General features: G+C 37.3%; 1 protein-coding gene across 7 annotated transcripts; it reads left to right on the plus strand.

Annotated features, from left to right (window-relative positions):
• Window positions 1–24,460: 24,460 nt before the first annotated feature.
• Window positions 24,461–60,223, plus strand: LOC107020474 (vacuolar sorting protein 3). 7 transcript variants are annotated; one of them, XM_027916985.1, is made up of 16 exons: window positions 24,467–24,573; window positions 24,709–25,957; window positions 26,060–26,676; window positions 36,622–36,897; window positions 38,986–39,182; window positions 42,147–42,288; window positions 45,575–45,847; window positions 45,926–45,998; window positions 50,359–50,407; window positions 51,677–51,965; window positions 52,090–52,145; window positions 52,432–52,500; window positions 52,589–52,700; window positions 53,826–53,915; window positions 59,100–59,270; window positions 59,519–60,223. In XM_027916985.1, exons 2-16 carry the CDS (start codon window positions 25,729–25,731, stop codon window positions 59,609–59,611), a joined length of 2,736 nt encoding a protein of 911 aa, XP_027772786.1. In that variant the 5' UTR covers window positions 24,467–24,573; window positions 24,709–25,728; the 3' UTR covers window positions 59,612–60,223. The 7 variants fall into 7 exon arrangements, 4 of the variants coding, with proteins under 4 accessions (XP_015076339.1, XP_027772786.1, XP_015076336.1 ...); XM_015220853.2 differs by lacking the exon at window positions 24,709–25,957 and having other exon boundaries at window positions 24,461–24,573; window positions 26,118–26,676; XM_015220850.1 differs by having other exon boundaries at window positions 24,709–26,676.
• Window positions 60,224–60,948: the final 725 nt, after the last annotated feature.

A 60,948-nucleotide genomic window follows, 5' to 3' on the forward strand; every position in this document is an offset into this window, starting at 1 on the left:
GGATAATAGTCATAAGTTTCTTTTCAGTATTTAGTCCTTTAATTTCAGTTTTTGCTAGACTTAGCTGGGTCTTGTCCCAGTATTTCTAATCATTTAGAGGCTTATTTCAGACATAGATAGTTTCAGCTTAGTGTTGAGTTAATAACTTCTTTGTATTAAACTCATCAGTATTTCATTTATATCAGTTATATTATATGGGTATTCCCCATATTTTCATTTTAAATTATGATTTAGCTTCCGCACTAAGTTTATTATCTTTAGTATGCTCATGATCATGCCAATAGAGTTAGCTTGGGATCACTTATGATCCTAGGTTCCGTGTCCGCGTTTCGGGGGTAGCCGGGGCGTGACATATTCCCATACCTAGCTACTTTATCAAAGCATATGTCCAACAATTTTCTTCCTCATCCTCATTAAAAGAATCATCGCCCTAATCACTATCATAAGCTCGAATTGGACTAAATTTCTAATGTTAAGGCTTCTCTTTTATTCTTCTTTGTAACTGTACTTTTAGGTACAAATTCCAAAGCTCGAGGGATTAATTTTCTATCCAAAAGATGAGGCCAAACATTATCTTCATTAAAAAAAAATCAGCCCACCTAAGAGTACTCATCTATCTCTTTTTTTTTCTTTCGAGACCTCATGAGTTAAGGTGTTTGATACGACCATGGGTGGCGTGATCACTGAATTGGGTTCAAGCAACATGGCAACCTCACTTTCTTGAAAACCTTAGCTACTTTAGGATTAGAGTTATATAAAGTAGGACTCATAACATTACAATTTTTTGTGTGCTACATACCCCAATTGGCGTGCTACTGATTGTAGATTATTATCTGAAGCAGCTCGAACAAAAGTTTTCTCCTTCATGGGATTAGAATCAACTAACTCTAGTTCTTTTTCAAACTGATTTGTACAATCAATGTCCTTTGATTCAAGAGATTCACTACTAGATTAGTAGTATAGTTGCTGCATATTTTCAAGACGTGGAGATTTACTTTGACTTACCGAGGAACCAATACACATAGAAATTGATTTTTTATGAAATTGTATTCCGATTCCCAGTTGCATTCCCATCACGACCAAAAATTTTCAACTTGCCAATATATAGGCTCCAAAGGTTGCAAATCACTATGTTTTTATCTTGCAAATTTTTCCTGTCCATCAGTTGCCAAATTCTCAAGTTTTACATCAAATTTTGGCGTCTGTATAGCATCGGTGAAGGTAAGGCCCGTCTTGTCCACGCACCAGATGCTAAGCACTAGGCGTGAGGTGGGGTGTTAAAGAATGACAAAAGTCCCACACCGATGGTTAATGAGATGGGTGGACTCCTTATAAGGCTTGGGCAATCATCCTTCCGTTGAGCTAGCTTTTGGGGTGTGGATTAGGCCTAAGACCTAATTTTACAATTCCCAAGAGTATGCTTATCACCTTGCCTCATACTTGAATTTTAAGCAGCAACTTCATTCTTTTTTATCTCATTAATTTTTTGCGCAATTACAACTTTGTTGATTGGGAGAAGTTCTTTTTTTCGTGAAAACTCATCAATTGATTCTCGGAAGATTAGTCGTTTAACACTGCTTTGACAATCAGCTTCTCTATGCCCCTGATTTGTAATCTAGTGACTAAATTTTTTAATTGAACTCTAATTCTTTTTGGAAGTGTTCTTAAAAGATCCACCTCGACTTTTACCCTTGCAATACCATTAGTCGCTCGATCCACATCAAGAGGTTGTCCAACTGCTGAAACCATTGAAAACAGAGCATTACGAGCAAAATATTGACCGGGTAAACATGGGAGAGAAATTCATGACATTGCAATGGAGGTTTCTTCCTTAGGACTAAAAGAAGGAGCCACTTTTGGATTCTGAACGGTATAACAGTACCAACAAACTTAATCGACCTACTAGTTTTTGAAAAGATTGCAATATAATCTTCCTTCAAAGTTAACCGCAATAGCACATGTCGACTTTCTAATAACCCAATGTTACATGCACCCTTAAATACTAACTGTAGAGGCAATATTTTCCGTAAATTATGAAACTTCAAGGCCTTCCATGTGAGAATTCGGTTGTGAGAGCGTATTTTAGATTCCCCTCCATGAAAATTATTTCAAAGTCTTTGGAGTCAAACAACATTGTGGGTTCTCCATGTAAAAGATTGTCTGGTTTGAGAGACTTCTCAGTAGATTGTTGGTTTCATTGTTTGACGAAGCATATGTACAACCTGTATTAGGGTTGACATTTGTCTCTCCCACAACCATAGACTGGGGAGAGGATGAAGAAGTCATGGGTTCTATTCACGCCATATTTCAATAGAGAGAGAGAAGACATATCAAAACTATATTTTATAAAAAAAAATAGTTATTATACAATTTGAATTCAATATTATAAAAAAAATCAATATTATATATTGTTATGAATTCCGTAGTTATCATTCCAGAACAAATATAATACATTTCTAACAACATAAACTAATTTAAATAGTATTTTAATGTTTGAAAATCACATATAATACTTAAAATACATTTGTTTTAAAAATATTTTAGTTATATATTCACAACATGCACTGGAACATGTACATAATATATATAATATATTGACTTCAAAATGTATTAAAACTGTTGTTTGTATTTCCTCTAATTAACTATGTTTAAATGTTTATACCTTATTTAAAATATTTAAATACTATTTAAAATTAGTTTATGTGTTGCTATATTGAAATTGTGTTAGAAATGTATTATATATGTGTTTAGCTGTTTTTGATAACAAAAACAAGGCTGATTTATGTAAGGGTAAAATATATGTTATAACTCGTAAATAAGACTATATGATACATTATCTATGTAAACTAGTCTATGATATAGTTATACCTTTTCTATTTAAACTAAATACTGAAAGGTCTATAATGAGCTAAATATTGTCACAATCCGAAAACTCGAGTTATGATGACACCTAATATAACCCACCTAATATATATATATATATATATATATATATATATATATATATATATACACACACACACACACACACACACACACACATATACCAATCAGAATAAAAGATTCAATCCGACGACCTGGGGGACTTTAGTACAAAGCTACTATACGAGTACAAGTCTCAAAAGTGGATCAAAAAATACAGACTTGTCTCGAATATAAAAGACTAGTCAAAAACTATATACAAAAGGAGATAAGGTGATCTAGGACGACATCAGCTCATTCTCAATCTCCGAAGATCTTTGCAACTGGCCCAAATCAACAATGTATGTTGGTGCTAAGATTTGCATCAAGAAAGCATATGGAGAGTGCGGTATGAATACCAAAATAACAATACCCGGTAGATATCATAGGCCGACTAAGCTGGGAAAGTAAAGGCAATATGAAAAGTAAGAGAGTAACAACAACTAGAGGTCAAGTAAGAGAATTTGTAATGGATGACTAAGTACAAAGCGCACGATTCTATAGAAAGAACGATATGGAAAATTAAAGTAGCTAGTTATAACTTAATTGAGCCCCCATAAGCCTGAAGGTACACTGGTGTGCAACATGAAAGTAAATAACACAAACAGACTCCTATAAGCCCGATGAGTATAAAGAAGAGCTAAGGATAACATTAGTTAAGTCTAAAAGTATCCAAGAACTGAAACAATCATCCATAGATGTGTACCACTGTAAAGGCAACCCCAAGAACCCAATAGAATCACAATGTTAGGGCTTGATGAGTCCACAACTTGGACTCACTTATGGCTTTATTTTAATAGATTTAGTTTCCTCAAATGCATATTTTGTCTCAATAATTGATGCAAATCCTTAAGTTTCACGTATTTGAATTGAGAGACAAAGCATGGACGCTATCAAGCAAAAAAAAAGGAACAAGACGGATGAAAGAATGAAGAAATGAAGGTCTGAAATTGCCTAATGCATTGGGCGAGTCGTCAAATGGTCTTAATCTCACCTAAAGTTCCAGCGTGTTGAGCCCTAAAGGAAAAAATCAAGTGGGCGCTGAAAGTGAGCAGTCAGCGTGTCGTCGAACAGTTTTGCGAAGCCGCACCATATCGCCCAATGATTCAAAATGCGAAGATATTGAAAGCAAAAGTTGAAAGGCGATGAACCAGACCAAAAGGTGAATCGCTGAGTGTATGGGCGACCCCGACTAATTGAACCGAGTGGTCCTTCGCATCACAAATTTTTGAAAACTATAAATACCCATTTAAATTTGTAGCTTAGTATCAATCGAATTATTATCTAATTTTGGAACAAATTATTGAATTTTTCGACATTTTTCAGTTTTAGAGTTTTTGGAGACATTGTTCTTGAGATTTGAAGATTTAAAGGTTTTCAATTCCAAGAAATTGACAGTTGGTGTCACGACTGGAATCTAGACCCTAGACGAGACCGGCGTCGTTGACCTCTCAGAGGTCACAAACAAGCCTACTTACGTCATCCTTACTTTACGTAGGTTAATTTTAGCGGAAAATTTGAAACTTTTGATTCTTTAAACATACTTGCTAAACATTCTTAACACTTCATAATCGTTCATCATCAACCATCTAACATTACAGAGATAAGCAACTAAAAGAATAGTTCATTAAGTCTTAATTGTATAATTGCCAAAATGGCACCAATACAAAGTCTGAATCAAAACAGGAAAGAAACGCTAGTGGAACATGATCCACTAGCTCAACTCTAAAACTACGCTAGAATGAAAAACAGTAGCATCCTCGAAAGCATGAGGACCTACCAAACTCCGGATGAATGCTGACATCCGGATAGCTGCAACAATGACCCAGTAGCTCTATCGCCCACCTGTGCCTGAACCTAAAATAGTATAGATGTATAGGGTTAGTACACACTTGTACTAAGTATGCGTGTATGCAAGCACACACCAAGGACATGCATGAGAAAGAATAGCTCTTTCCTAACGACATGATTTTGGAAGTCAAGTTAGTAGACTTGCCAAATTGAGATTAGAAAAGTCATGCCATGAGAGGAACATGAATCATTATAAATATCGTATTGCACACAACACATAACATCTTCATATAGCATATATCATAGCATATAACATATGACACATAACTTCTTTCATATCATTCATTCACATGTCATGAGACCTTGGGATAATGGACTTGACATTAAGATATTCCAAAATGAGGGCTCAACACATGGGACCTCAACTAGGGAGTCTTCATTAGCAAACACAGAGCCTGCTTCATTCATTCATACATACTTCATTTCATTTCATTCATAGGACAGTGTGAACACTAGTTATACCTAGGATGTAGTTTAAGACTTTCATCGGGTTTGCTGTGCAATGATCAGGAATAACCTAATGTCATTACCTGAGTCTAGCTCACCTCTTGATTATCCTATCCTAACACCTTTGGTATCATTCATTTCTTTATATGCTTCGTTTGAGGCTTGCCTCATTTATTCATTAGGAACTTTAACTTTACCCGACATAGATCATGTGAGCATCATGAAATCCAGTGTCTCCCCTACACCGAAAAGAGGTGGAATCACCGGCCAAAGTGACTCAATAACATGCTAGCGTATATGGGAATTTAACCCCGCCAGATCCCTATATTGGCAGTGTAGGTTCAAAGACAGAAGATGTATAGAGACCCATACCCGGCAAGCCGGACGGTCTCATCTCATGAAAGTTACGTGAACCTTCGCCCTTCCCGAAATAAGGCATCACCGCTCATAGCTAGCCTATCAGTGCTTAGTATAAAGTTCCATTACATTCAAACTCATACGTCATGGAAGTTGGCTTCTAGTATGAGGACATCATAGCTTATTAGATGATTTCTCATCTCACTATCAGCATTAAGTGTGTTAAACTCAATAGTTTCATTAGAGTGCTCATAGAGACTGGTCTCTTCATTATCTTACACTCTCATTGGTGAGTACGTATTGGTAACATTTACTTAGGCTCATTTGAGATTGCTCCCATCATATACATTAGTCTCATATCATGTTGTCACCACATTCTTCATTATTAGCACCTTTACTTTCATAGTTACTCACCTCTTATTGCGTGAATGTTCATTTCTTCATTTCATAGTTCATCTCATCATATGCCAATGCACTTGGCCATTTAGTGTATCTTACACTCATCTTAACCCTCCTAGGGTTCATCATTTTATTACGTACATCTTAGGTTCACTTACTTTTGAACGTATATTTGACTTATGTATCTATACATACAAGCCATGGGGCTTCATACATAGTTCGCTAAGTGATTCTTACTTTCCTAAGATTATGTAGTACAAGACTTATGTATCTTGTATATATGACAAGATCTTGATTTTTGATCTAAGTAGATGGCATTACTCTTGGATATTTTAATCACGTATGACTTATGTATTAATACGGAAGTTTGGGCACGGGAACCCCAATCTTGGATCACTTGGATACTTTTATATTTTCATGGATTTTATTTCTAATTTCAAAACATTAGAACTCTAATTAAATTTCAACATTTACTTGGAAGGATAAATTTTCTATTTTAAATAGAACTCTAAATTAAATCTCAACATTTACATGAAAGGATTAATTTTCTATCTTAATTAGAATTCTAATTTAAATCTCAACATTTACATGGAAGGATTAATTTTCTATTTTAATTAGAACTCTAAATTAAATCTCAACATTTACATGAAAGGATTAATTTTCTATTTTAATTAGAATTTTATATTAAATCTCAACATTACGTGGAAGGATTAATTTTCTATTTTAATTTTTACTCTTAGTTAACCGAAGGGTTGGGGGTTCGAGCCCCCACAACCCCTTTTTATTTTTTTTAGAGTTAAATTCGCTAAAATAGGGAGGTTGTGGGTTCGAACCCCCACAGCCCCCCTTAATTTTTTTTGAAATTTCGCTGAATAGGCTGTGAGGTGGTGGGTTCGAACCCCCACAGCCCCTCTATCTTTGTTTTATTTAAATGGGGCGAGCAGCAGTGAGGTTGTGGAATCGAATCCCCACAGCCTCACTTCTTTTCTTAATTAATTTCGCCCATTCCTTCAGCCTTGAGGTCGTGGAATCGATTCCCACGCCTCGCGTTTTCTTTTCCTTATTTTTTTTCTTTTCTTTCACGCGTATCTAGAGGTCGTGGGTTCAAATCCCACGCCTCCCATTTATTTGCTGAGTTGATTTCCTCCTCCTCTTTCCCCCAGGTCGCGAGTTCAATTCCCCCCAGCCCCATTTTCTTTTCCCTTCTCGCGCAAGACAGGGGCCAAGGGTTCGATTCCCCCCAGCCCCATTTTTTTTCCTTGAGGCGAAATCAGTAACGAAGGGATACGATTCCCCTTATTCCCATTCCTTTTTCCTTTGTTTTTTTCATCAATCTCAACATGTGAGGTCTTGGGTTCAATTCCCATTGACCTCACTGAACCCCATGTAGTCGCACAATCTGACTGATATATATCTCGGCTAACTTCTCTGCCATATACTTCACCCGAACTAGAATGAAGTGGATAGACTTGGTCAGCCTGTCAACAACAACCCAAATGGAGTCATAACCACCCAATGTGGTAGGCAAACCCACAACAAAGTCCATAGTAATCCTCTTCTACTTCCAAGTAGGAATAGGCATTCTCTGAGATACACCCCCGGGCCGCTGGTGCTCACACTTGACCTGCTGACAAGTCAAACACCTCGGAACAAAGTATGAAATATCTCTCTTCATCCCACACCACCAGTAATGTTGACTCAGATCATAATACATCTTCGCCGCTCCCGGATGGCTGGAATATCGAGAACAATAAGCCTCCTCAAGAATAAATCCAATCAACTCGCCTGTCTTGGGCACACAAATCCTACCTCGATCCTCAAGACACCTTCAGAATCAAGGACAACCTCCTTGTCTTCCCCTATCAATACTTTGTCTTGAATGATGCATAACTTCTCATCATCAAATTGGTGCGCAAAGATATGCTCGACTAAAGAAGATCGAGCCTCAATAAAAGCAATCATCCCATCACTCTCCTTTGAAATCTATAATCGGAAAAGATTATTTGCTAACATCTGAACATCTCTAGCCAATGTTCTCTACTCAATACTAAGCGATGCAAGACTCCCCAAGCTAGGAGTCTTCCTATTCAAAGCATCTGCCACAACATAGGCCTTCCCCCAATGATACAAAATGGTCACATCATAGTCCTTTAGCAACTCAAGCCACCTCCGCTGCCTCAAGTTCAAATCCCTCTAACTAAAGATACACTGAGAACTCCGATGATCAGTGAAGATCTCATAGTGCACCCCATACAAATAATGACACCATAACTTAAGTACAAATAACATAGTCGCCAACTCCAAATCATGAGTAGGGTAATTCTTATCATGGGACTTCAATTGCCTAGAAGCATAAGCAATCACTTTTCCCTTCTGCATCTGTACACCACCCAATCCAACTTCTAAAGCATCACAATACACAGTAAAGTCTACACCCTCCTAAGGTAGAGTCAACACAGGAGCTGAAGTCAAAAAAGTCTTGACATTTTGAAAGCTCTCCTCACACTCATTAGACCACTGAAAACCCACATCATGTCGAGTCAGTCTAGTCAATGGAGCTGCAATAGTATAGAAACTCTGAACAAATCATCGATAATAGCCTACAATGCCACAAAACTCCGAATCTCAGTAGTTGAAGTAGGTCACGTCCAGCCTCTAACTGCCTCAATCTTGGACGAATCCACTCTAATACCCTCTATGGACACCACGTGTCCCAAGAATGTCACAGAAGTAAGCCAGAACTCACACTTTGAGAACTCGACATACAACTTCTCTTCTCTCAACCTCTGAAGTACAATATTCAAGTGTCGGACATGGTCCTACTCATTCTTGGAGTAAACCAAGATGTCATCGATGAAAAAAATCACAAAATAATCAAGGTATGGTTGAAACACCTCATTCATAAACTCCATGAATATTGCAGGGGCATTAGTTAATCTGAAGGACATCACTAGGAACTCATAATGTCATATCGAGTTCGAAAAGCTGTCTTAGGAATATTTGATGTCCTAATTATCAACTGATGATACCCGAACCTCAAATCAATCTTAGAGAACAATGATGCTCCATGTAGCTGATCAAATAAGTCATCAATATGCGAAATAGGATACTTATTCTTCACTGTTACCTTGTTCAACTGTCTGTAATCAATACACATCCTCATAGTCCCATCCTTCTTCTTCACAAACAATACAGGAGCACCCCAAGGTGACATACTAGGGCGAATAAAACCCTTACTCAATAAATCTTGCAACTGATCCTTCAACTCTTTCAACTCTGCTGGAGCCATACGGTAGGGAGGAATAGAAATAGGCTTAGTGCCCGACTCTAAATCAATAGCAAAATCAATATCCCTATCGGGAGGAACACCTGGGAGATCAGAAAGAAATACATCGAGAAACTCCTAAACCACTTGATAGAGTCTATGGGAGGTGGGTCAACACTAGTATCCCGAATAAAAGCTAAGTAAGACAAACACCCTCTCTCCACCAATCTTTGAGCACGAACAAAAGAGATGACTTTTCTAGGATAAGAACCACTAAGACCCTTCCACTCAACCCTCAGAACACCAGGCATTGTTAGGGTCACAGTTTTAGCATTACAATCAAGGACAACATCATAAGGAGAAAGCCAATCCATAACCAAGATAACATCAAAGTCTACCATCCCCAAAATAATTAAGTCTACCCAAATGTCATACCCATCCAAAGAAACAATACAGGATCGATACACTCGATCCACCACTAAGGGCTCATCCACGGGTGTAGAAACACGAATATGTACAATCACTTTGTCACATATCATATCAAATTCAGCAGCAAAATAGGTAGACACATAAGAGAATGTAGACCCTGGATCAAACAATACAAACGCAGGTCGATGGCATACTGGAATGATACCTATAATAACAACATCAGAAGTTCTGCCTCGGGTCTCTTCGGGAAAGCATAACAGTGGCCGCCTCGTCCACCTCCAGCCTGGGTGGTACCTCTACCCCCACTCTGCTGAGCTGTAACACCACTACTAGAAACTCTATCACCTCTACCTGACTGAACTCTGCCACGGCCTCTACCCTGTGGTGTCGGTGGTCTAGTCTTAAATAAAATTAGGTCGAGGCCCACCACGACCCCTTTGAGAAGTACACTACCGTATCAGGTGATCGGGATATCCACAAGTAAAGCAAAATCTTTGACCTAGGAACTGCTGTGTGGACCCTGAAAACCCACTATAATTGTCTCGCCTTGTAGGTCGCTGCTGTGAACCATACGAGCCCTGACCCGGCTATAAGAACCCTTCAATGTATGACCACCCTTGGATGTTAGCATAGATGCATGAATGGGTCCCCGCTGTTGAAAGGAACCACTCCCTCTTTGTGATCCCCTACTTCCAGATGAGGCACCATGAAACTGACCTGATGTACGGGCCCTTTTAGGGTCCCCAAACTCCTCTCTCTCCATCAATTCCGCCTCCTTGGCGGCGCTCACAATGGACTGGAAAAAAGCCCCCTCTCTAGATGCCTAAAACACAGCTGGCCTGATAGAGAAAGTCAATCCCCTCACAAATTTGTGGATCCTCTCTGTCTCATCTGGAATAATGGCCAACGCATGCCTAGACAATTGGAATAAACGCGCCTTATACTCTATAACCAATAAACCATTATGTCTCTGATTCTCAAACCTCAAGCGACTCTCATCTCTCACGCTCCAAGGGATAAATCGATCATGAAATGGACTAGAAAATTTCTCCTAAGTCATTGGAGGAGATCCAACTGGCAAAGCCCCCGAATAAGTCCTCCACCACTCTATCACTGGCCCACGAAGCTGGAGTGTAGCATATCGAGCCCCCCCCTTAAGCGATCCCCAAATATATTTCATATGCAAGAGCTTTAGAGTTATACAAATGTTATAAAAATTCGAATAAATAAATAAAAAATATATAGATTCAAATATATGAATTAAACGAATTAATCTCTCTTCATAGCTAATCTTCAACTTGAACTTCAAGTTTGAAACCTGCCAAAACAATCAAATGGCTACATAAGTAATCACATTTATTTAGACAAGATTAGACACATATGCAATTGTTTAACAACAAGTTATATATATAGGGGAATAGAACAATAAACTTTCGTAAATGTGTGAATGCGAAAGGAATACTAACCGGTTGAGCAGAAAGGGGTGGTAGCAATGAGAACGAGTTGATCCAACTTCTGTTTCAACAAGGCAAAGTAGCCAAGTAGTAGAAAAGAAGAACACCGAAATCTTAATTTGTTTAAGAGTAGTAATAGTATGAGTGGTAAGAGGATGAGAGCTCTTGTGTTGAGAGAGAGTGAATGAGTTGATGATATAATGAAGGGAGGGGGTCTTATTTATATAGCAAAGAGGGGGAGAGCATATAAGGATAATAAATATTTTTAAGGAATTAATTATTATACCATTTCCTTATTTTGAAATAAGTCAAATCAACCAAATTATTTAAATATTTTTTACCAAATATAAGCAAGTAATAAAATAAGAAGAGTAATATATATTTCTTTAAATAAAGAGGAGCCAAAATCAGAAAAATATTTAAAATGCTCATTACCAAAAATAAATAAGTAATAATAAAGTTAGGAAGACAATATTTTTTTACCTTAAATAAAGAAGCACCAAAATAATATTAAACTATTATTATGATAAAAAATGTAAATAAATAAGAATAAATTAGGAAGAGTAGTAACATTCATAAATACGGAGGGGCCAAATCAAATTTATTAAAACATATCATTTCTAAATATAAACAAGTAAGAAATAAAATTAGGAATAAAATTTATATTTTCCTTAAGTGAAGAAGAGTCAAAATCAAATTTATTTTACCAATTACACAAACAACTAAATATGACAAGGAAATAATAAGGTTGCCATAAACAAACAAGTAAGAATAATCAAGCCAAATATTAAAGGAATGAGGGATTAGTTAATATTATTTTTCTTATTTCAAAGCATGGAATCAAATTTAAAAAAAAACATTTTTATCAAATACAACCAACTAAGAAGTTTGATATAAACCAAGAAGATGCGTAATCGAGCCAGCACAATGGATCCATTCAATTAGTGAACATAATCAATTAGTGGAGCACACATCAAGCCTTTAAAATATAATCGCTACAATTTAACAAGTGCACAAAAATCAAATATATTTACTAAAATAAACTCTATAGCCCAATTGATCATATGATAGTAAAATATGCAAAGATCAGTAAATAAATCATAAAAATATGCAAACATTTAGACTTAGAAATTCACGGACAGATTTAAACGAACACAGTAAGTGATAACCAGTTAAAATAGAGGCAAAATCAAACGATTATCAACACCAAAATTCTGGCATACAAATTATGAACAGATGCATATCATTCGAGCATCCTAAATTGTGACGAGCATAGTAAAGCGATAGCAAAAAAAATATAATCGAGATATCCGAATCGCTTGAGAAAATGACTAAAACTGAATAGACGAAGTAATAATTGATTACAAGTACCAATGACAGATATGTTGAGATCCGCCCAATGTTTGGACTTCGCCAAAGCTGTTGGTTTGTTGTTATTGCTGCTGTGTTGGGTGAAGTTGTTGACTAGAGCTGCTGTCCGGTGTTGTTCTCGCTGTTGCGCGCAAGGCTGCTCGTTGTGGCTGCCGGCTGCTATTGTCGGTGTTGCTGGCCGGTGGGGGCGCTGGTACCTGCAAAAAGAAGAAGAGAAAGGGGAAGAGGAAGGGAAAGAGAAGAGACAGGAAGGGGAGAAGAGGGACGTCGAGGGAGAAGGGGAAGAGGGGGAAAGAAAAGAGTAACGGGAAAGGGGGTGTCGCCGAGGTTGCTGGCTGCGTTGGAAACCTCTGGCTGGCTGGGAGATGTTGTTCCGGCGACCCTTCTCGTCGGACGGTGGTCATTGCTTGGTAGCTGCTGGTTCCTTGCCTGACCGCTGATTAATCTGCAAAAAAGAAGGAGAATAGAATAGGAGAAGAGGAAAGGGAAAACAGAGGGGGGAAGGAAAGGAGGAGAGAGAGAGGGAGAGGAGGCTGCCTGGCGGCCATCCTTGCCGGCTAAGATGGGGCTCGTCGGAAAGAGTGGAGAGAGAAAGGAGAAAAAAGAAGAGAAGAGAGAGGGGCGGCGGTTTGAGGGAGAGGGGTGGCGACAGAGGGACGTCGCCACCTCTGGCTGATGGCCTTGTCGGCCGGAAAGAGAAGAGGGAGGGGCGGCTGCCGAAAAAGGGAGAGAGAAGGGAGAAAGGAGAAAGGGTGAGGAGAAGAGAGGGAGAAGAGGAGAGAGGGAGAGAGTTTTTAGGTTTTTGGGTCTTTTGGTGTCAAAGAGAGAGATAGGAAAAGTTGATCTCAACCGTTAGATTAGATAGAGATGGAGGAATAGGATTCGATTAGAATTTAATTATTTAAACGAACGGATGAGATTAATAGATGAAGTCTTGAAATTAGATTGGAAAAGATATGGAATGGCTAAAATTGCAATGAGATTGGCTAAAATTGAAATGAAAGAGTGGCTATGATTGTAATAAAATTTAAATTGAAGTGGTTAGAATTCAAAGAAATTAGAATAGAATAGGCTAGAATTTAAATAATTTTAAGGAAAGTGTAGGAATTACTATTTAATTAAAATACTACATTAAAATATTTTTATGTAATTTAAAATCATTTAAATTTTTAAAACATTTGAAATTCATTAATGATTTGAAATATTTAATAATATTTACAATAATTTTATTAAGTGAACATACTAGAATATATAATTTTCAAGCAAAATTGATTAGAATTCTAAACTTTAAATAGATTTTAAAATATGTATTTAATCGAATAGTAATCCTAAAAAAAGGTCAAAGGTCGGTCAAAATTGGATGTCAACAGCTGCCCCTTGGTTGATTGAGAATGAAGAATGAATTGTCAGGTAACCAACGTTGACTAAGTAGACGATTTTGTCCGACCGACGAGAGATGTCAGTTGGATCAATTGAAACGATATAGAGTTGAAAAAGGGTACGACCGAGACTTTGGTATTAAGTCACCTACATATCTCTGGTTATACGAGAATCAGGTCGTGTGTAGTTCTAGATTCAAGAGCAAATGAAACTCTTAAAAATTGAAAGAGCGCTAAGGTATTTGAAAGGCACGATTTCGGCTTGAATGGATAAGATTAGTGCAGCTAGAAGAGAGATGGAGAGGCTAAAAGAGCTATGACAGAAAAGTAGGAAAAGCATGATAGAGTGAGGTTATCAGCCTTTGAGCAAGGCTCGGAGTATGAGTAGTAAAGAATTGATAGGGTCTTTGTTGTAATAGATGATAGCATGATAATTGTAATCATGGGGCGATCGATCATATCTGCAAATTCTAGATAAAATGTTATCTTATAAATAGATAAAGTATGACCAATAATGATAAAATATGAGTTCTAAATAAATGACAAGAGGTGATAAGAAGCGTATCTGCTTTGAGATGCCCTCATAGACTTTGGCTTAACTTGTTGAAGAAATGCAACCCATCTCCGAAGGTTAAAGTCAACCTCCAATAGATCTTATAGTATAGAGATATAAAAATATAAGGAAAATGTCTGGTTGTAAGGAAAGTCTAAACGTCATTTTAAGGCGGACGAGCCTAAGTGTCATTTTAAGGCGGACGGCCTAAATATCTTATAAAGCGGACGAACATAAATGTCCTATGAGGCGAACATGCCTAAATGTCGTTTTAAGGCGGACGACCTAAATATCTTTTTGAGGCAGACGAGCCAAAATGTCCTATGAGGCGGACGACCTAAATGTCCTATAAGATGGACAAGCCTAACTGTCGTTTTAAGGCGGACGGGCCTAAATATCTATAAGGAGGACAAGCTTAAATGTCGCGTTGTAAGGCAAACGAGCCTAGATGTCGCATTGTAAGGCGGGCGAGCCTAAATGTCGCATTGTAAGGCGGACGAGCCTAGATTTTGCATTGTAAGGCCGACGAGCCTAGATGTCGCATTGTAAGTCGGACGAGCCTAGAAGTCCTATTGTAAGGCGAACGAGCCTAAATTTCATTTTGAGGCAGACGAGCCCAACTGAAGAAAAGGTAGGTCACAGTAGCGAGATGAGTCTGACAATATCTCCATGGTAGTCTGAACGGTAGCTGAGTGGCCGAATGATAATGTGAGTAGCCGAGAATTTGTCGGATCCTTTGTTTGTAAGCATGAAGGTGGTTGTTCAAAAGGCGGTTGATTTTATCTGTAATATGCACATCTGTAACTTGTACTATAACTTGAATAGAGTGATTAGAGCAGATATATCAAAATAAGGGGTAAATGTAAACATGATGCAATTCCCATGTTGACCATGAATGTTTGCCTTAATACCATGAAAAATGACGTCTTAGGCTATAATGTATAAAGTCATGATACGCGAAATGTATCCTCATGTCATGAAAATGTTGTCTGTAGGCCATGAAAATGACGCCTTTAGACTATGACACCTTCGGATCATGATAGACAGAATTAAACCCTTAAGCCATGATATGATGTCTGCAGGCCATGAGGATGATGCCTTTAGACTATGATGCCTTAGGAATATGATAAGCATAAAATAAGTCCTCAGGCCATGACATGGAGTCCGCAGGCTATGAAAGATGATGCCTTTGGAGGATGACGCCTTTGGAATATAAGTAATGAGTAAAGAGAGCATATCTTTTTGGCATCTGTTGATACTTGTGACTTGATTTGATTCGAGCACATGCAAACTTCGAGCACGATGCAATCTTGGGCTTATGCAAACTTCGGGCACAATGCAATGATGCATTTCTTCGGGCACAATGCAATGATGCATTTCTTCAGGCACATACATTATCGGGCACAATGCAATGATACATTTCTTCGGGCACATGGAATGATGCATTTCTTCGGGCACATGCAGTATCGAGCATATGCAATGATGCATTTCTTCGAGCATAAGTCAATCTCGGGCACATGCGATGATGCGATTCTTCGAGCATAATGCGATCTCGGGCATAATGTAATCATACAAGCATATATCTCAGGCATAGTGCAATTTCATAGTTGAATGAGGAGGGTATATAGTAGCTTGGACATCTTCCTCGTTAGAAGAGTCGAGTGTCATTTGTCGGGCTCAAAAGTGGTATGTTGATTGTTGAAATTGCCTTTGATTATGTACCTGTATTTTCTACATTCAAGAGGGGGAGATTGATCTGTATCCATGGTTTGGCACAGCGTGCTCCTTTGATATCTGATAGAATGTTCTTTGGAGTGTTGTCAAAAATTTTGATATCCTCCCAAAATTTCTGCCCCATTGTAGAACTTCTGTTATTCTGATCTGTTGTAGTTGTAGCTCGACTGTTGAATTTTTTCGAGATTCTCTTAAAATTTCTACCCAGTCTTGATTTTCAGCAATTTTGAGATCCTCTCGAAATTCTGCCCCAGTTGTTGAGAAGAAATGCTTTTGATGGAATTTTTGAGTTTACTCAAAAATTCTGCCCCAGTATGGAGATGTGCAAGGAGAAATCTTGATGGAATTTTTGAGACCCTCTCAAAAATTCTGCCCCAGTTATCAATATAAGGGGAAAATGAAAGTTTTATTTATGATAAGACCGAACACCACATGAGCGCCTACGTATCCCCTCTTAAACGGGAATCAGGTCTGATGTAGTTCCAAATTACAAAGAGCATGAGTGAAACATCAAAAGAACCCTTTTCGAGTAACAACTGAATGGTAGATTTTGCTTAGCTTTATTGCCCATGTGTTATCATGGGTTTCTAAATATGCAAAACATGAACTTAAATGGCGCAATCCTTATTTGGAAACTGGATAAAGTAAACTTTGGTGCGTTCACATTTGAACTTTCTTTCTTGCAAAGTCCTCCAAGCATATGGCCTTAAAATCAATCAATTGTTGAATTTTGTCTTTCAGATCACGACATTCTTCTATTGTATGTCCTTCCACTCCTGAATGATAAGCACAAACCTTGGAGGGTTCAATCCATGATGCACGCGTAGTCATCCTTATCTCATTGATATGAGAGATGTGACCAGCGATTCTCAACTTTTCATAAAGTTGGCCTATAGGCTCAGTCAGAGGAGTATAAGTTTTATCAAGTCTCTCCTCAACCTTGAAGTGGTTTTTGCGGATTTGTGGTCGAGTGATGACTTTGGCATTGTGGTCAGGATATGTTGGTTGTCGATATGTCATAGGAGGCCTTTGGTACAGAGACATTTGATATGGAGGGATTGGAAGTGGTATGAGAGGTGCATGATGCCAGGGAACTTGTTGTAGAGTTGTTTCGTATTGATGAGCTTGCATGGTAGGGACATGCGGGTGTGAAGTAAGATGTTGAGGTTTAGGAACATATGCATGATTCTGCGGAGGATATGGGTGATTTGGAAAGTAGATGTTCTTTGGAGGCTTTTGAATGGAGCTCGGTTGACTTTGAGAGGTAGAGTAATCTGGAGGAGGATTATTTTGGAGAGTGACTTCACTTGCGAAAGGTGACATATCCATGTTTGTCTCTGAAGTGGGATTGGCGGAGAGTAACAACTTTGCCCACTCGTGCATGTCCAAAAACTCTTCTTCTAACTTCTTTATTTTCTGTTCAAGGAATGATACCAACTCGTCTGAAAGACATTTCTTGCACATAACCTTAGCATTAGTCGCTTTCACTTTTCCTTCGCAATTCTAAATCGGAAGAGAAGGAAGTGAACCCTTTGATCGAGTGTGGTAAATTATGGTCTACAGATCAACCATTGGGAAAGGTAAAGAAAATAAAAATAAAAGCAAAACAAAGCCCAAGTTAGAACATTGCATAAATAGGGATATCAAACACATTATTTTAAGATAAACGTCCTAAATGCAAAGGAGCCTCGTTGAGCCGGAGGTAGGCCTAAGCGACACATAAGTGATGCACAATAATTAATTCAAGCCTTATTTGCCGATTTGGAGTTTAGATTAGTAGAAACAAAATAACTTTCATTTATTCAAACAATACATCATAAGAAAACTGAAATAAACTAAGGGAAAAGGGATCACTTGGGGGAAATCATCCTAAATTCTGAAATCTTGGAGGTATCGACTCCAAGAGCTTGGCGCCAATTGACCTCTTGTGATGGGAGGGACTTCTTGTCTCATGTTCAACACGCTCCGTGCCCATATGTTTTTCCTTTCATCGGCAAGCCCATGGTATCCTTCTCCACTTGATATTGGGACTTCAGATTCTATCAAGATCCATATGCGATACTCATGCGTGCATAAAGCCTGTCGTGCACCAATAGGAATGGTCAACACACGCTCCCATCGTCGAAGTATGTTGTGGACTTGCGGTTTATCTAGTCCAAACTCATACTTAAATGGCTCCATGTCAGATCGGAGTGGTATGATTTGAGTTTGCCCAAATTGGTGAAGTACTCAGAGACACATATGTTTTAATTATCTTTTCATAGCCACCGACCTTGCTAAAATCAGACCTCCGAGTAAAAAGTTATGCCCATTTTAGTAAAGGCCTGTCGAACAGGCCCTCACGACGGACCCAACGACGGGGCGTCGGGCGCACGACGGACCGTCAGTCCTGGCCGTCGTGAGGCCCGACAGCAATCTTCCTAGGGGTCTTTTTGACCTTTCTCATTCCGTTTAAACCCTAAAATACCTCGTTTTGACCCTAAATAATCATATTTTAGTCAGTTTAAGCCTAGAAACATAATTAAAACATATCCAAGTCAAATCATTAAATCAAAACTTAGAAAATTAGAAGCAAGAGAGGAGAAAAAAGCTTAAGAACCCTAGTTCAAGAACGCCACAAGCTCCAGCAGTTCCAGCCCCGAAACTTAAGTATTTTTCCGTGGATTTCATCACCAGGTATGTGGGATTTAACTAGTGAGTTCTTTTACCAATTGGGTCCTTAGTTTCAGTCAGTTCTTGATTCTCTTATCATGATTAAACCTAGAGTTTCTAGAACTTTGATATAACTTCATGAATTTATTTAATATACGTTCCAAATTAGATTATCATGTTATTACTCAGATTATCGCATGAATTTCAAAACCCTAGCTTTGTATTTCTTTAGTTCTTGAATTACAAATGCTAGGTCATATATTTCAGACACTTCAGATATACATGCCTCAGTTATAAATGCATAATTACCAAATTAATTGTTGCATTCTCAGTTTGCATGTTCAGTTTCGAGCTATCCAGTATTTACAAAAATTCAGATATAATCAGTTAATTTACAGAATTTATTGGGAGTAGCATAATACCGAGTTGGACTAGGGTTTAGTATACCCAATAGTCCCAGAACTACTAGCCTAGTAGGTTGTAAGTCCCCTCTGTGGGCAATCAGTTTAGTGATCACGCCAGCATGCCTTTATACCTTTGGTAGGGTATATTGGGTCCTCTCGATGGGGCGTATACATCGGACTCCACATTTAGCTCATGTGGTTTTATTATCGGTTATTAGTAGCTCCCACAGTTCAGTCAGACTCTCTGCATTGACCATTTATCAGTATATTCAGTATTCAGTTTCAGCATGTTATAAATTGGTCATTGCATCCAGTTAGCTCAGAAATCAGCACATCACGTTCAGATTATTATACTTGTTTTTGTGCTTGTTCAGTTATGTTTTATTTCAGTTTTACTCTATCCTACATGCTCAGTACCTTTCAAGTACTGACGCATACGTGCGCTACATCTTCTCGTGATGTAGGTTTAGGTTCTCAGCATCCATATCACGCATAGATCGATTTCCCGATCTCCAGTTCAGCAGATTCAGTGGTGAGTCCTCATTCTCCGAGAACAACAGTCATGAGTTTCATTTCAGTCTTTAGTCATTTAGTTTCATTTTTTGCTAGATTTAGCTGGGGCTTGTCCCAGTATTTCTAGTCTAGTTTAGAGGCTATTTTCAGACATAGTTAGATTCAGCTTAGTATTGAGTTAATATTTCTTTTGTATTAAACTCATTGTTTATAATATCTCAGTTATAGAATATGGGTATTCCCCATCTTTTTATTTTAAGTATGATTTAGCTTCCGCAACAGTTTATTATCTTTAGTATGCTCATGATCATGCCAGCAGGGTAAGCTTGGGATCACTTGTGGTCCTAGGTTCCGTGTCCGCGTCTCGGGGGCTCGGGGCGTGACAAAACTTGGTATCAGAGCACTAGGTTCAAGAGTCCTAAAATGTCTGAAAAAACTGCACTAAGTAGAGTCCTTTTCATGGGTGTGAAGTGCACCACATCTAATGTTAGGGAGGCTATAAAGTGTTTTAGGAAAAAACTTCACTTTCTTGTTACTCTTATCGTGCGTAAGGTATGATCAAATTCAATTCTAACTTGACGTTGTGCGCTTAAGATCGTGCCTTCTTGTAGAGCTTAGGCATGGAATCCTAATGCACGCAAAATGCTAACGCAGTACCTCTAGTACCAGATAAGGAAGTTCAAATGCAAATTTTCTGAATGCCAATTCAGCTTTTGGCTCAGAGTATGACCAACCAGAACAATCAGCAGGTTCTTGTTCCTACTAATAGAAATGACCGATTAGTGGCAGCCAGAGTTTGTGATTTTGTTAGGATGAATTCGCCTAAGTTTTTAGGGTAGCAAGTTGGTAAGGACCCACAAAAGTTCATTGATCAGGTCAAGCAAATATTTGGTGTTCACGTAGATGTGTTCACTGACCATAAGAGCCTTCAGTATGTGTTCACCCAGAAGGAGTTGAATCTTCGCAAGAGGAGATAGCTTGAGTTCCTTAAGGATTATGATATGAGTGTGCATTACCATCCGGGTAAGGCGAATGTAGTAGCAGATGCTCTTAGTAGATTATTTATGGGTAGTGTAGCCCATGTTGAGGAAGAAAGGAAGGAGCTAGTGAAGGATGTTCACAGGCTTGCTCGCTTGGGAGTTCGCCTTATGAGCATATCAGACAGCGGTGTAACAAATCAGAATGGAGCAGAATCGTCTTTGGTAGTGGAGGTTAAGGAAAAGCAAGAGAGTGATCCGATCTTGCTTGAACTAAAGGGTGCAGTCAACAATCAGATAGTGGAGGTTTTCTCCCAAGGGGGAGATGGTGTACTTCGCTACCAAGGTAGATTGTGTGTTCCTGATGTGGGAGAGTTGAGGCAGCATATTCTTGCAGAAGCTCATAACTCCAGGTATTCTATTCATCCATGTGCCACTAAGATGTACCGCGATCTGCGGAAAGTCTATTGGTGGAAGGGCATAAAGAGGGATATAGCAGACTTTGTGAGTAAGTGCCCCAATTGCCAGCAAGCCAAGGTAGAACATCAGAAACCAGGAGGTATGACTCAAGAGATCGATATTCCTACTTGGAAGTGGGATGTGATCAATATGGATTTCATCAAAGGGTTACCTCGTACTCGTAGACAACATGACTCAATTTGGGTGATAGTTGATAGGATGACTAAGTTTTCTCGCTTTTTGGCGGTCAAGACTACATATTCGACAGAGGACTATGCCAAGCTTTACCTTACTGAAATTGTGAGGTTGCATGGGGTTCCTTTGTCTATCATCTCAGATAGAGGTCCTCAGTTTACCTCTCATTTCTGGAAGTCATTTCAAAAAGGTCTTGGTACTCAAGTTAACCTTAGTACATCATTTCATCCACAGGCGGATGGGCAGGCAGAGCGTACCATTCAAACCTTAGAGGATATGTTGAGAGCTTGTGTGATCGATTTCGAAGGTAGTTGGGATGATCACCTTCCTCTTATTGAGTTTTCCTACGATAATAGCTACCATTCCAGCATTCAGATGGACCCTTATGAGGCTTTATATGGGCGTAGATGTAGATCTCCTGTTGGTTGGTTTGAAGTAGGTGAAGCAGCTTTGATAGGGCCAGATTCAGTCTATGGAGAAAGTGCAACTCATTAGAGATAGACTTAAGACAACCCAAAGTCGTCAGAAATCTTATGCAGATGTATAGAGAAGGGAACTAGAGTTCCAAGTTGATGATTGAGTTTTTTCTGAAAGTCTCACCTATGAAAGGGGTGATGAGATTTGGAAAGAAAGGGAAGCTCAGTCCTAGATATGTAGGCCCTTACAAGATCTTGAAAAAGATTGACAAGGTGGCATATGAGTTAGAGTTGCCAACAAAATTAGCAGCAGTGCATCCGGTCTTCCACATCTCACTCTTGAAGAAGTGCGTGGGTGACCCAGCCTTTATAGTGCCATTAGAGAGTGTGGCGGTGAAAGATAGTCTTTCTTATGAGGATGTACCAGTTGAGATTCTTGACCGTCAGGTTAGAAGGTTGAGAAACAAAGAAGTCGCTCCAGTCAAGGTTTTGTGGAGGATTCAGTCCGTAGAGGGAGCTACTTGGGAAGCAGAAGCAACCATGAAAGCCAAGTATCCTTACCTTTTTCCTTCCGATTCCACTCCAGCTTGAGGTAATAGTTCCTCTTCAGTTTTACAGTCATTCATGCATAAATTCAGTTTTAGAATCATGTTCCCTCAGTTTGTACTTCCATTTTTGGCGTAATTGCATGTACTCAGAACTCAATTCAGTCAGAACTCAGTTCTCAGTGTTTAGTAGTGGGGTTTGCATCTCTCTCCCTCTAATTCAGCTAGTTTAGTCTTCATTCGAGGACAAATGTTCCCAAGAGGGAGATAATGTAACATCCCGTAGCCAAAACAGACCAAAAATTAGTTGTTCAGAAAAATCTGCAGGTGCTACCAACGGTGGCATCGACGGACCGTAGCTTGAACCACGGTCCGTCCTGCACAACCGTCGATGGGATCAGAAACTCCCAAAAATTTCAGCCTAGAAAATTGGTTAAGTCTTGGATGACGGACGGACTTACAGTCCGTAGGTCAAATGACAGTCCGTAGTCCGTGACCGTCGATCAAGACTCCCTTCAACCACTCTCTTACAAGAGCTATGGATGACCAGCATGGTTCGTAGGTGGACCTACGGTCCGTAGGTGGAAAATTTGCAGCCAGTTAAGGGGAAATGCAGTTGGGTCAACTTAAAATGATCATAACTCTTATCACAAAATGAATTATGTCTCCCATGACCTACCCACAGATAGATAATTGAATTATCTTTCCATAACCACCGACCTTGCTAAAATCAAACCTCCGAGTAAAAAGTTATGCCCATTTTAGTAAAGGCCTGTCGAACAGGCCCTCACGACGGACCCAACGAAGGGGCGTCGGGCGCACGACGGACCGTCAGTCCTGGCCGTCGTGAGGCCCGACAGCAACCTTCCCAGGGGTCTTTTTAACCTTTCTCACTCCGTTTAAACCCTAAGTTACCTCGTTTTGATCCTAAATCATCAGATTTTAGTCATTTTAAGCCTAGAAACATAATTAAAGCATATCCAAGTCAAATCATTAAATCAAAACTTAGAAAATTAGAAGCAAGAGAGGAGAAAAAAGCTCAAGAACCCTAGTTCAAGAACGCCACAAGCTCCAGCAGTTCCAGCCCCTAAACTTAAGTATTTTTTCGTGGATTTCATCACCAGGTATGTGGGATTTCACTAGTGAGTTCTTTTCACCCATTGGGTCCTTAGTTTCAGTCACTTCTTGATTCTCATTTCATGATTAAACCTAGGGTTTCTAGAACTTTGATATAACTTCATGAATTTATTAAATATATGTTCCAAATTAGATTATCATGTTATTACTTAGATTATTGCATGAATTTCAAAACCCTAGCTTTGTATTTATTTAGTTCTTGAATTACACATGCTAAGTCATATATTTCAGACACTTCAGATATACATGCCTCAGTTATAAATGCATAATTACCAGATTAATTGTTGCATTCTCAGTTTGCATGTTCAGTTTCGAGCTATCCAGTAATTACAAAAATTCAGATATAATCAGTTAATTTACAGAATTCATTGGGAGTAGCATAATACCGAGTTGGACTAGGGTTTAGCTTACCCAATAGTCCCAGAACTACTAGCCTAGTAGGTTGTAAGTCATCTCTGTGGGCAATCAGTTAGTCCCCAATATAGTTGGGAAGGAAGAAATTAATCCTTTCAAACAAATATGCAGAAAAATACAAATGAAAGGAGGAATAATATCTAGATATGAAATTCTGTCTTCATATATGGAAGAAATAAAAAAAGATTTAATAAAACATTTGGGAAAAAATGTTACAGATGATATGTCAGTAACAACTTCTAATGAAGATGAAGAAAATTGCTTAGCAGGAGAATCTCAAAATATTGAAGAGATGGACATAGAAGAATTCCTGCAACAATTTCAACATCATGTGGAAGAATCTTCCAGCACAAAAGAATGTAAAGGCAAAGGAATAGCAAAGGACTAAAAGAACGGAATCAATTATTGATATTTTCAACTTTTATAAAGTAGTAGGACCCTATGCTGTTCAATAATATAATATGATGTAAGCACCTATGTCATAGTTTTTAACATTTTCTGTGATCCTTCTCTATAAAAGGATCCTTTTTTTTTTATTTTTAGGGAGGCACGGAGCCATACATCTTTAGTATTCCTCTCTCTACTCTTGTAAAAATTTCTACTTTTCAGTTAAATAAAATTCCAGGTGTTTTTGCTATCTACTTCTGAAGATCTACTAAAGGTATAATTATTAATATTATTTCAAAATTATTTTTATTCTTGTCTAGCCTAAATGATAGGCTAAAAATTTACTGACAGATTAATATCAACCTAAACTATTGATAACATGGAATTTGAACTGTTCCGATGTTTCTAGGGTCGAAATAGTGAAGTCTGTAAGTGGGAAGATCTTGGCTAGTCCGGAGTTCCTGTTGAGGCCCATGTTAAGCCATGTTTGAGGCGTTATTTGGGCTATGTTGGAACCGTAAAAGATCCTCCCATTCTCAAACGATCTAACTCGTAAACGAACCGGTAGTTACATCGAAGCGATCCTGTCGTATTTTGTTCCAAAATATCGAGGTCTGTATGGCCATGCGGACTACCGCCAGCCTTGGAACTAGATTTTTCATTGAAAAACATTTTTTCATTGAGACAATCATTATATAAATTGTTAATATAATTGTGTAATAAATTGACAAATTTTAGGTAAAAATATAAGTTAGAATCATAAAATGTGATCGAGAAGTATAAATAGTTAGTTTTTTCTAAGAAAAAATTAACACATAATTTATTTTAAATAGAAATACAAAAATTAAAAAATTGGAGCCTAATGTGTATGCCTTTTAAGCATAGCGCCACCCCTATTGAGCCATTTGCTACTTTTCGCTCTTCAAAGTTTCATAGAATTTCCATTTTGGCAACAAACTCTACTTGCCACCAAAGATATAATATAACGTATATGATTGTTAATTTCTAAATTAAAAATTTTAGATTTGAGTCTTGATATGAAATGTTTCTCCGAATAGAACGCTATGCGGTACAAATTCAAAATAGTCAGGCTCCAACGTAGATATCACTCTAAATTTGATATCACCAAATAGAAAAGCAAAACAAATAAACAAATCATACTCTAAACCCATCTAGAAAATCAAAACAAAGAAACTCTATTTATTAATCCTCTCACTCTAATATAAATATCAAACACGAAATAAGAAACCAAAACAAACAAATAAACTCTACTTTAAACCCACTTGCGCCTCTTTCTCTTCCTCCATGCTTCATCATCAATAACTAAAAATACAAAAGATTGAGGTTTCAAGTCCACACCTGCAAAAACAAATTAAGAACAGTACATTATACATTGAGATCTCAATCATAAGAAAAACGCAATAATTCTATGGCGAATTCGAAATCTAAACCCAAATCTCATTCCCGGAACGTTCTTCAACTTTTCGCCGGCTTAAACCCTTCAATTCCTCATCTTCCTCCGATCCGTTCTATAGCAATCACCACTAATTCCGATTCCCAAACCCTAGTTTTTGTCGGAACAGTCTCCGGAGACGTTATTTCCCTCTCACTGAACCCCAATTCCGGTTTATCACTCTTCCTGCGGGTCAACATCATTGGTAAGCCTGTCACTTCGATCCACGTTATTAGTCATATAAAAAAACTCATTGTTCTGTCCGACGGTTTTATTTATTTGCTCGACTTGAATTCACTTGAACCAGTTCGAAAATTGAGTCTGTTGAAGAATGTTAATGTTGTAAGTAAGAGATTTTTTAGCAGTTTAAACAATGGAAAAGAAGATGGATGTTTTTTTGCGGTTGCAGTGGGGAAGAAGTTGCTGCTTGTTGAGCTGGTTTTGAGTGGTTCTCCTGTAATTTTGAAGGAAGTTCAGGGTGATTTTACAGACGGGATAATGTGTTTATCATGGGTTGATGACTCTGTTTTTGTTGGAACTAGGACTGCTTACTATTTGTATTCGTATGCAAGTGGGCAGTGTTGTGTGATATTCTCATTGCCCGATCCATCTGTCCTCCCAAGGATGAAGTTGTTAGCAAAGGAGTGTAAGGTGATGTTAATGGTGGATAATGTCGGTGTTATTGTGGATAGTGAAGGACAGCCTGTGTGTGGTAGTTTAGTTTTCAGCGAAGCTCCAGAGACCATGGGGGAGATAGGGGCATACGTTGTGGTGGTAAGGAGTGGGAAGTTGGAGCTGTATCATAAGAAATCAGGGAATTATGTTCAGCGAGTTCAAATTGTTGGGGAAGCAGGTAGTCCTTGTGTTGTGGCTGATGAGGAGGATGGAAGAGGAAAGCTTGTCCTTGTGGCAACAGATTCAAAGGTACTATACATTATTTTCTTTGAGATGGTGTGTTCAGGCTAGCTTGCGCATAGAAATATAAAAACTTTTAATAACTTTAATTATAAAAAGTCTGCACTTAATGCTTTCTGTATAAGGTTTTAAGTTTTAAGAACTAATGCACTCAATTGGATAAGGCTTAATTGTTTTTAATGAAGTAAAGTTTTCCATTGCTGGCATCAAAGAGATGCTTGTAAGTAGGGCTGTTCAAAACCGAATCGAAACCGATAAGCCGAACCGATAAAAAAGTTATTGGTTTATAGTATTGTGTTATTGGTTTAGTGGTTTTGATAACGGTTTTGATTTTTTTTGTTATCGGGTTATTGGTTCTTAACTGTTTAAAGTTTTTTCTTAATGGGTTAACCGATAACCCGATAGTAAATTAAATAATTATATTAATACCATTTTGTATATAAAGTCCTCGACTAGGAGTTTAGTTTCCTACTATTATTTTTTGTTGTCTCAAACACTTGATTATTCTACAATGTAAAAGTGTTTGTTTTTTAGCAAGATGTAACTTGTGAACTCAAATGCATGGTTTATTTGGTTTGTCACCTTGTTTCTAAGTGATTTTCAATGTTTTTTCTTTTGTGTCAAATCTTAACGGTTAAACCGATAACCGAATCGATAATGATCAAAAACCGATAAACCAATAACCGATAAGCCAATATCTTAATGTTTCTTTAACGGTTTAGCATCTCTGCAAACCGATAACCAATAAGCCAACCCGATAAAATTCAAAACCGAACCGAACCGGCCGATGCACAGCCCTACTTGTAAGTTACAAAAGAGTAGTAGCAGAAATAACTAAGAAGCTACACTACAGACATTATACTAAAGAAAAGGAGCTAGCCAAGTTCGAAAGGGTATCCAGGGAATCTATAGGGACAAATAAACCCATCTATACAGATACGTAAGACATTTAGCTCTTAGAGATCAGTAGGTAGTTGATATCCCATCAAAGTTATCTTCTATTTCTCTGATTCCATTACTCCAACAAATAGCTGCTGGTTGACCATTCAAAGCTTCCTCTTTGGTGGGTTGGCTTGTGTCAAACATGCTTCATGCATGCTAGTCCTACTGAAGCAGCTTATCTTGGGGGGGGGGGATTTTCTCTTCCAAATAAGATTCCATGACCAACTCTCTGTGATTGTGTTGAGTGGGCCTAGAAATTTGTAGGCTTCCTTCATTGATAATTTCTTTTTATCTATAACTTCCCATTCCCGGTTGAATTGGTCTGTGCCTAGGGTAGTATCATTTCCTCTAACTCCCAATCTTGTAGTTTCCTTCTGAGGATTAGGTTCCATATATTTCCTTCCCTGTTCTGTTGGACTATTGGGTTAGGGTCACTAGCTATCCGAGAAAAGTTGGGCAAGTCGAATGTTAAAGGAGAATTCTCAAGCCATTTGTCTTACAAAAAATTGATCTCTGGCCATTTCATACTACAAGATGGTGAAACTGTGAGAACTCTTCCCATAGCTTTCACATGTACTTCCATACTCCAACCGCATATGGTTAATCTGGCAACTTTGATCTCCTATGATTCAGTGCTCCATGCTTGGCAATTATGATTCCCTCCATAAGCTTTGCTCTTCCCGTGTGCATCTCCATGACACTTCATCTGGAGGAACTTGTTGTGCAAGGCTGAATCGTTTATGCCCAAACCCCCTAGTCTCTTAGGTAATATGACTTCGTCCCACTTGACTAGGTGAAATTTGTGCACATTGCTGTTTCCTTTTCAAAGGATATCCATTCTTGTTCTGTCAAGTTTTTCCTATACCTTGCTAGGAATGGGGTGGAGAGACATATTATAAGTTGGACTGCTATCTAACACACTATTGATTCGAGTAAGTCTGTCTCCCAATGATAAATACTGCATTTGCCAAGAAGCCTGTCTCTTTTCAAATTTCTCTCTGACTCCACTCCAGATCCACTCCAGAAGCCTTCTGCTTTGAACTTAGCTCCAAGAGGAAATCCTAAATAGGTCATTGTAATTGCGCCAATGCTGCACCCAAGGATGGCTGCTAGTTCCTCTAGATTAAGCACTTCATTAACAAGGTTGATACACTTTTCAACATGTTAATGTGGAGACCTGAAATGACTTCAAGAATCAAAAGAGTTGGGTTTATAAATAGGATCTGACTTCTTTCAGCCCCAGAAAGTGTATCATTTGTGTATAACAAATGGAGATGTTGATTGCTCTATTCCCTCCCTACATCAAAACCATTTATCCACTGCATTTGTTTGGCTTTGTCCAGTATTTTGCTCAGTCCCTCCATTGGTATTATGACCGAAATGAGAGAGAGGATCACCTTGCCTTAATCCTCTCTGAGGGGAGAAGAATCCTACTAGGCTTCTGTTGATGAGGATTGAGTACTTAACTTTAGATATGTTGAATGTTATCCACTTGATCCACCTTTCATTAAATCCCATTTGCCCGAGGATAGAAATGATGTAGGACCAATTCAGCTGGTCAAATACCTTCTCAATGTCTAACTTGCATAACAAACCAGCATTCCTCTATTTTTTACGGCAGTATAGGACCTCATTAGCTATGAGAGAAGCATATGTAATTTGCCTCCCTTGAATAATGCATTATTATGATTTGAGACCAACTTCCCTTCACTTTCTCTAATCTTCATGTTGCAACAATCTTGTAAGTGCTGTCAATTAAACTAATTGGCATGTAGTCTCTCAACTCTATTGCTCCTTTTTTTTGGGGGATGAGTGCTATGAATGAAGCATTGCAAGATTTTACCAACCAACAATGTTGGTGATAATGTTGGAAGGTTGGTAACAAGTCCGGCTTGATAAAGTCCCAGGAAATCTGATAAAATGCCATAACAAACCCATCAGGCCTAGGGGCCTTGTCAGGTACACTGGCATTTATGGCAGCTAATACTTCTTCCACTTCAATATAAATATGTACCTGTCTGTGATAGCCCTCTTAATATCTTATTGGAGCTTTGTAACTAGTGGATGGTTTCCCATTGCATCAGCCTTTTCCAAGTGCACGGAGCCCCAACGAAGACATTGTTAGTGTTTTATTATTGGGTCAATAAATTCTAAGGAATGGGCTTGGATTTGTGTGTGCAGTAAGTAATTTTGGTCCCAAACTAATTATTTTTTACCCAACATTAAAAGGAAAATGGATCAACTTAAGTGAATGTTAGACCCGATCAAACTCTTTTAAACCATTATGTTGAAGTTTGCATTTAGTTATTGCAATAGTTTTTACCAGAATAAGTTTAGTTTAGATGAATTTGAATTTTGAACTTTAGTTATGTTGTTTGAGTAGTTGAGATATTTTATATTGTTTTAAATTTAAAATAATGCATATTATCTATTTTATGTTGGCTATTTAATACTCCTCAATGATTAATAAAATTATTGAAAGCTATTGAAGCCATTTCACCCCTTTTTTGCTGCCCCATCTTTTGTAGTAGGAGGACCCAAAGCCCCTTTCTGAATAGTATTAAAAAATATTCAGTGAAGCTTTCTATTGTCTTCATCACCGCCTCCCCAAAAGTTAGCTAACCTTTTTTCCAACTAGCTCAAATGGTAGCTGCACCACATTTTATATAAAAAAAAAATAGTCAAGAACTCCCCTTGAAACTAGAATCCTTGCAAGAAGGCTTATAGGCATCGTGTAGGAGATAAATGTGAGGTATGGCTTGCGACAGAAGAAGAAACCACGATAAAAAACCATTTGCGATGCGCTCGAATCAAAGTGAGGTCCCACTGAAAATATTCCCGGGGAAGTTGAAATTTAAGATGGTGGTTTGATTTTTTCCCTTCCAGTTTTGGTTGAAGCTCCAACAAGATTTCGCAGATCTGAGGTGGTTGAGCTTGACAGCCAAGAAGTCGGTCCTAGGCTAGAAAAGGGAAGGATAAAGCTGCTAACTCGATAAAGCAAATGTTGACTTCCCAGGTTTTAGGGAAAAAGAGAGAGAGAAAGGATCTTGTGGATAATGATAATGCATTTAAGGAGTGTTGTGGGGTCCAACAACCATATAGAAAAAGCTGCTGATGCCATAAAGCAGATGTTGACTTCACAGAGAATTGAGTTAAGGAGAGAGGGAAATGATCTTGTGGATGTGATAGGACATGCATACGGGGCCCACTGCTGCATGTCAAGTGAAACCCCAATCAAATTATTTGGGCCAGCCAACCCATTTAAACAAAAGCCCAAAAAAGGTTGTTGAGCCTTTTAATAAAGATATAATATTTGGCAGCTAATACTGTCAACATGCATAGAACAGAGTATGTGGAGTGAAGTGTCAAGAAGCCAGGTGGACGATACAGAGAAGCGTCATTCAAAGTCGATTATGTTGGAAATAAGGGAGACAAGTGCTAAAACTAAGGAAGGGAGGTACAGGGGAATTCTCAATAATTAATTCTTCTTAGTGATCTGACACCTCTCAATTGTGATGCCTCTGAATGCAGCAAAGAGGAAGAAGGGAAAACAAACGAATGGGTACAAGACAATATCCTCCGACTCGGCCAAATGTTTGGAATGTCTTTTGATGGTTGTTGCGCGAAGCTTTGACCCTTTTATTAAAAATTGATCAAAGAAGGGAAAAGGAAGGCTCCTTAGCATCGAGTGCTATAGAACATAAGGACAATCAGATAATCCTTAAAGAGCTCAAAAATCTGATCTTCGATGTGAAGTTCAAGGATGGAGAACCTAGGATTGAATCTAGAAGCAGGGGGAGAAATTATGCCACCCAATTACAATGAATTTAAAATTCTATCATGGAATTTTAGAGGTTTAAACATGGAGAATAAAAGGAATTTGGTGAAAAGAAGAATACAACAGGAGGGGGTAGATATTATAGTTTTGATGGAGACAAAGCTAAATGGGGCAGTGGGGGATTATATACAACAATTAAGGGGGAATAGGTGGATAGGGGGAATATGGCTGGAAGTTATTGACAGCAAGGGTGGAATTTTAGTTATGTGGGACAAAAGATCATGAAAGGGGAGATGGTGGAATATGGAAACCAATCAATTACTTGTAAATTATGTGGAGTTAATCAAGAACTAACTTGGTTTCTCACAACAGTGTATGCATCCTGTGATAGAAATGAAAGGATGGAGTTGTGGGAAGAATTAGGAGCTATGAGGAGTCTCTGTGAAGGGCCTTGGGTAATATGTGGGGATTTCAATACTACTAGATTTCCTTCGGAGAAAACCAACTGTATCAGGCTTTCTAGAGCCATGATAGATCTGTCCTGTTGTATCAACGAATTGGAGCTGATTGACCCCCCCTTTATTTGGGGGCTCATACACTTGGAGAGGAGGGACAAATCATAGGAATGTCTCTTGGATTGACAGATTTTTATACTCGTTCCCATGGGATGAAATGTCCCTTCAAATTAGGCAATGTACTCTGCCTAGCTTGGGGTCTAACCATAATCCCATTGTGTTAACTTGTGGGGATAAGGCCTTCAGGAGATCTTTTTTCAAGTTTGAAAAGTGGTGGCTTAAAGTAGAGGGTTTCAAAAGTGAAGTTCATGAATGGTGGAGCTCCTTTGAAGTGCTAGGAAGACCGAACTACAAACCAGCTACTAAGTTGAGGTTGCTTAAAACAGAACTGAAGGAATGGAGCAGTGAGAATAGGGGGAACTGGAAGGCAAGGAAGGAGCAAATTTTGAGTCAGATAAGGGACATGGAATACTCAAGAGACTAGATCTCTTACTGGTGATGAACAACTTCTAAAGGTACACTTGAGCATGGAATACGAGGAGGTGGCAAAAAATGAAGAGATTTTTTGGAGACAAAGGTCCAGAATTTAGTGGATCAAGAATGGCGATAAAAATATGAAGTATTTCCACAGAATGGCAACAACTCACAAGAGAATCAACACCATTGAGTCATTAAATATTAATGGAGAGTTATTCTCTGAGCCGGCGGAAATCAAGAACTCTATTGTGGGTTTTTACCACCATTTGTATAAGGAGGTAGAAAATTAGAGACCCTCACTAAATATTCTTAACGTACAGAGAATAACAATGGAGGAGCAAAGCTGGTTATCTAGAGAATTCAGTGAGGCTGAGGTGCTAGAAGGGATAAGATTGTGTGCTTCTGATAAAGCACCTGGGCCTAATGGTTATGGCATTTTGGACACTATGAAAGAAGATCTGAGGCAGACCTCCCAACACTTTCACTGTCACCAAAGTTTTGAGAAGAGTTTCAATGCTACCTTTGTGGCTCTAATTCCTAAGAAGGTGGGGGCAAATGATCTAAAAGACTTCAGACCAATCAGTCTCATTACTGGGGTTTATAAAATAATTGCCATAGTGTTGGCAGAAAGGCTGAAGAAGGTGATAGACAAGCTAGTCAACAAAAATCAAATGACTTTCGTTAAAGGGAGAGAAATAATGGATGCTGCTTTAATTGCTAGTGTATGTATTGGTACTAGGATTAGAGGAGATGCGTAAGGGGTAATGTGCAACTGGATATTGAAAAAGCCTATGGCCATCTTATTAGGACTTCCTGATCAACACTCTTAGGCAAATGGATTTTGGCCCTACATGGCTCAAGTAGATTGAGTTTTGTATTAAAACCACTAGGTTTTCCATTAATAGGTTTTTTTCCTTGCGGAAAGAGGTCTTAGACAAGGAGACCCTTTGTCCCCTTTCCTGTTTATCATTGCCATGGAACGGTTGGACAGTTTAATGAGGAGAACTTCTTTAAACAACTGAATTAGGGGTTTCTGAATCAAAAACAGGATTAATGAGGTGATGGATATGACTCATTTACTGTATGCGGATGACACAATAATTTTGTGAAGCAGAGCAGGAACAACTCTGTCACATCAGAATTATTCTGGTAAATGTTTAGGCATACTCTGGGCTTGAGGTGAATTGGAGAAAAAGCGGCATTTAACCTATTAAAGAGGTCCAACAGATTCAAGCTTTGGCTAATATATTGAAGTGCAAGATAGAGAGGCCGCCTACCGTTTATCTAAGTATTCTATTGGGTGCTAAGCATAAAGCAATTAGCATCTGGGATGATGTACTAGAAAAATCAGAGAGGAGACTCGCACTTTGGAAATCTCAATATCTATCCTTGGGGGGAAGAGTCACTTTGATTAATTTTGTTTTAGACTCTGTTGCCAACATATGTGATGTCACTTTTTCCGATTCCCGGCAAGGTAGTCAAAGCTATATACTCATTGAGGAGAAACTTCCTTTGGCAAGGTAACAAGATTGAGAAGAGCTACAACTTAGTTAAATGGATGGCGGTTCAACAGTGCAAAAGATATGAGGTTTTGGGAGTAAGAAACCTAAAGGTACACAACAACTACTTACTCACCAAATGGTTGTGGAGATACAATTTGGAAGATCAAGCTTTATGGAAGGAACTCATTCAACACTAGTGTGGTCAGGAAGACCAATGGTGTTCGGAGGAAGTGATAGAAACATATGGTGTGGGAGTATGGAGGACTATAAGAAACCTATGGCTGGCTTTCAGAGACAATGTAAGGATAAAGGTTGGTCGAGGAAATAAGGCTCTGTTCTGGAAGGAAGACTGGACTGGTCAAGGGTCCTTGGAGAATTTATTCGCGGGTTGTTTTCCATTTGCCTGAATCCTAACAGCAAAATACAAGACAAGGATGGAATTTGCTCTTTAGGAGATTTCTTAATGATTGGGAAATAGAGTGGGTAACAGATATGCTAGCTTTGATTGGAGATTTTCTTGGCACAAATCTAGAAACAGAAAAATTGTTATGGAGGCATCATACTGATGGTCAATTCTTTGTGAACATAATGTATAAAAGGGATCTAGCCACAATTGCGGGGAAGAAATAAGGGCCATGGAGTGCTATATGGAAGAGTGTAGCCCCTACTAAGTTGAAGTGTTTCACGTGGTTGGTAACTAGGAGAGCTTGCCTGACACATGATAAACTTCAAAAGAGGGGAAAACTTATTGCCTCAAGATGTTATCTTTGTAAAGAGGCCCTAGAAACCAACAATCATCTGTTTCTCCACTGCGAAGTAACAACACAAGTATGGGCTCTATTTACCAATATAATGAGTCTAAATTGGATTGTGCCAGAACATACAGCAGACCTACTAAGTTGCTGGGTCAGAAGAGGGGGAGGTAGTAAAAGCTAGAGGAGGTGGTGGAGAACCGTACCTGCTTGTATCTGGTGGAGCATTAGGAAGGAGAGAAATCAAAGAATTTTGTAGGGAAAAAATGCACTATAGATAAGATTAAGTGGAAAGTAATTACCACTTTAGGTTTTTAGTGTAAAGAAATGAACATAGAAGAAGAAATTCAACTAGTGTATTTCATAGGAGCTTTGTAAGTAGTCTTGTTTTTTGTTGGTTTATGTAACTAACACTTTTGGAGGTGGCCAGCATAACCCTTAATGGTGAGGAATACAATGTTACCAGTTTCAAAAAAAAAGAAAAGAAAAAAGGAACATGTTTGCAAAATCCATTGGATAACTATGCTTTCATCTCCTCAGTGTTTCTATAGAGAAGCGTCTCATCAATTTGAAGGAGATGGCCTCCCGATTCTTAAGACCACCATGCAGAGAAAGGAAAAGGCAAGGCAGGCAGGTCATGGACAACCGTAATTGTGTAGAACCCGAAAATTTAAACATACACCTAATTCCAGTGCATGAGGCAATTCCTATACACAAACAACCACTATAAACAATGGAGGATAAGTTTGAGATATAAGGCTGTCCTGATTTTAGGCTAGACTGGAAATTAAAGATGTTCAAAATCAAGCTCAAGGAGTGGAGCAGAAACAATTTTCGGGAACTAATCTACAAAAAATAGCTCATTGAATGAGTTAGTTGAACTGGAATAAATGTAGGATTAGAGAGAACTTAATGAAGATGAAATGATGACTCAGGCAACTGTGCTGGTGAAGTTGGAGGAACTTGCTAAGAATGAAGAGGCAAGTTGAAGACAGAAATCCCAAGTACTTTTGTATTGGTTAAAGGAAGTAGACAAAAACACTAGATTTTTCCAAACAATGACAACAACTCACAAGAAGCACAACACAATTTTTTTTTTTAAAAAACTCATGAAAGGCACAACATTGACCAATTACTAATTGGAATTTGGAGGAGCAGAAATTGTGCAATTTGAAGAAATAAAGAGAATCATGGTAGGATACTGTAGAAAATTTGTATACAGATACTGAATCTTGGAGGCCATGTTGACTACCCTTGCTGTTCTAAGGTGAATGAAGAGGAGTGTGAATAGTTACAAATGTTGTACTATTATCTAGAAATAATCAAGTTACTAAAGACCGGATGAACCATGAAATAACCCCTCAAGTGCGAAATTATAGAAGATTCTCTTTATGATCAAACAACTCTTTAGCTATTGTCATCTATGTGGTTGCAAGAAACCTAAGTCAAAATCTAAGCTATTTTGCACAAATCATGCTATTTGTGTATGGTGGCTTGATAGAAGAATGAAGTATCACACTTTGTGCATTTGTTAGTTTGTTATACTGATGATTTAGGAATCGCCTGCTATTTTTGTTGGGTCTTGACGCATAGTTAATGTCATATTACACTGATGTACCTTCATCGGATATATATAAATGTTTGAAATGTGCAACTTTTTAAGTAAGTTTATTATCAAAGCTTCTTTATTAACGAGAGTAATGCTTAAATTTCATATTTAGTAATGTATAATATTGGACAAATAAAGTTTTTATAAACCCTATATAAAATAGGTCAATCCTGTTTATAACCCAAACTCTTTTTGACCCTCTTAATATGAGCGGGTTGGGTTATCACCATTTTTACTCAACTTGCCCGAACCCATCCCAACCGCCCCATTCACACCACTTCAGTTACAAGCACATAAATTGTTTAGGAATTAAAAGGAACATAGTAAAGCTTCCTGATTAGAGTTTTTAGATTTATTCCGTATTGTGTTCTGATGGCAGGTTATGTGTTATCGGAAGGTGCCTTCGGAAGAACAAATAAAAGACCTATTGCGAAAGAAAAACTTTAGAGAAGCAATATCACTGGTTGAAGAACTTCAAAATGAAGGTGAAATTACAAGGGAGACACTCTCTTTTGTTCATGCTCAAGTGGGATTCCTCTTACTATTTGACCTACGCTTTGAAGAGGCAGTTGATCATTTCTTGCTTTCAGAAACAATGGAGCCTTCAGAACTTTTTCCATTTATCATGCGAGACCCAAATCGGTGGTCCTTGTTGGTATGTGCTGGTGTATCAATGGTTGTTCTGTGCTGGTTTATCAATGGTTGTTCTGTGCATGCACTTACGTTTCAATGTGTGGATCTGCATCTTTTATGGTGGTACATGTGTTGATAAATCTACAACATGATCTTTGAATCAGTTATATATGAGTCAAGTTAGAGCAGGTCTGGATTGACTTAAAAGTTGGTCAAACCTACTGATAAGTCATTTTAGCTTTTGGAAGTGTATGACAAGGTTAAACATACTTAAAATAAGTTAAAATGACTTTAAAAAAGTCAAAAACCAAAATTAGCTCTCCCCCTACTTATTATTTTGACTTAAAGTCATTTGAGTTTGACTTTTTATTTTTTGACTTAAAAACTACTTTCTTTAAGCCAATCTAGATGGGCTCTTAGTTTCTTTAGTCTGTCAAGTCATCCTACATTTGCTCTTTTCTAGAATCTTTTTCGTATATTGCTCTCTGATTACCGTTGTCGGGCCCAAGTCAAGCTCTTGGTTCCAGGAAGTGTCACAGTCATACTTTATGCCTTATTAGTAAGTAAAAAATGAGCATATCATACTATATCTATGTGTTCAATTATATGTATCAGTGTACCCTTTCTTTTTTGCATAGAAAAGGACCAACTAGGAGCAACCTATTCTTCTTCTAGTTTTTTCTTTGCTTTTCTTATTGCTGCATTCTTTGTCTTGCTTATGCCACTACTTTCTTGAGCTACTTTTAACACTTGTCATGAATTGATGAATCTTTTCTCTTGATTATCAAAGACTACCAATGAAATCATTTTCTAACTTACTTCATATGTTAATTAGGGAAATGCTGATATCCTGCTACAATTCTCAATGTCTTGTCCCAAGTAAAGGGTGACAATGAGTACTGAGCTAGTCATATTGGGTTTGTATGCTAGCATTTCTATCAACTTGGTCTAAATTGAAAGTCCTCATTGCAGAATTTACTTCCTCTTACAAAGGATTAACTATATTATGAAATTTATAAGCATGCTTTGCACCTTTGATCGGAAATACAAATTCAACTAAGTGATTATTTCAACTCTTATTTTTATTTTGATAAGACAAGTAAAGTCATTTGATAGGAGGTGGAAATCCTGTCTGAGATGTGTTCAAAACTAGAAAATCTCAAGCAAAAACACGATTCTTTACTGAGAGCACCTAATTTTTCTATACTTATTGGTATCTAATGAGTGCTCCATTTTTTCAGTTCCTCCTAACCTGTTACTCTTTGGGTTCATTGTTTTCATGTGATCCTCATAAGTGCCGAGTAATATCATATTCCGTTTCTGTCTCTTTTCTCGAGAGTTTGGTCCTATTGACTTGCTTTAACATAGTCGGGTATCCCTGATCATTCCGATATGCTCAAGATTGCGCACCATAATCGATATGCTATCGAACAGTGTAGCAATAGCTGAATCACATCCTCTCTGGCGCACTAACACATGAAGCACCAACTGATATAGCCAATTCTTTATCTTTTTTGTTGTCCTTTGTAATAATTGCCTTGCTACCAATCATGCAAAAGACTGACCTTCGTCTCTTTCTCCGGATTTAAGTAAACTGATCTTACTATAAGTATGCCATTGACTTGTATTATTTCATCCATAATAGAGATTATTTGAAAAACCCGTGAAGCTCTTCTTTCTTCACAAAAGTCCCATAATGCTCTCCTTCTTGTTCCTTTAGTATATGAATTCTGAGCAATATCTTCTCTCTCCTAGCAGGGTATGCATAACGTAATGGGACTGACAATTTACCTCTTATGTCTAAGTTTGCAATAGAAGTTTTCCAGAGCTTTCAATGGCCACAATAGTTATTTCAACTATTAGTTTTGAATCATTATATATGACAGTCCACATGTTAAATCTGGAAAGTTGAGGCCCCTTATTAAATAGAAATTTCTCCATCCAAACGAACTCTGAAAGTCATTCAGTAAAAATATGATCCTCTAGCAGTCATACATATTGGCCTTTGATGTCTCTCACTTATGTGTGGTTCTCAGTTTATTTCCCTTTCTTTTGTAGGAAAGCTTTTTATTTGAATTTTTCTTTTATCTCACTGGAATTGTCTTCTCAGGTTCCAAGGAATAGGTATTGGGGCTTGCATCCTCCTCCATCACTTCTTGAGAAAGTTGTGGACGATGGCTTAACTGGTATTCAGAGAGCTATTTTCCTTAAGAAAGCAGGCGTTGAGACTGCAGTTGATGATGAGTTTCTTCAAAATCCACCAAGCAGAGCTGATTTATTGGAGTCTGCAATTAAAAACATGATCAGGTTTTTATTGACAAGGAGTATTTTTTTTTTATCAGGATATTTTAAAACTGATTTATTCTCAGGACTTTCTGTGAGTGATTCTTTTTCTTTTTATAATGGGTGACCAATCCAACTTGCTTGCACATAAATCGTGAGAATAATTATATGAGAATTGTAGCCCAGTTCTATTGTGGGTATAAGAGGACAAAGAGGAAAAGTGGATATGAATGTCCTCAATATTCAGAAGACTTAAGAACGCTATGCTTTACATTCATCGAGGGACATCATAATTACACACTCTCTCTATTTTAATTTGTTTGTCGTAATTTCTTTTTTAATCTATTTCAGAAAGAGTGCCTCTGTCCTTTTTTTGGTAACTCTTCAGTTCCAACTTTCCGCATGACATGTTTAAGACCACAAGATTAAAAGTCATTTAAGTACATTTTGGATATCTTTAGTTTAAGACCACAAGATTCAAAAGTTCTCTTTATTTTGTAATACTCCGTACCAAGTCAAAAAACCAGACAATCAAATCGAATCGGAGGGAGTAAATCAGTGGATTTTCAGAGCTATATTGTAGGACTTGAATTGCCTTGATGAACTCCAATGTGATGGGTAATGTATATTTATTGTTGATCTATAGGCTCATCCTTAACCAACAACAGAGGGCTATGTGGCAGAGGTTTGGTCAAACCAAGGATGGAACCTGAGCTTTAGAAGACCTTTCAATGATTGGGAGATCCAGAGAGTAGTAGAATTCTACAGAACTCTCGAACAATTCAGAGGAAGAAACAACATCCAAGACTGCCTGGAATGGAAGGATCACAAGCAAGGAAGATTCAGTGTCAAGGGGGCTTACAAAAAGTTCAACCCTTTTAATAACCAAATCAATTGGTGGCCCTAGAAAATGATTTGGAAAGCCAAAATTCCGTATAAAGTGTCTTGTTTTACTTGGCTACTTGCTAAACAAGCTGTTTTGACTCAGGAAAATCTCATGAAGAGGGGTATCCAATTGAGCCCTAGATGTTTCCTATGTGGGGAAAAACTGTAGGATAACCAACCAGCTGTGGGACCTTTTCATCAATAAAAAGGGATTGAATTGGGTGATGCCAAGGAGAGTAACTCAAACCCTGAAGATATGGAGTAGTTATTCCAACATCTCTGGTCACAGGGAGAGATGGAAAATCATCCCAGCTTGTATTTGGTGGTCAACGTGGAAAGAAAGGAACCTTTGATGTCATTAGAACAAGAGCAACACTATTCAAAAGATGAAAATGAATTGTCTTGTGTTGTTTCATTTTTGGTGTAAACAGGAGTATATGGAAGATCTAGAATCAGTTATGAATATCTTAGGATCACTGTAATTTTTGTCATAGGATTAATTAGGAATGTGGCAGGTTTTGAGTTTTTGGAAATAAAAATACATATCGTTACCTTCTCAAAAAAAAAAAAAAACCACATCATTTTGTCAAAAAAAACAAACAAAACCACATATCATTTCTCGTGAGTATATGTATGATAGGTTGAGAGACTTTTTTGTTAAAGCCGTTAAGCAAAGACCATAAATTGAGAGGGACTTGGTAATAGGTTTATGGGGTGGAGATGAATAGTGCCGAGGATATATTATAGAGAGAAAGCTATTAAGTGACCCCTTCAAATGTTTTTCGCTTACTTAGAGAAATTGTGGACTATAAGGTTAATTCCTTCAGGCTATGTCTAATTTTCAAGTGTAAGTTTGAGTTGAATTGCGTTAAGTATCTCTCTTGTATCTTCATTATCTTTTCATAAGTTGAGAACATAGGAAATGACCACAAAGGGATCAGTTATGCTAATAAGTTAAGAAAATGCTTTTGGCATCGTCTCTTTGGTGCTTACTAATGTTTTAAAAGGCGTGGCGTTTTACTTTGCACGGGGCGTGACGTAAGCTCCGAAACATGGGATGTAAGTCCCTTGGATCTTTAAATTTTTATTTTTAATGTAGTAAAAAACTAAAAATAATATAATAACACCAAATTATCAAAATAAATATATAGTTTAAAACAATTATAACCAGGATTACAGTAACTCATAAAATAAATTTACTAACAAGATTTTACAAGTATAAATAATGTGCTGATATAAAAGTTATCGCGTGACGCGAATCAACTCTTAACATCTTAACTTTCAAATAATAAAAGAATCATAATTTCTTAAATATAGTACTATTATACTATGAGATTTACCTCCTTAAAACAAAAATAAACAATAAACAATATTAGCATAATAATAAAAGCATCACTCCATCATGAATAAAATTATAATTACTTGTAAATAGTGAAATAATAAAATATGATTTTTTAAGACATCTGACAAAAACAAGAAGAGCAAACAAGATGTAAAATTTGGCTATGTATTTTTTAAGAAAATGTTAAGCAGTATCCACCCTCACGGTGTTTTCAAATAGTAAATATGCAATATTATACGACTTGTTGTTTGAGTTACTCTCAATTTTCTTATTTCTATTGATGAAAAACTATCAAGTGTATCATTACAAAATTATGAGGGTCAACAATGTTAACTAAATAATTTGACACATAGTTTGTGTAAAATTTGTCAGGCAAGCCCTGAGCATTGGGTGTTAGTTGTGTTTAAGGCGTACAGTCAGGGGCTTAGGGTGTAAACCTGACAGAACTAAGCCCACACATGAGTCTCGGGGCTTTTTGCAGTGTCTCGCCTGGGGTGAGTCTCAATTGCCTTTTAATACGCTTGTGCTAACAGAAATGTAGGATGAAAAAACAGAAGCTAATATATGTCTCTGCCCTTAGTTAATTGCATTTCTGTAACATATTTTGGTTTAGTTTGTTTTTGAAGTTGGTTTAGTTTGTGGAACACACCTATAAAGTTAGATTGTTTAACTTTTTTATCTAATGTTTATGTGCAATTTGGTTTTACTTGCCTTTGCCTTTGCCTTCTCTGGTCCTTAATCCCTCCCCTCTCTCATGACAGGTTTTTAGAAGCATCACGACATAAAGATTTAGCTCCTTCAGTATGCGAAGGAGTTGACACTCTTTTGATGTACCTTTACAGAGCTTTAAATCGTGTTGATGACATGGAAAGACTTGCCTCATCAGACAACAGTTGCGTAGTGGTATGTCTATACAACCTTGCTCTATCTTGTCTAATATATGATTTCTTGGTTGTTTTCTTTGTTGTGCGGGGAGCAAAATGTAGTTCATGTGTTGATTTGCTGATGCATGTGATATTAAGTACTTTTATTAATGTTGGCCTCTGGGTCAATTTTCACGCATTTTGACTATTCCACCGACACATACTATCAGTGTTATCAAGGCACATTTACACCTTGAAGTAAGGCTCAAAACATGTTGAGCATTTTGCGTAGCTTAATGTGTGCTATGGTGTCGTCATCAAAGCTCTAACACAATTTTCCTTGCGAATGAGCGTTTTCGGTAGAGATGGCACTAAACAATTGATATTTCATTTTATCGTGAAGAAATTTAATTTCTATGCACATTTATTTGTTATTCATGCTTATAATTATTAGTTTTGGACAAGACATGTATATATGTATTTTTTCTCCATTGCGCCTTTTTTCATCAGAACCCACACTTTATTTGCACTTTGCTTTTAGAGCCCCAATAGATCTTAGATCTTTTTTGCGTTGTTTCGCATTGATAATATTGCATGCAATCTCCCACCAACACATGCATTGGGTAACTGTGCCCAGCAAGGCTTTAACACTTGGGCAGATAAGAAGAAATTACCTACAACGTTTTTCTCTGCTTTGCACCTTAATTTCTCATGGTTTTAAGTTTTAACACACTTAATTGATTGTAGCCTTACCCCTAGGTCGCCCATCAAACACTTATTTGTTACGCAAACTATAGGAATAACTCTAGTTGTAGCATGTCTCTTTTTTGTTTAAGGTAAAATTATTGGCCTTATTTTAAGTTGATGTAGATATATTGATACGGTAACAAAATTTTATCAACAATTGGGCCAAAACCCTCATATCAAGGATGATAAAAAAACAAAAAGAGAAACTAAAAGATATGGTTTTGTACTAAATGCACCCTATCACCATACATAACAAAACTTCATGGAGACTGAAAAAAGTTGTTACGATGATAGGCTACTCCGCAATTGTAAAAATTTATCTCAACACCCTCGCAAGCTTTTATATTTCATTATCTCTATACGATTCACATAAGTGCAAGTGGAGCAACATTCCATACCCTGCTTCTTCTCCCATCTATCACATTTCCCATTGAAATTTCGAAGGGCCTAGGATTACCCTCTCTGTTCTTAACCATCTCAAGAGTCCCACTATAGCCTCGATGCTACTTGGCAATGTAGAATAAGATAATTGGTATCTTTACCCTAATTCTTGCACATAAAGCACCAATCAACATAAGTAACCCTTTTCCGCTTCATAGCTGCTAACCAAGTGAAAGAATATACCTTACATGGTATCTTAGGCATCCGAATTGATTGATATGGAAAGACAACATTTCCCCCCTTCAGAAACATCTCATAATAAGACTTAACATAAAAGACCCATTGTTCCTCACCCCTATTTCTCTCCTTTCACTATCATGTGTTCAACATTGTTTGTGAAGCAAAGCGACTAGTCCTGGGAACTCTGCTACCTCTTAACCTTGAAAATTTCTCCTAAACCTCAAATTCAAAAAACCTTCTCCACCTCATAGGCTCCCGACTCGTTGGACTGTCATCTCCTTTTGATATAAAATTCTACAAATGTATGGGTATGTAGTTCTCGAAATATTATCCCCACACCACCTATATCCCTAAAAGCTCATTCTTTTCACATCCCTTACCTTAAATGGCACATTGCATATGAACTCTTCGAGCACTTGAACATGTTCCTCCACCAACCACATCCATAAGGCGTAGTAACATTCTTTGTCCTCCACCCCTATTTCAAGACCCTGTATTTTTCTCTATTACCTATCTTCTATGTTGCTTGGACTCTTCCAAAATGCCTCCATATACATGTCGGATCTTCCAAAAGTAGTGCATATACTTTGGAGGATCCGATAAGGGTACAACAACATTCTTGGAGTGTACGAGCACATAGCCTCTCTCCAAAAAGTATGTTCCTCATTTCCATATCTCCACAACCATTTACCTATTAAAAATCCTAATTGTAAACCCCTAAGTCTTTGACTGCAAAACCGTCCAGCATTTAGGAGTTATGACAGTCTCCCATCACACCAAGTAAAGCTTCTTAGTCCCACTGACAAGTCTTGAGAAAACTTCTTTGGACTCGTTCCAACTTCCCTGTGGCACTATGCTAGCTAGAGCGTGAAACAAAGACATGAAAATTGAAATATATTGGGATGCTTAGTAAGAACTTCCTTTTCCCTTTTCCATAAAATATTTCTCCTGCCATCTTGCGAGCCTCTTTTCTGTCCTCTGAGTTACTGAGTTTTCATACTGCTTGATCCTTATTTGAATCACCAAGTGCCAAGCCAAGATAGGTAGTGGGAAAGTTCCATCCTTGCAATGGAGAACTAGTGCTAGCAATACAATATTCCCCCTTACGGCCTTACCCAACTAGTATAGTTTCTCACTTTTGAGATTGATCTTGAGGCCTGAGACCACCTAAAAGCCTGTTAAGACATCTCTCAAGTATTCTAACCGAGTTTTATCCTCATTACTTAGTACTAGAGTGTTTTTCCGCCAATAATAGATGCGAAACACTGTCGGTATCATGCCCCCAACTCCTGCAGTGTAACCCTGCAACTATCCACCCATCACAGCTCTACCCATTATTCTATCCCATTCCTCCATAACTAAGATGACCAACATGGGAGATAATAGGTCCCCTGCCTCAGGGCTCTCAAACTGCTGAAACATCACATTGTTGCCATACACCAATAATGAGTACCTAGCTGTAGAAATTCAATGTTTAACTGACTTCCTCCATCTAGCACCAAAATCCACCTTCAACATTATGAAATCCTGAAATTTCTAACACAAAATGGCTGATTCTCCTTAATGTAGGAATGTGCGTGTATGTCCTTTAGGTGTTGTAGTAGTTGTCTCTGCTAGTAAACAGTAGAATCTTAAAGTTGAGATCTCGTATCTCCGTTGAAGAAATCAGCTAGTGTTTTTTCTGCTGTTGGCATTTGAACCCTGATTTCTCATGGTTTGAAGATCGCTAGGTCTCACCCTCAGGTGCATTTCAAACACTTATTTGTTTCGCAAACTTCAGGAATGCTATGATGCCAGCATACTTATTGAAAGGTTTTTCTTGGATAAGGTAAAGAAATGTTTGTATGCAGATCTTTAGGTGTTGTAATTGCTTTAGCTGCTATAAATAGTTTAATCATAAAGTTGGGATCTGCCATCTTCTTTGAAGGATAGCCATAAAACTTAAATGGACAGTGCAGGAGGAGTTGGAATTATTGCTGAGTGAATCTGGGCATTTGCGGGCACTTGCCTTTCTGTACGCCAGTAAAGGGATGAGCTCAAAGTCTCTTTCAATCTGGCGTGTGCTGGCTCGAAATTATTCATCCAGCTACTTGAATGATTCACATGGTGCAAACCACTTACAAGATACCATAAATAGTATTACCTCTGATCAAGAGACTGCTGTAATGGAGGCTTCAAAAATTCTTGAGTCATCATCTGATCAGGAGTTAGTACTGCAACATCTAGGATGGGTATGATAATTCTTTTTTGATTTTTCAGGTGCTTTCTGCTTTCAGCCTGCTAATTAAGTTTATTAGTTTCCATTTTAGATTGCAGACATCAACCAGCTGTTAGCTGTACAAGTACTTGTGTCAGAGAAAAGAACAGATCTACTCCCACCAGGTACGTCTTACATGGTATTTAGTGATGTTCAAATGGGATATCCATCTGCAAAAATGGCTCTTAGAAAGTACTGGGTGTACTTTAAACTCATGCAGCTCTTGTAAGGATGTTTACTTTCAATGGTTCAACAGTTGTCAAATAGCCATCTAAGTATCCCCTCCCTTCAATCTGTAATGCAATTTGAGGTTCACTCGTTGTCAGAAATTGTGTTGTTTGATAATCTTTGCGTCATTAAAAAGTTTGGATGCTGTTTATAGCCTAAGATTATTCAACTTGAGATGAATACATCATCTGATGTTATATGCGATATCTATGTGAAATATTTTAGTCTTTTCTACCTTCACCATTATTTTTGAAAAACATATCTATCCGACTCCGACTTGACAAGGTCATTAAAGTGTTCTGACTAAATATGCAGTCTACTAACCGTTATAGTTATGCTTGTGAATCGAGCCTCTTCTTTACAATTCTTATTTCTTATGCCTCTTCTTGTTCTCAAGAAATTATGCATAACACAGTTGCATGCCACCGTTGGAGCCCTGCCTTAGACAGAAGCCTGATATTGAAGTGGAAAATGATAGGGGCCACCTCTTAAACAGTGTTTCAAACCGTCCGCTACATGATAGCTCCAGTACATATAGAACAACTATACTAGGTTAAGGGAGCTAACAAAACCTGTAAAACTGGTTAGAGCTAGTTACAATGCTAAGACTATTCCAACTAAATAAATTAAGTAGGATATAGGTTTAAGAGTGTGGTTTGGAGTTGTGATGCCATGAAAATGTGTGCGATTCACACCAAAAGATATTAGCAGATATCATCAGCCAGATTTTCTTGATGGATTTATCAACTCTCCATAAACACCAGGAGAGAAATACATTTGGTTTTCAGTGCATGACCCTATTGAGTCCAAAAATAGAAAGGAACATGCTCCAAATATCAGTTGCCAAATTACACTGAAGGAAAAGATGGTTGATAGATTGTCTATCTTGTAGGCACACTGCATAGCATCTATGATAGTGTATACGTTCCTCTTGCTAGATTATGTTGAGTGATGCATTCTTTCTATGATTTGTTCTAGATCACAAGTTTCAAAAGTCTTTGCTTTCTTTCTTAAACTTCGTGTCCACTTAAGCTCCACCACATAAATTGTGAAGGACAAAGTATCAGGTTTTAGGTAATATAATCTTTTTAAGGGTATCTCCAATCCAATCCTCTATTTTACTCTCCAAATATGGAGTTCTTTATTTTTTTGGACAATCAACTCCAACCCAATTTTCTATTTTACTCTCTAAAAAGGAATCTTTTTCTCTCTCCTCAATATTATATTATTATTTCTATTTCTTTTTTATTTTCTTATTTCTTAAATAATATAAATTGCAAGAAAATATAATATAATACATAAACTAATGGACAAATTCAAATAAAAGTGACATACAATTACATAAACACTTATTTTTCAAAATTATTATGTTGCACGCATAAATGCTCTATTAATGCATTATGGAGTTCAAAATGAACATTTTTGTCCTTAATTTTTTTATGTCTAGCTAAAAATTGTTCAAACCGGAGATTTTCATCTACCATCATTTCTATAGTTGGAGTTGGAACCTCTACGGCATCTTGAATTGGTGCATTGAGATCACTTATTGTTATCTTGTATTTAAATTATCGCATCATTTATTGTATTTTTAAATTTAATTTTTCATCTTGCCATTTTAATTTTGTGTATTCTTTATAATGAAAAATAATAATACAATAAAATTTTATTATTGATGAAATTAGAAAAAAAATTAAAATACTATTAATTTAAAACTAAAGTAGTATATTACTAAATAATTTCTTTTTTAAAAAAGAATTATGCATATTAGATATTTAGTTAATGAAATTATATGTAAAATAATATGTTAATTAGAAATTATGCATATTAGATATTTAATTAATGAAATTATATGTAGAATAATATGTTAATTTGAAAGTAATAGAAATAATAATAAAATAATGAAAAAGTGAAATAGAGTGTGAATAGTAGTTCTAAATTTGAAGAATAGAGGGTTATATGGAGGTGGGTTGGAGTGCCCATTCTCTATTTTACTCTCCAAATATAGAGACGGAGAGTAAAACGGAGGTGGGTTGGAGATGGTCTAACTGGTAAGGTTGAACTTTTTAGCAGGGTATGTTGTGCAAAAAGGGATAATTACAGATTTTCTATCAAATCTATAATCTGATCTATATTATCTATATAAAGTTGTTTACACCAAAAAAGTAGAGATACTATACAACTCGATTTAACTATGGATGGAATAGGATCTATCTTCAAAGCATCATTTCTTTCTTTCCAGACTGACCACCATACACATGATTGTATCAACTTCCACCATCTCTTTTGACTCTTACTGCCTCCCCTCCTAATCCAGCGCTCAACAGATCTGATGTATGTTCTGGCATTGTCCAGTTCATGCTTGTGATGTTGAGAAACAGGTTCCAAATTTGAGCAGTAAACATGCAGGAAGAAATGGTTATTTGTTTCCCCTGTCAAGTTTCACAAGGAACACCTAAGGACCAGTTGCCTGGCTTTCTTCCGTAAAACTTGTGTGTTAACTATGCTCTCTTTTATCACTAACTAGTTGAAACACTTCAGTTTTGTAGGAATGTCACTCTTCCAAAAGTAATTCCAATTATATTTAGGCCCCCTGTCATCCCTTGTAGTTCTCTTTTGTAGGCATTGTTGACTGAAAAGACTCCATCCTTACTATGTTCACGCAGGATCTTGTATGTTGCTGTTGTGGTTATAATCATTCCAGCTTGTTTTCCCAGTAGCATTGCCACCCTCTCCACCTGGCATTCATTAAGTAGTCTTTAAAGATATGTCCCATCCCTGTTCTGTCCAACAGGCACTCACTTTAGCATCAAGGTTCTCCCAGATTAGAAACAAGATTACAAACAAATCTGGAAAAAGTTCCCTAAGAGAGGTTTGGTCTATCCAACCATCTTTCCAAAATTTAGTTTTGTTTGCATTACCCACCTTGATATACATATTTTCCTTCCATTTGTGACCATAGGTTCATGATTGTCCTCCATACCCCCACCCCATATGGTTCAGTGGTGTTTTTTGTACAGCAGGGGTTTAGTTCTCCATATTTTGCTACTATAACCTCCTTCCAAAGAGCTGCTTCTTCCTCAGTGTATCTCCACAACCATTTCATCAAAAAGCTCTCATTTTGCAGCCTCAAATTTTTGATCCCTAAACCCCCTCTGTCTTTGCTATGAAGTACATTCTTCCAGTTGACTAAGTTATAACCCTTTCCCTCAATACTTTTCCATAGGAAGTTCCTTCTAAGCTTGTCTAGATTTTTTCAACACCTTTGCTGGGATTGGGAAGAAGGATATCACACAGGTGGGCAAAGAGTCCAGAAAAGAGTTTATGAGGATCAATCTACCCCCTAGGGATAGATATTGTGCCTTCCATCTAGCAAGTTCCTTTTCAGTTCCTCCAGAATACCATTCCATATCTCCATTGTTTTGTGTTTGCTACCCAGGGGCATGCCAGGTCGATGGTACGCAAATGCTCCACTCTGCATCCCAGTATACTTGCAAGTTGCTGGATCTGAGGACCTCATTAACAGGAAAGAGACTACTTCTTCCAAAGTTTACTTTCAACCCTGAAACTGCTTCAAACAAAACCAAAGTCACTCTTGATGTAGCTAATCTGTTATGCTGTAGGTTCAGAAAGAATGGTAGTGTCATCCGCATAGAGCATATGACACTTTTTTTCTTCCCCCACTCTTTTTCTGATCTGAAAATCTCTAATCCATCTGTTTTGTGTTGTAATCCTCATCATACTATCAAAGCCTTCCATTGCCAAAATGATTAAGAAAGGGGAGAGAGGATCACCCTGTTTCAACCTTTTTTCTGATTCTAAAAGCCCACAGATTGCCCATTCACAAGGACAGAAAACTTGACTGTTTTTATACATACCTCAATCCACTTCATCCATTTGCTACCAATCCCATTTGTTTGAGAGTATTCAGAGGGAAAGACCAATTCACATGGTCATAGGCTTTCTGAGTATCCAATTTGCACATTAGACCAGGGGCTCCTCCTTTCATTCTTGAGTCAGTGCATTCACTAGCAATGAGTGTTGCATCCATGATTCGCCTCCCCTTTACAAAAGCCATTTGATGTTTGTTGATCAATTTAGACGCCACCTTTTTTAGATATCAAATTATTTTCTTCACATATACTATCAGCTTATTTACTTTTAATGACTATGTTTAGCATGCACATTTTTCTTTTGCTTATTTATAAATGTAGTGTCTCCATAAAGTGGCGTTCTTTTAATGCAAGCCTTCAATCACAGATGAAGTAATTGCAGCGATTGATCCCAGAAAAGTCGACATTCTTTTAAGGTCAGTGGTTTTGTGATTTTACACTCCTTTCCACTTCTTTTAAACCTATTGCTATCTGTCTCCTGAAGTGAAGATTGGTGGCTAGTGTAACATCTGTATGCAACTTTTGATTGTACTCTGGTCCAAGTTTTTTTACCTCCATTTTGGAGATTGCTTACTTCCCATAAAGAAAAGTGTAGTTCTTCCTTTTCTTCCTCCTCTTAACAAGTCTTTTGAGCAACTGAGCGCTGTATCACTTTGCGAATGATAAGCAGCTTGTTTTGGTCCTGCCCTGCTGCCCCCTTGTTTTGATATCAAATGCATATTGTAGACCTAAACTGAGAACACTCTGATTGAGAATTTGGTGATGATGATTTGTGTTTGCGGTTGAAATGAAGGAGAAGATGAAAATTAATCTGGAAGGAGCTGCAGAAGATTAAAAGTTGGATTTGCCACCTTAAGAGTCTAGTCAGTGCTTGACATTATCTTCGTTCTAGTCTGCACTCTGTTCAAACTGTGACCAAGTGTACTTTCTTTTAGTCTTGGAACTTTCTAGCTTTGTCTTACTTGGCAAATCCATTAAAAAACAGTCTTTTAGTAGATTAATGGTCTTACAGTTAACATTGAAGCACCAAGGCCACAAAACTATTCTAGTACTGGAAAAAGGTTTTAAGGTAAAATATTTTTTTTTTGAAAAAAAGTACTTTATTTTATTTTGAAATGGAACTTACTAAAACTTGGAAATTTTCTTAGAAGGTTCTGTAGTGTGACTTAGGCAGTTATTGACTAAAATACGGCCTTAGTAAATCATAAGGTGATACATAAACACAGTAAATTTATGGTTTTATTGTTTGACCTAGTATATCCATTAATGAATATGTCTTGATCATCTGTTGGCTTCTTCGTCAAGTTGCTTCATAAACTTTTAGATCGTTTTAGTACAAGCCTATTTCTTCAAAATCATTCCTTTCATCAATAATTTATGATGTCACACAAGATGATATGAAAAATTGCAAGTACCAACACAAACTAGCTGTAAGAATATCCTAAAATTGCATTCCGTCACTCTTAGCCTGATGAGAGCTGAAAAAAGCAAGTAGCATGTAGCATGCTAAATTTCTTTCCTTTTATTTTAATTTGTTCGATATAATTTTTATCCATAACATTGGTTTCCTTGGGTGCCTAATTGGTTTGGGTAATATTATCTTATAAAGATGTATCTGTATATTAATGAGGCATTTAACTGTCTATATGTTTCTTTGAATCATAAACTGAAGCTTTACCGTGCAGATATCTCCAGTGGTTAATTGAAGATCAAGACTCTGGTGACACACGGTTTCATACAACTTATGCCCTCTTGCTTTCTAAATCAGCACTTGATGCTAGTGAAAAGGAGCATGTTACGCACAATCTTGAAGGTGTAAACCATAAGGAGATAAACATCTCAGACCGTTGGAACAACTCAATATTTCATACTCATGTCAGAGAGAGATTGCAATTTTTTTTACAGTCGTCTGACTTGTATGATCCAGAGGAGGTTCTTGACTTGGTTGAAGGATCCGAGTTATGGCTCGAGAAGGTCAGTAAAAAATTTAGGCCCTTCATAGAAATAATGGCATATGCATCTCTGCTGGATAACAGCTTGAACTGTTTTATTCTCCTTGTGATTTGCAGTCCTTGTGTTATTGATGGTTTCATTACAGGCTATTCTTTACAGGAAGCTTGGTCAAGAAACATTAGTGCTTCAAATTCTTGCCTTGTAAGTTCATAAATGTTTGGTTATTGCTTGGGTACATCACAACAAGCTTTATCATAACAAATGAACAACTTAGAAGATGTTCTGTTTTCCAAATGTGAGCAAGTGCATGGTTGACATGCTCTTCTGCTGCTTTACATGTGAAGTCCCCCACATAAACAGGCGAAAATATTTGAAATCTTAGTATTCACATTGTTGCTAAATATGTATTTCATAAATGAATCGGCAATTACTCTGAATAAGATGACTATCTGTGGGATTGTAATTTAAAGTTGTGTTCATCTAACAGAAAGTTGGAAGACTGTGAAGCTGCAGAACAATATTGTGCTGAGATCGGTAGGCCAGATGCTTACATGCAGTTAGTACAGTATTCTCTCATTTGTTTCTTTAGATTACTGGTTTAGTAGAAGTTCTCTTAGCCTTTCCCTTACCTTGTCTCTTCTTAGGCTGCTTGAAATGTATTTGGAGCCAATGAATGGTAAAGAGCCTATGTTCAAAGCTGCTGTGCGCCTGTTGCACAATCATGGAGAAATGCTAGACCCTTTGCAAGTTTTGGAGGTACTAAAACTTATCCTTCTTCTGCTCTATTACTCGTGTAATGGTCAATGAGGAGACAAAAGGCTTGTTCTACCCCCACGGCTTTGGTTTAGTGGCAACACTACGTGTGTGTGCTGGTTAGATACATATTACAAGTTCAAACAACAGAGCAAACAAAAGTCTGGTATTTAAGTGGAAAGGGTTGAGGGGACCCATAATTTACCAAATTTATGCCAAGTCAATTGGTGCTACATAAATTTGGACGGAGTGAGTATTTGTTTATCCACCATATCATGTCAGTAACATGGTTGATTGGGCTGGAAGATCAAAAATCTGATTAATTTTCGCACTGTATTTATAGTATGAGAACCTATCTCCAAAGTTATAAAATAAAATATGGTAGAAGAGAAATAAAGTCATCCTAGAAATTTATTTGAAGGAAAAACATCTCATCGTACCTTAAAAGTAGAAATTTTGATGTTCAATCTTTTACCAATAGCCAAATAATGGATCTTTGTTGTTAGCAGTGTACGAAATATTTGGTTGTCACTTGTCAAAACAGGGAATCTCTTCTTTAAATCTTGAGGATTGGAGTATATTCTTTTTTCTTTGGGAAATTAAGTTTTCTTGTCCTAATTTTAGCTATTGGTGCATATTCAGTCACATAGTGCGTTACAGATTAGAAGTAGTCCTCTTACTTCGTTCCTAACATCTAATTATGCAACTTGTAACATAGTGATACCATTTTTGGATATCAACTTTTAGAATTGCCTTTCTATAGTGAAAGATGAAGTCTGAGTTTTGTTTATGGTGATTTTAAATTTTCAAAGGCCGGAAAAAAGAATTGTCTGATGACTTGATAGGTCTAATGATATTTAGGTTACCTTTTCTAAATTACTGGGTGGATGGGGGTGGGGTTTCAATGGTTGGATCTTCATAGTTTCATTTGCTAAGTATTCAGGTTACTCGATAAAATCATTTTAGATAACTAGACAATGTATATTTGTTTTGGATTTTTTTTTCATGCTGTTTTAAGGGAACTAGATGATGAGAAGGCAAATAACATCTATTTGACTTAATTTACTTTGCAAAAAGTTACTAACAATGTCAACGTTACTCATTCTGAGTTGAGGTTTCACTTTGCAGAGATTGTCACCAGATATGCCCCTTCAACTTGCTTCTGAGACAATATTAAGGATGTTGAGAGCTCGACTTCACCATCATCGTCAAGGCCGAGTATGTTCTACTCTTCAGGGATGAATTTCTATTGATCTTGAGGATTTATTACAATAGTATAATCTTATTCAATATGTTAGCGCGTGGATGAGGGGTAATGCTGTGTGTATTTTCTTGATTTAATACATATGCTTTGTCTATGTTATTTGAAACTTCAGCATGAATTGCTGGAAAGGTAAACTTACCAATTGACATGGCGTCTCTCCTTTATGTTGAGTCATGATAGTATGTAGTATGTACATTCTTGATCTGAGTACTATTAGATGCTTGGATATATATAATATTGTAAAGGGCACAAGGCTTGTCGAGATTACATCCTAAAGGCAAGTGGCTAAATTACCTAGATTCAGGCTTACCTTAAACATGCATTTGACAGCTTTGGAAAGCTGGATGACAATCTTTTTTCCAGAGAACAAGTTGTTCCATGTCTGATTGAAAGCTGTTTACAAATTCTTTTTCTAGTGATGAGACTGTTGATATATATTCCTGCTGTTCTTTTTCGGGATGCTGTAGTGAAGTATGTCCTAATTGCATTGTTATTTCATACTTTGCCCTGGGTTCAGTGGTATAGTTGCAGTGCATAGTGTAGAATTTGAGAAAGAAGAAGAGTTCTCTTTGTATTTTAGTATGTCTTAGATTCTAGGAGAAAGGTTATCTATACGAGTGAATCCTAATTAATTAAGGAAGGAGAGGGTTATTTATACAAGTGATTCCTGACTAACTAAGGGAAGACAATCAATTACAACAAAATAAAATATTCTATTCCTATAATTAAACTAGTAAAAAAAACTTAAGTATACTAAAACCACGTTAGTTTATTGACACAAGCAACACTGCCCTCAAGTTGGAGCAAAGATGTTCTACATGCCAAACTTGTAAACCACAGTATGAAAAGTCCTTCTATTGAGGCCTTTCGTAAACACACTCACTAGCTGTTTCTCTGAAGGTACATCAAGCAGACTCAAGGTGCTACTAGTAACTTTCTCTTTGAGGAAGTGCTGATCAATTTCAATGTGTTTTATTCGGTCTTGTTGAACATGATTCTGAGCTATTGATTGCAGCTTTGTTGTCGCAGCACAGGAAAGTTCTCCTTTTCCCAGACTCTCAATTCTTCCCATAACTTTTGTAGCAAAAGAAGCTCACATACACCTTAGGCTATAGCTCTATATTCTTCTTCTGCACTTGATCTTGTAAATCACTTTATGTCTTACTTCTCCAAGTAATTAGGTTCTCTTCTCCGAGTGTTCAATAATGGATGTAGATCCTATGTCATCTAAATATCCAGCCCAATCTGCATTTGTAAAAACTTCTATCTGGGGGTGACCTTGTTCCTGGAGCAAACTTCAGATACTACAAAATGAGAAAGACAATTGCATATGCGGATATCAGTGATCATGCATAAACTGACTTACCAAGGTGACTCAGTAGGCTATGTCTACTTGTCTAATCTAGTGTGAGAGAAATACATGAGTTTTCCAACCAACCTCTGATACCTCTCCTAATAAATTTATCCTCAACCCCTGTTTGTACTTGTGATTGCTTTCAATAATTGATTCTCCTCGCTTTCAACTTGCAATCCCAATTTCTTTAAAGAGATCTTGAATATACTTATTTTTGAGAAAGAAAGATTCTCTTGATCTAGATTACAACTTCCTTAGATCTGTGATTTCAAATTCTTGTGCCAACAACTTCTTCAATCAGGCCATCGTCTAGTCTCTTCCTGTCATTACTATGTCATCAACATAAATGACGAGAACAGTGATTTTACCTTTTGATGTTGTCAAAGAGGTGTGCTCGTATGTCAGCTTTGTTGGTAAAAGAAGAACATGTCAAACCAAGGTCGAGGAGATTGCTTCAGTTCTTTCTTCAGTTTTCACTCCTTTCCTTTGACTTTGTTCAGTATCAAATTTGGGAGGAATCTCCTTATACACTTCTTCCAAGTCTCCATGAAGAAATTTATTCTTCACATCCAATTGTTGCAAGGCCCAATCAAGATTAGCTGCACAAGACAATAGAATTCTTAGAGTGGTCGTCTTTGCAACTATGGTAAACGTTTCCTGATAATCAACTCGGTAAGTTTATTCACCAATCTTGCTATGAATCTTTCAATCGAGTTATCACAATTATTTTTCACAGTGCGTTCAAGGTTTGTGGCCTAGTGGTCAATCAAGTGGGTTGAGAACACAAGGTCTCCGGTTCAAATCTCAGTAGATTCAAAAATACTACGTGATTCTTCCAATATGTCCTTTGCTTTGGTGGATTGAGTTACCTGATCCTGGGAAGTGGCAGGTATCCTGTGGAATTAGTTGAGGTATGGAAAGCTGGTCTTCACACCATGGTTATTGAGGAACATTTCACAGTGAAACCCATTTGCAGCCAAGCAACTTTTCAAATCTTGGTTTTTTTTACAAGGCCTTCATTTCTTCAATCATAGTTTGCTTTCCTCTAGGATCTGCAAAAGCTCTCGTCCATATCTAGGGAATAAATACAAAAGAAATAGACAAGCCAAAGGCTTTACCGGAGGGAATTGGGGAATTATAGGAGTCAAAATTACATAAATATTTTTTCTTCCTCAAAATAATAGATAAAGAATGTATGGTACAAGATCTAACTTTTTTCCTGTGAGTAATAGATAAGTCTATCTCATTAGGCAAGGTAGATAACTCACTGGTAAAAGAGGATTTAACCACGACAAATCACATAATGGTTTCTTCTGCTCTAGTTCTACTTGAGAAGTTTTCAAATCAGGTCTATCCAAATGTCCCAACAGTCTCTCTTTAATTCTTACTCCAATGTTACTTTCCCCTGTTGTAGTAGTTTCAAAAGTGAACCTAGGGAGGATCATCTCTTCCCCCTACTTGCTCTCCCCATGAAGAGGTGATGGTGTAATACCAAAATAGGGCAAAACTCTCAGAAGGTGAAATTCATGCTCACTAAGGATGTCCTGGAGGGAAGATGATAGCATTTGTATCCTTCCTGTGTAGGATGCTACCCAACAAAGATATACTTTTTTGAGCAAAGGTAACTTTTTAAGTCACAAAGACTCATCAACAAAAAGATGATGAGGAACATTTTACAATTCACACATGATTGGTGCACTTTCCTCGGTGAGGACTACTCAACAAAGGTTTTTACAAGTTACCTATGAAGTCAATTATGTCTACTGTATCCCTTACCATATCCTGTTTACACCAAAAGTAAAGTAAACTAAGGCAAGTCAATTGTCTGCTGTATCCCCTACCATATCCTGTTTACACCAAAAGTAAAGTAAACTAAAGCATTGGATTCTAATCTTCTGGCTGTTGATCCCGTTGCCTTCAGAACATCTTGAATTTCTCTCCTTCTACAATGTCCACCAGACACAAGCTGTGATGGATCTCCACCGATCTTCACTGGTTCCTCTGCTGCCAATACCTTTCCAGCAGTTGAGTAAATCCATAGTAGACTTAGGCATTACCAAACTGACTCCTAGGATACAGAGGAACATGTTCCACAGATTTGTAGCTGCTTCGCAATGAAGGAATAGATAGTTATTTGATGACCAAAAACAAGTGAAAATTTCACTTTTGGCCTTTATAGATACACTTAAGTCAGCCTAGTGCAACAATCAGTAGAAGTAAATAAACCATTGAATTCCAGACAAAGAAACAGTGTCTGAGTAAGACCATTTACATCAGAATGAATAAAAATATTTCTAAGCAGAGTCTCGAGTCGCATCAAACATGTATAAGCCATTATGCAATTTTTCATTGCCAATGTTCTTTCTTGTTTGAATTTCCTGTAAAACACAATGATCAGGGAAAACTTGATGCTATGACTTAAATTCTTTGGTAATGGAGCTAATTGATAACATGTGAACAGAAAACTCAAGTACACGAAGAATAGATGATTATGTTGTATCATGTTTACAAACAATAGAATCTGTTTGAGAGTCGGGGGTTGGCTCTGTAGTTTTGTTAGCATTTAGAGGAGCCTGTCACGTGTCTATTCGCACAAGAATCAACAATCAAAGAATTAAGGGAGCAGTAAAGACAATACTTGATTGCATATAATTAGATCTGACAACTTAGGTGAGTCAAGTTTGGTCATGGAGTCTGTAAAGATGTTGAGTTTCATCGTAAGATAGTTTCTCTCGAAGCCCTTACCCTGGATGTCTCATTTTCTGCAATATTAGCCAGGTCCCTTAGGACCTACACATTTTCCCCCATGACCTCTTTGTTGGTATGCGATCTGTCATGTAGTTTCCCGCATATCTCCACTGTATGCCTTGACTTTTCACAATAATCACAGTGCAAGTAATCTTAATAGAAGATATCATCCTGGGCTATTCATGAGAGACAATTGACTCCGACTATTTATTGGAGCTTGTTACTGCATGACACCTCATCGACTCTCTTCATAGGAGCATGCATATTCAAGAGAAGAAATATGAACTTGCCAAGAACTTTAACTCTGCTCTGATCATATTTATGGTTCAAATCAGCTATGTTAAAGAATGACAAAAGTCCCACATCGGTGGTTAATGAGATGGGTGGACTCCTTATAAGGTTTGAGCAATCCTCCTCCCTTTGAGCTAGCTTTTAGGGTGTGAGTTAGGCCTAAGACCTAATTTAACAAGCTACAAAATCATACCCTTTCCATTACCCTTCACTTGAAGATCTTGATAATAATCAATCTCCTGCCCGTAGCACACTTAACTCGGAATAAGTATTAGTCATGGTCAACTCACTTTGCTTTGTAACATGTATGTTATTTCGAATCTCAAAGATCTGGGCATCACTACCCTTGCAAGAGTAAGTGCGCTTAATTGAATTTCATTTTTTTTTTCAGTAGATAAGTATTGCTTTAAAATTGGGGGTGCATAATAACATGTTTTTAAATATAACCAAACAATTTTCTAGATTTAATATAAGATCAAACAAGACCTTGATCAAGTAAGAAAAGGTACCAGAAGGGAAAAAAGGCTAACTTTGTATTTTAGTATGCATGAGAAGTTGTATTTATACAAGTGAATCTTTACTAATTATGTAGCGACTTAATTACATTAAAAGGAAATGGTATATTCCTATAACTACTCTAGGACGAAAAATATAGTCTCCTAAAATTATGCTAATTAATTAATGGAATCAACATAGAATACTTAATATACTTTGCTCATGGCATCTGATGATATTAATTCTACAGATTGTCCATAACCTATCTCGTGCTTTGGATATTGATGCAAGCTTGGCAAGGTTTGAGGAAAGATCGCGACATGTTTTGATAAATGATGAGAGTGTCTGTGACTCTTGCCATGCTCGACTTGGAACCAAACTGTTTGCGATGTATCCAGATGATACCATAGTCTGTTACAAGGTTTGTCATGTTTTCATTTATTTATTGAATCTTCTGCCTGACATGGACTTTTAGCTTGATTTATGGATTTTGTGCAGAAACGTTGTATATATTGTTAAAAAAAATTGTATGTTTGTCAACTGTGCTGACTGATTTTATCCCATTTGATCTGCTGCTTTTAGAGTTGTGGAGAAGTATAGGGAGATTAAATTTACAAGTTTATTGTGCTAAAATATTGATCATGATCCTGTGTAATGCTTTCATCGCAGTGCTTTCGTCGTCAAGGTGAGTCAACCTCCGTGTCAGGTCGCGATTTTAAGAAAGATACTTTATATAAACCTGGTTGGTTAGTGACAAGGTGATATGCTACCAAGGACCTGTGACTTTGATGGATGCTCCAAGCATGGACTGACTTGGCTTTAGCCCTCACTACATATGTGGTTAATTTATAATATGTCCGCAGCTCATTTCATGAGAACTCACTACACACCCATAGTTGATTATGATGCGACTCTAATGTAAATTTGCTTCAGTAGAAGGAAAAAGATCAGGAGTTCCTTGGTAACTTCTCCGTCTGTGCACACGCATGAGCAGAGACACTAGAGCTAAGAAGTGATTTCTTATGCACTTGTGCCGGGGGGCCGTGGTTTTGAATTTGCACAGTGGCTCATGGTGTTAGATTGTGGAATTCACCATCATCCTTTGAGTTGTTGAAGTCGGCAGTAAAACTCCAATGTAGCAATTATGCAACTTTGTATTCTGGTGAAGATGGAGAGACTGTCTTTGTGTAATGTTGATTATCATTTTTCTCTAGAGCTGTCATGTTTTTAAGGCAGCTGATCAGCTCTAGGAACAGAATGTATATTATATCATTTTTCTTCTAAGATAAACATTTTTCTTTCTGTATATTGTCATGTGGAAATTGAGTATTGTATCTTTTTAAAGTTTGTGAATGTGAAACAGAAGTAAATAAATGTGTCCTTTTATTAGAGACAGGAAATAAAAAGAAACTTGTCCTTTGTTCTGATTCAACTTATGCCATTCTTTATGGGGGAAACTTTCAAAAATGAATATAGTTTGGACTTAATTTCAGATGCTACAAGTTGCTTGAATTATGATTTGTAGTTACATGGAGAGGCCAACCATATTGATCGATGGAGCCGTCAGATATACAATTTTATCAAATGTTTTCGATTGTATATTTGATATTAAATGTATATTTGATCAATAATTGTATTACTAATACAATTAATTTGTATACAAAATTAATACATTTGTTGATACAAGTCAATTCTATCAAGCGTACTAACAAAATTCAATTTACATAGGAAAAATTACATAAATTGATACATTTTAATAAATAATTACTGATTTTAGCGATACTTTTCATTTATTATCATTTATACAACTTCTTTAATTTTATTTCTTTTTTCTGTCTCTCTTTCTTTCTCCTTTTCTATGTCTCGCTCCCTTTTTTTTCTTTCTTTCTCCTATTCTCTGTCTCACTCCCTCTTTCTTTTTCTTTTTTCCTTTCTTTCTTTCATTCTTCCTACTTTCTTTCTGTTGTCCTTTTTTTTTTTTTTGCTTTTTTGCACTGTCTCCTCTTACTATTGCTTTTTTTCCTTTTTCGTAGAATAATTAATTATTCTAGACTCTATCAAACTTACATCAATAGTTAATTAGAGAAGTAATATATTCA

The sequence above is a fragment of the Solanum pennellii genome, chromosome 5, assembly GCF_001406875.1.
Source record: "Solanum pennellii chromosome 5, SPENNV200".
NCBI classification, from domain to species: Eukaryota; Viridiplantae; Streptophyta; class Magnoliopsida; order Solanales; family Solanaceae; genus Solanum; species Solanum pennellii.

What these genes read in the sequence shown, in the direction of transcription:
- LOC107020474 (XM_015220850.1), top strand. Translation starts at nt 25,729, where the DNA reads ATGGCGAATTCGAAATCTAAACCCAAATCTCATTCCCGGAACGTTCTT. An exon ending in TTGTGGCAACAGATTCAAAG is followed by an intron (nt 26,677 to 36,621) that starts GTACTATACATT and finishes TTCTGATGGCAG; the next exon opens with GTTATGTGTTATCGGAAGGT. An exon ending in ATACCATAGTCTGTTACAAG is followed by an intron (nt 59,271 to 59,518) that starts GTTTGTCATGTT and finishes CTTTCATCGCAG; the next exon opens with TGCTTTCGTCGTCAAGGTGA.